The sequence below is a fragment of the Mercenaria mercenaria genome, chromosome 9 (genome assembly GCF_021730395.1).
Source record: "Mercenaria mercenaria strain notata chromosome 9, MADL_Memer_1, whole genome shotgun sequence".
Classification (NCBI taxonomy): domain Eukaryota; kingdom Metazoa; phylum Mollusca; class Bivalvia; order Venerida; family Veneridae; genus Mercenaria; species Mercenaria mercenaria.
This window is the reverse complement of record NC_069369.1, coordinates 48,982,586-49,054,674: the sequence shown is the minus strand read 5'-3', so window position 1 is coordinate 49,054,674 and position 72,089 is coordinate 48,982,586. Positions and strand designations below refer to the sequence as shown.

Genomic DNA, 72,089 nt, shown 5'->3' with positions numbered 1-72,089 from the left:
GCATTTTATTAACATCGAGAGTTACTTTGATACTTTGAAGCCAAATACTAGGTTTACCGTCACGGTAGTAGACATATTTATGTGCACAGTGTACGTATTAAAAACAGCTTGGTTAGACGAAATTTTCACAGTCGTAAGACATCAAATATTGTTAGCATTTCGATGTTGTTAGATTAAACGATTTTTTCCTTTAAATAAATCAAGTAAAACAAGAACAACAGTTGTTTTATATAAATATAGCGCCTAAAGCAGTTCAATTAATTGTGTAAAAGACCAGTCATTACCAAAACCTTTATCATACAGATTGAGACTATACTCCACATAACCCGGTGGGTAGAAATACCTTTTTGGAAATTCAAAAGACAAATAACAGAATGTGTAACAAAGTTATGAAGAAAAGAATAAGAAAGTAAAATGTTTCAAATCCTTCCGACCCTAAGGTAATTTGATCTTAAAGATAGATAAAGCTAAGCACCGCACACAATGCTGTCGTTGATATTTGTATTAATTTTGCAATCTGAATAAGTATAACAAAGCTATATTCCAGAAAAGAAAGTGAAATTTCTCGAAAAGCACAAAGAAATTTGTGCAGTACACACATGATTCAAAGGTTGGACAGATGGTGGACATAGTTATTGCCGTTGGGGTTCTTTCAAAATGTGGGACTCTTATTATAATTGAGAGTGAACATCTTTATTGAAAAGCAAATTCCTGACTCTAAATCCATTTTTTTTTTTCATATTATACCATAAATTTTTACATAGGAGAAAGCTGTCTAATTAATTTTTTAATTTTTCTCTCCGATTTCAAGGAAATAAAATGACACTTATTACAATATATATATACATCCTGTTCCAGAGCTAAAATAATTATACATACGTGGATCGCGTCCGTATAAAAGCATTGTCTTTAGTATCGGTACTTCCATTAACCTAGTAACACACATCATCGTGGGAAGACTATACATAAAGCCAGACATGTGTCTTTTATCCCCATTAATGATATAGTTCTGAAGATTTAAGCAAGAGGTAAAAAGGCAGTTTTAAAGAGTGAAACGAAATGTTAAAAGCTTTTTGTATTTAGATAGATTCATCTAAAATGGGACTAAACACGGATAACCAGTTACTTTTTACCTTTCACTTATTTTCACTGATATTCAAGACATTTTTTTTTAACTTCTAAAACAATACTTTCTTTCTCGGAAAACGACACAGTAACTTAATCACTCAAGAGCAACAACCTATGTACAAAACATACACAAAAATGTTAACTACAGAGGTTCAACTCTCAAACAAACGATCACTCAGAATCAAATCGAAATAAATTAATGTACTTTGTTGTGTAAAATTTTTTTCACTCAATTAAAATGCATGTTATCCATTCCGCTAGAAGGTTTAGTAAACTATAGGAAGAAATTAAGAACTCATTCTGCCGTCCTGCTCCATACAGCAAATAATAGCTTGCGTCTTATACTGTGAAATCATTAATATTCGTGGGGGACTAATTTTCGTGGATTTCGTGGTTGAGTCAATCCATGAAATTTAATCCCAATGAACAAGTAAAATTCCTATTCATTTTATGTTCAAAAGTTGAAATCCACGAATTCATATCCCCACGAAAATGCCATTTTGACCAAAACCACGAAATTTCATGCCCACGAAATTAAATGATTTTACAGTATATGCTTCCGTAGAATCACAAGCGGTTAGAGACCTCGAATGGTGCGCAGTTACAATCAATGGCTGATTGGATAGAAACAAATTGAAAACGAACTCTTCAAAAACTGAATTTATTATATTTGATATCTACGAATTAAGAACATCCGAAAATATTTTAACAACGCAGCTACTGAAATTTTAGTTTTGTCTCTAGTTATTTCACGTCTGGATTTCTGCAATGACATACTGTTTCAGTGAAGTGCGTAAGATGTCATGTACGCAAAAACATATGGGCAAAACTTGTCCTTTACAGGAGAAATTTTGACAGTTCCAAACAAGCATTGTATGACTTACATTGGTGGCCGGTGAAAGCAAGGATTGAGTTTAAGACTTTCTTTCATGTATAGCTGACATATTGGCAGAGCACCTCTTTGTTTAACAGAACTGCTGACATGTTCCTAGTAGACAACCAGGTGTTCCATACAAAAAGTGCAAAACAATAACGACAAAAGTTTCTGAACTATGTTCCAAAACCTTGGAATGAACTGTCGTTAGCATTACGCAAAAGTAAGTCACTTGATACATTAAAATAGAGAGAAGTAGAAACTTCCCAGGTCGCTCAACACAACAAAAACGAAAATGTTGCAGGCTCTGTTTGTTTGAGCCTGTTCATGGACGGTAGTGGAAATGCATGCTACCGTCCACGCCCTCTAGCCCCGGGTTGAGCAGAACTCAACATTTACACATGCTTAAAGTACAAAAAGCAATTTAGAGACATCCGCAGATGTATTCAAACGGCGGTCAACATGGAACCAACCAAGTATTTTACTTCACGGTAATGTTTTAATTTTTTGGCAGTTGTTGTATATGCGATAGCACTAGATGTTAAGTTTTAATCTTATGTAAGTAAGGAACGTACGAAAGCAGGACAAAGATGCCTCTATTTAACAGCTTTTGTACATACTAGAAACTTATAAAAACTACAAAAAAAGATATTTAAAGTAGACAACTATCGAAGTACGTGGCTGAAGTTCTTATGTCATAATATATAAGTTACAATATATATTTCAAGATATATACCATTTCACACTGCAATCTATTTCTGTAATCACTTGTAGTCTACAACTACAAACATCTGTAACTGTTATATCGTCTAGAATGTACATGACAGAGCTTTAGAGTTTAGTTTATGCTTGATTTAAAAAAAGGCATCTCGTACAAGACAACAAATTATATACATGTACAACCAATATACACTTGCAATTAACCTATTTATACAACCAATTTATAAATAATTGAACGCGTGAAACAAACTTCAAATCAAATTACTATGGTAGAAATATTGTAAAATCTCAAACACATTTAGTGTTCAGAATAGAATATAGACATTTATTATTCGTCATACATTTAAAACTTTGCTTATTCTACCAAGGGTGTAAAGCTGAATATTTCATTTATTTAAGTAATCGAAACTAAGTATTTTGATAGACCTCAGTTCCATATAAAATCAATATATTATTATTAAAAAGCGATAAGCAATTACTTTTGTAGATTTAATCAAATATTATCATTCATTTTTTCCACGTAGCTGAGTTATTGCTCTTAGAAATTAGCAATGATATGCAACTTATTTGAAATACTAAAGGGGTATACTAAGAAGTTAACACAGCTGTATCTTATGCCTCTGAATTCAAAACATCCTGATTTAAGGCAGTTTTGTATGAGTTTATTCTACAACGCAGTATGTGATTAAACACTTATTTTCTTAAAAAGCTCAAGATAAACATGGACAATTTAACAGATGCAAAAATAGTGCTATGTGCTTGGTTTTGGTAGTCTAAGACTGATTCGAGAAAATTGAATTTCAGAGCTATTATACTTCGGTCTTCTCATATCGTTCAGCACGACATTTATGTTCTGTTACCGGTACTGTTTAGTTTTTCAGCTTTAACATTACGGCTTGGGTGGTTTCAATACTTTTATATGTCAGGTACTGTCCAATCACCAATTGGATATGGCGCCTGATTTTTAATTGTATGTTATGCAGTTTCTGTGATACGCAGTCTCGGAAACCCTTATCCCCTATCTAAACTCCTGTTTGTTTAGTTTTGCTCATTGTTTTCAACTGGGTACTAATGATAAGCTGTTTTTTTCTCATGTAATTGCACTCAGTGTATCACTGAAAGCTCCATGTAACACATTTTGTGAATGTTTATAAATTGTTTTTGGAACTTATAACACGTGCAAATATTGAGTTCTGCTCTACCCGCTGCTAGAGGGTGCGGACGGTAGCATGCATGTCCACTACCGTCCATGAACAAGCTAATTAAACGTTGCCTGCAACATATTCATTTTTGTCGTGGTAGGCGTCCTGTGGATTTTTTTTTACAAATATTCTATTTACACTGTGTTATGGGAAAATCTTATGGCATTTTTATACTAGTTTTGCGAACATAACAGTTCTATATTGCAAATATTTGTTTGTTTTGTTTTTGTTGGGTTTAACGTCGCATCGACACAATTGTTGGTCATATGGCGGCTTTCAAGTTTTGTTATATATTCTGGATCATGGAGTCCATTCAATACATGTGTAATAGAGTTCCGCTTAAGCCGGGGCTAGTGGGCGTGCGAGGTTTTGCACATTTTATTACCTCTCATGAACAGACTCAGTCAAACCGAGTCTGCTATTATTCTTTTTTGGTTGCATTTTATGCTTCCAGGGGATCTTTTTACATATTTTATTGATTGAGGAAGACCCCAGGTGCCCCTCTGTGCATTATTTCATTATGAGCGGGCACCTGGGTAGAACCACCGACTTTCGGTAAGCCAGCTGATTTGAAGTAAGCGACATTAACCATTCGGCCACGGAAGCACCCTAATGCAAATTTGAATGACTTTTCATGGACATAATACATATAATCTTCATTATATATTCAGATAAAGTATACAAGTTAAAATTCTCATCTTTATAATAACAATGCAAGTAAACCAAACGTGACAGGTCAGTATATAGGCCTACCGATGGACATGAAAACACGAGTTGTAAAACAGACTGTAGAGTAGCGTTTCAACGACTAAAAGGGAAACAACTTGAAAACCATGTTTTACGCAGCTGTTATTCTAAATACCATGACTGCTTCCTTCTAGATATTCACCCTTGTTTATATGAAAGAGTCGCCGATAACAGTTATTAGAAAAGTAAACAAGGTAACAGCTACACATATATGTAATTATTTCATTGACACAGTGTCTTAAAAATTAGCTCAAGTGTATTTTTGAACTTAAAAATCTATTTTTAACTAGTATCTGTCATTAAAAAGTATCTTCAATATATTTTACTCGACTTTTTCTTTGCACTATCTTCGAATTTAGTTATAGTTTGTCGAAATTGTAAGCGTGTTACTAATATGTTTGTAGTTTTCCATGCTACAGTCGACCTGTACATGTAGTAATGCCAGTATATATTCCTGATTTATAGAAATTATTATTCTTTGGTCGCTGTATCGTAAATAGACATATTTAGTTCTGTGTCAGAAAAGTGGAGTAACTACACTAAAGTTGTTGTGGAGTACCATAAAATTTTATAATGAGTAATTCAGTTAAATCCCGGAATCGAAAAGTAATGTGTCGGTATATTACCGTCTTATTACACTAATCTTGGGGTACCACATTCCAATTAAACTTAAACGGTACATGCACATACAAGCCATCTACTTTGAGAAAATAGAAAATCTTGAGATTTTAGCATCCCTCTCAACTTTAACTAATTTAAAAGAAAATTAAACATTCCCTGCAGGAAAAATGGACGACATTGCCGAACATTTCGTGCTAATGTAGAGGAAGAAGTTAGTAAGATGGGCAATCTTATAAGTCTGCAGGAAAGCTATTAGTTAATGCATTGCATAATTAGAACAAAATGACAGGCAAATCAACTGAAATGAAGTAAAAAAGGGTACGTTTAACATAAAGAATAACAATACTTGCACAAACATATAACACTCATTAAAGAGAATTAATGTTACGTGTTTTATATGGAATAGCTATTTAAAGATATTTCCAGAAATATTAAAATCTTATGTCCATCCAAATTTAGCTGGAGATATGCTACTAGTAATAGTTCATTTATTAAAGACGAAGTTAAACTACATAGCCCCCCTCATGAGCACTAGAAGTCTTTAACAAAGAACACATCTGCAATTTGGATTTTGTCATTGTAATACCTTCTATTTTGTAAAAGTCACTTTTCGAATTTATTTTTTGCTTTATTTTTAGAAAACATGCTTCTGGTAAAAGACAAAAATGTTATTTATAGGTTTTAAGGAACTAATTGTTTCCAATGTTACTTTTTATAGCTGTGTATAAAATAATATTTTCTTACAATTTCCAGAATTTCGCTTCTTGTGAGACTAAGCTTGCCTTAAAGATCTATCTATTAGCAATAAAATCCCCAACTTGACTGAGGCACGTGATAAAAATATTTACATGTACTACATTTAAATGGATCATGGAGGCACATTTGGCGTAAAAAATGATCTGTCAAGCATGATTATACTTATATTATGCCTGCAATATTTCATTAGAGCCATCATTATTTAACCTCTTAGCTCTGAGATTGGCGAGGGCGATCGCACGAAAATACAGTGCGGAGATGCGAAGTAATACGAAGCAAAAACACAAAAAACACGATGCATCAATGCAGTGTTAATCCGCATTATGTTTCTGCATTTTCTCATCTTATCATCGCCCTATCGTACTTTTGACTTAAGGATGAAATAACAAAAGTAGTGCGACAGTGTGCGACAATTTGCAATCCGATGTTAATGTTACATTATGTATCTAATTTTCGTGTTTTCAACGTATTATCGCATTTAACATGTAAAAGGGCGATATTACGGAAATACGACAATGCAATGTTACCTTGTAAATATCGGAGTACTGTTTCTCCACCACAAACTTATTCATTCGCACCCGGTTCTCAGATATGTATGCCTGGATCTGGATTTGGTTTAGTATTTCAAATCTAACGATGTGAATATATACAAATTTTCGCCATACAAATAATCTTAAACGGCGCAATCCTCCTAAAGTCGTGTTTGAATGTCCAGATTAGTTTGGTCGGTAGAAAACGCCGTATATTACGAAACTATGGAAATTCTATATTTATATGGCAGTTTCGTAAGTTTACCCGTATGTTGAGGGACGATAATACAAAGCAAACACGCGAAAATAATGTGCGAAAGTCTAACATCTGTCGGAATGATCTGTCTAACATCTATCAGAATTACATGTCTGCATGCAAAAAACACATTTTCTAATTAAAACCAAATGTGTTTTAGGCAAATAAAAAGAAAAGTTTATAGAATCTCTAGTGCATATCTTTAATTGTATCGGTGATTAAGATTGATTAAATTTGCCGCGAGTGTGTGAAAACATTTCATTACAGAAATGAATACTTAAAGGACTGTCAGATTAAGGCCATGTTCTGTCTGCACCATTTATGCCCTAATATCCAATTTAAGAGTTGATTATATCCTGTACTAGTAGGGCAAAATTAGTACGTCCTTTCATCCCCCAAAAAAAAATATCGTATTATTTCCTGTCATTTTTTTATTCCGACATTAAAGACGCAACCATGTAAAGATCGTTTCATCAGTAATTTAAGTTCATGTGCCACTACTAACATATTTCAAATGTCGAGTAATCGCTAGACTGCTGTAAAAACCAACGTGAAATGTTTAAATTAATACTGATCTATAATTGTTTAGAACTAAGTCTTATTAAAGTACGCTTTGAACTATCTCTTTGAAGTCTATTTAATCGTCATAGAAGGCATACAGACACTATGTACAGTATGCTACGAGGTCAGTTAACAGAAAATAACATACCTTTGCTGTCAAAAGCCAATTTTGTAAGGCGCTGTGTGAAATATATAATTGTAAGTCGCAATCTTGTGCAATTTGGTCATACATTTCTTGTAACATTTTAGTCGTAGATCTTTTTAATTACGCATAACCGGCGAAATCGCGTTTTCATCTGTCATGATTTGAATTCCAACGCTAAAGTTCGCATTGATAGTACACTTGTTTACCAGAAAATATACAAAAGTGTTGTAACACGCCAAGGCGACATGCCCCAAAAGTGTGGCGTCATTTGAACGTGGAAGGCGAAAGTAAACAACGTTTTAAATATGTGAGTATTGATGTTTATAAATCATGGCATGTCGTCGTCGGCTCACATAGATAATCAAAAAGTTATTACGTCAAATAGATCTCGAAATTTTTGTAAACACCACCTGAAATTTAGAAGCTAACAAAGCAGGCGTCACTACAATATTTGGTCATTTGTGTCTTGAATCCAAGTAGTACAAACGATTCGCAAATGATCCAGATTTGCTAAAAGACAGCAAAGGGCAAAGGAGAAAATACAATCCGCAGTTTGACGTTAACATCAATTTATGATGTCTTAGATAAGGACCCGTGCTTCGTATAAGTGACTGTTTTCTCCTGACTGTATAACCATAATCACGTTGAATTTGCAGTGAAGTTAGTAGAATGATGACCCTTGAGGTTGTATTTCATGTTTGTTTCATTAAGTATATAAAATCTAGGGAGAAACGTTATGTTAGAACATCCCTCGTACAAGCACGCAAGAATTAATACTATTACTAAAATTTGCCGTGCATTGACAGAAGCGACAGACACATGTCGAAATCTCCACTAACTCTCTTACTAACTTATTGCTCACAGGGTTATAGTGCTGTTGTGATTCCTAGAGTTAAAAGGTTTAACAGTTGGCGGAGGTTTCATAATTTAAAACTAAAATGATAAATATCCGTTCCTGTGTGCTAAGAGTATGCAGCATGAAAACCTATGTTTATCCTAAAAAGTTAACATTCAGTAACAGTACTTACTTGGACCCCGTAAACATTTTTACATGAATCAGAGGTGGAGGACGAATGCTTTTAACACAATGTGTACGAAGATCATATGTCTCAACCGGGAATCGAACTCATGATACTACGATCCTGAGCTCTCGCTATAATTCTGTGTGGGTAGTCTAGATTTTGTTTTCATTCTTATGAAGTTATAATGTTTCATGATGAAACTAATAATATGTTCATTTTGAGATATTCGGCCTTGTGAAAAGTCTCCTTGTCTCCAAAGTTCTCCAAATATTTTATTTATTCTTACAATAGTTTATCAACACAAAAATAACAAGGATACAAATCAAACAGGAAAACAACGCTATTTTAAAATTAAGTGGAACTTTGTGTATATATCTTTTCGTAAATATTGAAGATAGGTAAGTCTTGGAATTGGTTATCGTTATGACATGGAAGTAAAAAATTAAACTCCGGCGCACCTTTAAAAGAGCATTGAACATCTTACTTACAGGTACATACTACATACACTGCAATACACAAAAACATTATATTGGGCAATTACTGGTGAAGTGCAGGTGCCTTAAAGCTTTAAAGAACATTAATTCATCACGATTTCTTCATATAAAATCTAAGGCATTAATATAGGACTTTAATATACTTATTATTTGTCTCTCTAATCAATCCAAGATTTGATAAAGTTTTGAAATGTTTCTTCTGAATTTGCTGTAAGCACGCGGATAACCTTTTGCCACCAGAGGCTGTTTCTTCTCAACATACTATGTTGTGCTTCTGATAGATCACACACCAGGCTAATGTTTTGAAATACTGAGTAGCAGCTGAGGAAAACTTGCTAAAATACACCGCAATGTCATGAAATGGTTGTAGGTCAAGTTCAAGATTGTCAATCAAAAGAGGCGAATAAATTTACCTCAAGACGTAGCTATTAACTTCGATATTGAAATGAAAGCGGACTCAACTTGCGCGTTAATTTATTGGCTAAAACGTGTCCGCTAATTGACTAGAACTATTTTCTATTTTAACAAACCTGAAGATATTGATATTATGTACCAGACATCTTACAAAATAAAGCAGCATAAGTCAATGGTATTCAGTAACTTCTAAAGGTTGATATTACTTGGACGTGTGCAGCAGCTGCATTGCGAAATATTATAAGTCAACACGCATATTTCGCGACTTATTAAAACTGAACATGACGGAAATGTGAGTAGCTTTCTTAAATTACCTTTCCATTTTAGTTACTGCCGCAGATACTTTACCCGCAATAACACCATCTTTAAGTTGGTTACATACTGCATTGTGTCATACGCTCCCAGTTGCAATTAAGGCCGAATTTAAATAAGACCTTGAATATTTACTGAAAGAATGGCGAGAATGCCTTTCGATTCAGGAATTTTACACTATTCCTAATACTCAAACAATTGACTTAGTGTGACCAAATCTTGAAGGCACAATAATATTTACCAGTGCTAAACAATCTGACAGGTACTATTTCTTATATATTGGGATACTAATTAGTCAAGAGCCCATTCGGGTCAATATTGTAATGCAGTAAGAGAAGAAGTAAAGAAAACAATACATGAAACTTTATGAGATTATTTACTTTAAACTTTAATATTTTTAATTTCCTTATGCTTTTATGGATGGCCAGGCCTGCATTAAAACTAGGGGTATATTTTACTTCGCTCTTGTCTAAACTGTAGGTCTGATTGAAGTATAAAGTTTCAAGCTGAATAGATTTCAAGATCATTCATAAATTTTCCAAATACCGTTTGAATAATACTTCAGCAAAGAATTCAGTCAAACTTTCACCTAAAGTAACTTCTTCTTATTTCTCTTTTATAGCAAAAGGTGCAAATCTTAATATGATGCGCACTGTGGTCAAGAACTCTATACACTGTTAACGTCAATTAGTTGATTTTATATTGAAGCCATCGCCGAGCTTTTTATAACGCTTGATGAATTTTAAAAATCTGACCAGTTTTTATAAAGAAATTGCTGTTTGATATTTAAGAAAATAGCTGATCATAAAGGCAGTCATTTTAGTGTTTATGACGTTATTGTCACAGTGCTAAATTCTTTATTCAGCAAGTAATCTTTCTTGAAATAGTTTAATAGATTACTTTCTAATGTTTCTTGAGTTTAAGATGTCAAACATAGTAATTTATTTCTTTCTAATTAGAGTAGAGGACAGTATTTTACAGAAATAAGAAAATAAAGCTGAAAATATCTAAACATTTAATAAATTCATGTTTTATTTAATGTTGCCATGGAAACAAAATGGCTGCAAGTTTGATCAAATGATTTAAGAAATCCTAGCACAGAATTATCATTACACAACGTTGTTTTTCTCTTTAAGATTCGCTTCTGAATGAGATGTACAATTTGGACTATAAATCCGATGTTTGAATTGTCATATCCATTATGAAATCAAATATACAATATCATTAATTTTCTGTAGTAACTAAAATGTTAGCAGGTATTGTTAGTAAAATAGTACGTACAGAACAAAATTAATACGAATATACCAATGAAGAGTTTACTTATGTATTACATTTTTTTTCTGATATAACATTTGAAGTTAATGAGCTATATTTTTCATGAATATTGACTTCAGTTTAATGAATTTGTATCAAAATGTAATATAACATGACTCCTTGCATATATACAAATTGCCGGTCCAATGTTTGTGCTATTGCCCGGCCTGTAGTTCAACATTGAACTTTGTTGGTCTAAAGCAAAAATATAAACAACTATGATGTCAGTCATGTAATAAAACACCTACTGAAGGGCTTGCAGATAACTAATCAAAACTAATGCCCTCGGGTCGGACCTCGGGCATTAGTTTTTACTACGGATCAGCAAGCCATTATATAAGTGTATACCATTTAACATATGTAACAAATTAACAATACAATTCAGTCTGTTCGTTATGTTCCAAAGAGTCGAACAAAATACCCAGTAATTAGCAGTTTATCGGTGAAAACAACAACAATCCATGTAACAATAGCACGTAATTACCAAATAAATACTACACACACCAACAAAGCAACATAATTCACACTGGAGTAGTAATACCCTGTTTCTACGACTGCTAATATTCAGTCATATCTGTTATAAGGTTAGCAAAAATATTTTTTTAACTAACATCAGCAAATGTCTTTGGCAATTAAAATATTCGCGGGAGATACAAGGATCTCATTTAGTCAATTCTCGTATCCTCCTTTTGCAAAGTGCATGTATTGTAAATATACCGTTTTAGAATATTTTCCAAAAATAACAAGGGAGGCAAAATTATTAGACTTCAAACAATTAAATGACTACTTGACAACGAAAATCTGAGTCGGTGAAATTTATATCACGATCTGTACGTAAGTGAACATACAAAATTCCGAAAAAAGTGAAAATATTATGTTCAGCCTAGTTCCAAAATTAAAATAAACGGAAAAACGGAAAATGTTTTGCGAAACAGATTAAAACCATGGCTATTACTAAAGATGATTATAACCCCCACATGTCGATTTGATACAGAAAAAGTAAGATAATTTCATGACCTTTGACCTTCAAGTGTTGACCTTGATCTTGAACATAGTGATATTGTGAACTCTGCATGCCGTCTTGGTAGTTGTATCAACTGATGTTCGTAATATGAAATTTCTTTCTGCAGTAAAGAAGATATAGAGCTGACACAAATTTAAGTTTTTATTTATTTTTTTACCTCAAGTGTGTTCTTGACCCTGGACCTAGTGATCTGGTTTGTGCACTCTGCATCACGCTGGATAAGTTTAACGATTGATCCTTCTTCTACCAAAGTATGAAGTCATTTCTGTGCTTAGAAGATAATTTGAGCTATTAGATATTTGACCTCTACGAGTTATCATGACCTCGAAGGTAGTACTTTAGATAGTGCACACTGCATATCACATTGATGAAGTGCAAAAGTGATGCTAATTTTATGAGAATCCTTCCAGTGGTTAAGAATATATGGAGCTAACACACATTTAAACTATTTGATACTTTACCTCTAATTGTATCATCGAGATTGAACCTATCGACCTGGGTTGTGCGCCCTTCACGTCTTCTGGATGGGACAAATATTTAAAGTTAGTTTAATGAAAACCGTCCAGACAGTGTAGAAGACATGGAACGGACACGAAGTATAGCCATTTGATCTTTGACCACCTGGTGTCGCCTTGGTCTTGGACCGAGTGACTTGGGTTGTGCGCCCTTCACGTCGTTTTGATGAAACAGCTGATGCTAGTTTTATAGAAATCTTCTCTGCACTGTAGAAGGTATTATACGGACTAGAAGTTAAGTTATTTTCCCTATAACCTTCAAGTGAGACATTGACCTCGGACCAAGTGACCTCTTTTATGCACTCTGCACGTCGTCTTGATAGGGTTGATAAATGATGATATTTTACAGAAATAGGAAAATAAAGCTGAAAATATCTAGACATTTAATAAATTGACCGTTTTATTTAATGATGCCATGGAAACAAAATGGCTGCAAGTTTGATTAAATATTGAAATGTTTATAACTTCCTCATTTCTAAGCAGATTTTAAAAAATCGTTCACTATTTTAAATGACTTAAGAAATCCTAGCACATAGAATTATCATTAAACTTCTCTTTATGATTTGCTTCTGAATGAGATATACAATTTGAACTATAAATCCAATGTTTGACTTAAAAGAAATTGATAAGATCGATCACAAATGTCAAATACTGGAGCTTCAAATGCATGTACGTCATATTTTAATAGTAGTACAATATAGGTATAAAAAGATATTTACGTAAGATTACATTAAAATTTTATAATTTTTGCTATCAGATTTTCTAAGATTTTAACTATTCCTCGATTGTTTTATTTTGTTCTTAAAATTTCCTTTGCAAATTGTGGGTTTTCAATGGGATGATACTATTCAGCAAGCAAATTAGCACTTAAACCATAATAATCTCTATATTGTACGCTTGATGTACAGTGCACAGAATGTGGTGCTATTATTTAAACTTTATGAGCAGGAGGAAAGAAAAGAGTATTTACATATCATACTTTCTTTATAACTTTACTCATGTTACCAAGTAGAAGACCTATAATTATACACCTGTTTATCTTGATATTGTTTATGCTACAAGTAGTGAAGACATAAAATCCGTTTGAAGTATTTTAAATGAATTAATGATATTTAAACAAACCAGATTTGGTTCATATATCTGTTCATTCTATAATTTAAGTTTTCTCTATTATATTTAAGAATACCATTGATATGCGAGCATTTGTTAACATAACAAAGAGACAAGTAAGGTACCGGCGATATGATTTCAGAACACAAAGAGTAGACCTTGAATGAAATTTAGACTTCGTTATATGAGAAAAGGAGGGAAAAATATAGGCCATGGATTTTAAACAAGACTGCGATATTTGTAACAGGTCCTGTCTCCTTGTTAATGCACACATTCAATAAAATATTTACAGGTTTTCTCTCTGTATTCTCTCTGTATTCTTCGTACATGGAGGCATTGTAAAGACAAAGGAACACTTATTTACACAGTGTGTAGTTCAAAGCCGAAGTTATCAGATTTCTCTCTTTCTAACTATCTAGTACTTCAATGGAAAACATGCAACAAGTGGGAATTAATATATGATTAGCAAACAAAAAAGTCTGGGATAAGGAGAAAGAAATAAAACACAAAATAAATAAGAAAAATAAGATTTTATAAAACTAACAGGTAGAATTAAACTCTCTCAACAATCAGTCTTAGTCACACATCGCAAAGTAGGCCAAAAGGTAATCGTAACTGTAGTAGAAAAATAAAGCGGACGGATTGCTTCAAATACCCATCACAAACTCTGTTTTATTTGTATGAAAGATATGAATAATATATAAAATGTCCCTTTAAGTTTGGTCCAGGAGAAAATGAAATGAAGGGGTAAACGGATGAAAATCAAGCAGTTGCTTTGAAACGCATGTCAGTGCATATTTCTTCCCAATAACAGTCAATAGTAAAGTGGTATACCAAAACATATACCAATGCTAACGATCAGTACTTATCATGACAAGCAAAGGTTAACTACATTTAAATATAATAACAAAATCATTCAGTACTTTCTATCATTTTTTTCCAATATCTATAAATAGTCAAATATGAAACAAAATATCTTTGTCCTATTTTTTCCCAAATATCTATAAATAGAACTATCTTTGTGCGACCGGGTAGCTATTGCCAACGATGTTGAAACGTCATTTCCGCCCAAAGCGGTACAGCCTTCATTTTCTAATTTTCTGTGTTTCTGTGATTTAGAATTCTCTGGATTGATAATGGACTGAAATAAACAGAAAACATGTAAGTTTACTTCTTTTCTTAATGTGTATTAATATGTTTTCTCTCTTCCAGCAAAGTAAAAAGTGGACTTGAACTGTTAACTACGAATGATATACGTTTTGATCATGTTCATTATTACCCCAGCTTAAAAACAGGTCCAAACATGTTTGTGAACTTTATTTGAAAAGACATAATGCATAATGTTTAATGAAAAAGCGGACACTTTTGACGTGCATGAAATTGAATAAATATTAATTTGGGCCAGATTTCTTGCAAGGGTAAATACAAAATATATCTTTATCTTTATGAGAAAAAAAATGCCTTTACAAATAAGCAACCCATTCGTGTATACTATTTACAATATTCACATTGAATATCTGATATTGATATGTTAAACCTTGAGTGTTTTTACGTGACACAATATAATTATAACTTTTATATTCTGTATTATTCTGGATTTTGTTACACGCTTGACCTTAAAGGCCAAAAGAGCGCTTTGTAATGAGTTTGCAAGTTTTTATACACAATATAGGGCGTCGTTTTAAAAGCAGATTGTTCTTTGTTTTGGAGTGAGTGGGGTCAGGTTTGGCGTACTTTTTTGGTCGTTTCTTTTTTAAGCTTTATCATGACTGAAGGAAAAAAATGTAATCGCCCTTTTGAAAATTACGATAGGAATCAACATGCATCTGCGTCACCTATGAAACTATTCGTGACCACGGTCGTACCGAAACTATTTACCTGAAACTATTTGAGACCCTTGTGGTATTTAAACTATAAAGCTGTGTTCGCCTTTTCAAAATTTTATTAAAACCGATGAAAAGTATAATAATAAATACATTTGTAAATGCATTATTTATAAAGAACAAGTTGCTGCTGACGTTTTTATTGTATTTAGCATTGTCTAAAAAATCATAAATGAAAGAGTAAATACTTTTTTCTAAACGTTACAATCTTTTCCCAAAAATGTTGCTTCTTTTTGTACAAACAGCCAAAAAGTCTCCCCGGTGACGATAAACGTAGATCAGACCGAGCTTGCAAACATTTTCATTTTTTCGCACTTTTTCTATTTTCAGTACAATCTCTCTGCAGCGAACATTACTAGAACTACTAAATACATATGGCCGTTGTTATTAAGAGTGAAAATGTAGCGAAGCGCTTTCTCAAGCGGTTTTACTGTATATTTCACTGTGCTCTGTCTAAAAATCTACACAATGTGTTTCAAGTGAGATATGAAAACGTTAATCTGCTGTCTAATTTTGAATGGAAAGCTGTTTATTTTCGTACGTGTTCCATCTTGCTTTTAACTTTGTGTTAAAGCAGATACAGCAGTTTTCCAAGTAGATAACATGGTCAGAAAAAATCATTATTTTCAATAATGAACATGAACTTATAACGCCAAAGTATAAACGGAATGGAACAGGTTATACTTACTACTGTGTTTAGCTGATATTCAAGCTATTACAAATAAAACAGAAACAAATGACCGCAAATAGTGAATAGCAATATATAATTTATATTCATGACAAAAATTATCTATAACTAAAGCCATTATGACCCTTTTTCAAAATATATTCATTCATTGATATATATATATATATATATATATATATATATATATATATATATATATATATATATATATATATATATATATATATATATATATATCTGATATAATAATTAATTACTTCAGTTAATAGATATACGGTGCAGTCAAATAGGTCATTTAAATTTTCCATGGAATTTAATTCTGAAGCATGCACTTGGTTGCATTGTGTCGAATTGAATTTGTACTTAACAAAAAACGAAATAAATAAATAAAAAAACCTGAACTTTCGTATTTAGTTCAATAACAAATTGGTATACATTGGAGCGTGTCATAATCAACTGTTCGTCATATCTATCAAGATGTAGATATATTCGTAATTTAAACTGCATTTCACTTCTGAAATTGAGCACAGTGTAGACAATTATATCGCAAATATCATATGAAACTCCCAATTAAATAAATCTATGCCATTATAATTATGATGTTTCTAACTTTACCTCCCCATCCACTCTTTTAAAAAGTCACAAAAGATCAATTAAGTATGTTTAATAATTCTTTGGATAGAGAAAAAATGCTGAAAAGATTTATCACGTTTGTTATTGTGGGTTTCATGTGTTGCTACTGGTATGTCTGTTCAGTGTTTAAAATGTTTTTAGTTTACCTGAGCACGAAGTCCGAAGAGTGAACTAATGTGATCACTCACTCTCTGCCGTTTGTCCGCCTGTCCGTCATTCCAAACTTATTTGCGGGTACTTAGATACCAGCTTACATACAAAAACTTAACCAAAAATTGCTAAGTCGAAAAAGGGACATAGTTTTTGTAAAAAGAAGTAGTGTTACGGAACCTGTGCACTGCATGTCAAATATCACAGTGAACAAGTGTGTGAAGTTTAAATCCATTCCCATCAGTTGGTACTGACATACAAGCTCACATACAAAACCTTAACCACAAATTGCTAAGTTGAAAAAGTTAAAAGCAAAATAGAGTTATGAAACCTATTCAGTGTAAGTCACTTTATCACAGCAAATAAGTGTGTGAAGTTTCAATCCATACTGAGATACCAGCTAACATACAATAACTTAACCAAGAGACGCCGACAACGATGCCGACGAAAGGGCGACTTCAATACCTTTGCCATTTTTTCGAAAAGTCGAGCTAAAATCTTGTTATCAAAAATCGTAAGGCCTAGCTGAGATTTTAGGTATGAAGAAGCATTGTCTAATGGTCCTCTACCAAGCTTGTTCAAATCATAAACCTGTGGTTCACTTGTTTAAGACAGACTTAAGAAAATATTTGTGAATTTTGTTGTTCAAAGATGTGTTCAAAGCATGTCCCTGAGGTACAAATGGGCCCCGCCCTAGGATTCATTTCTTTGATATAGACTTTACTTTCTTCTTTACTACAACTGGAAAGACCTGAGCTTAATTATTTGCCATACATTATTGTGTTTACCCAGTATGTTCAAATCATGAACATCGACTGCTTTGTATAGGTCACTCAAATGTAACTTGTTACGTAAGATTATCATGACATGTGTTTATGCGTGACGTGTTTAGAGTTATACCAAGCATTGCAGAATTATGTACCCTTGGACTTAGGCCAAATATGCACACTATATGTACATGTGACACAAACTTCACTTTCAGTGTTTAATAGATTCATGAACTTACAAAAGTTACACTAATGATCACCAGACGACTTAGTGGAGATGTGCGTGATTCTCGACTTGTTCGCTTTTGAACAAATAGCCAATAAAGTGTAGGTGTGCGCCAAATATTATTTAAGGGCCTGTCCACACACTAAAGAGTTATACACCATTGGACTTATATAAAATGTGTACACTTGGTATATTGAAATTAATGAAATATTTTCGACTGCTTTGTGTCGGTCACTCAAATGAAACTTCTTACGTAAGATTACCATGACATGTATTTATGCGTAACGTGTTTAAAGTTAGACCAAGCATTGCAGAATTATGTACCCAATGAATTAGGTCAAATATGCACACTTGCATGTATATGTACATGTGAGTTTGTGACACAAACTTCACTTTCAGTGTTTAATGGATTCATGAACCTACAAAAGTTATACTAATGATCACCTGACGACTTAGTGGAGATGTGCGTGATACTCGACTTATACGCTTTTGAACAAATAGTGTACACTGCATTATAAGTAAAAGAAATGTGTCCATATTGTGTAATTAAAGTGACCTGACGTTTCCATTTACTTGATAAATGATTTACCAAACAATGTAGTATATTTCCTAGATTTCCAAACATGTAATGGCAGATGAAGAATTGGAAAAGGATCTGTATAAAAATTGGGTCCGCGGCGCAAAGGGTTTAGAGTACTTACAGGAAGGACTTCAAAAATTTGTTGGAGGTAAAGTGCAGCATTGTCGTAACCAATCCTTACAAAAAATAATAAATGGCTTGCCGACAGGATCAGCGCGTCAGTGTAATCACTGTACGTCTCAAAACCTTTTGCCTGAACACGCAAAGCAGAAGAACGCCTGTAACAGAAGCACGTGCATAGAACAATTCCCAAATAACTGCTTTGGTAGTAAACCAAACGGTCGTAGAAAATGTCCGAATGGAATATGCAGTAAATTATATGATGAAATCGTACTTGACCATTCCTCGAGAGATCCGCTGTGGAAGAACACAGATCCAAGTTCTTGGGGTTCAGATCGTCTCGGATGGAGCTTTGCAAAATGTTTCCAAACAACAACAGGCCCCGGTATATCAGCTAGCTTAACCGATGCCGCCGGACTCCTTAGCATTCTTATCAATAACCTTACAATGCAGAACTGGCTGGCGTGCAATGACATGTCTTCAAAAGTAACGTGTCCTTTTAACAGGGTAAGTTTAATATTTCAACCTCGTTCGGTCATCGTCTACAATGAATTGTTATAATTGGTAATTTTCTATTAACTTAATTTTTCATCAACTGTAATAATTTTCCTTATTTCGGAGAACATATTTCTTGTTTGAGATGTGTTTATCATTTTTCCCGAGTTGGAAGAATTTTAATCAAAGCATCGTCGGTCATGATGTTTCTGCATGTTTCAAAGACTTATCCTAATACTAGTACTCATACTTCATCTGCACTTTATTTCAGCATTTCAAAATTATGTTGTTTTTTTTCGATTTTCTGTCTCTACACTTTATTTAAATATATCGAGTTTATGGCACCACTTTTTAAATGCATACCGAGTTTCTGTATGCACTTTATTTAAACATAGCGAGTTTCTGACATCTCTTTGTTAAAACATACCAATTGTCTGTATGCACTTTATTTAAACACAGCGAGTTTCTGTCATCACTTTTTTCAAGCATATCGAGTATCTGTATGTTCTTTATTTCAATATGGCGTGTTTCTGCCATCACTTTGTTTAAGCTTACCAATTTTCTCTCTGCAATTTGTTAAAACATTTCAATTTATGCCATCACTTTATTTTTTATTAAGCAGACCGAGTTCCTGTCTGCACTTTATTCAAGTGTATCGGGTTTCTACCATAACATTGTTTATTATACGCCCATTTAGGAAACATGGGACGTATTATGTGGTGGATCGTGAGTCTGTTCGTCCGTCCGTTATAATTCGTGTCCAGAGCATAACCTTATAACCATTTTGGGTATTAACTTTAAACTTCTTGTAAATGTAGATGGCGATAAGACAATGAGCAGAGCGATTAAACCAGCGCTGTAGGTCAAAGATCAAGGTCACAAAGTGAGCTTAAAGATCATAACTGTCCTTCATATTTCGTGTCCGGAGCATACCTTCTTAACCATTCAAGGTACTGATTTCAAACTTGACATGTAGGTAGGTAATGTTTAAGCAATATGCAGAGAACATCTTCGGCCTGTAGGTCTAAGGTCAAGGTCACAAATTAAGCTCAAAGGTCTAATCTGTCCGTCATATTTAGTGTCAAGAGCAAAACTTATTAACCATTCAAGGAACTGATTTCAAACTTATGATATAGGAATGTGGTGATAAGACGATGTGCAGAGTGGTAGATCAAAGGTCAGGGTCACAGCAAGGTCCAGAGCATAACTTAAAAGTATTCAATGTATTGACTTGGAATATAGGCAGGTAGTGATGAGATGTGCAGACTGCTGCAGTCTAAATTACAACCCTTCCCCCTCCATTAGCCCAACAACACCCCACACCCTTCCTCCCTAAAACAATTATTAAGTTTCTTTTGCTATAGAATCATGTTACTACCTACGCACACACAAACACACCTCCCACCAAAACAGAATCTTTACATTTTGCTTTTTCCTTCAATTTCGCTTCCATCCTCCTCTGATATATCCCTTTCGGCGTATATAGCCCCGCTTGCCGGAACTCTTGTTATAATATATAAATATGCATGCAAAGATTGTATCTGCACTTTTAAGGAGATCGAATTTCTGTCATTGCATTCTTTAAGCATGTCATGTTTCTATTTACACTTTTTCGAAACGTATCAATTTTAAGTTTATACTTTTCCAGGCGAGAGACATCCGTAATGCAATTCTGCATAGTTCAAAACTCGAACTTGATAACCCGACGTTAAGCTACTATTTAGATACATTCATGACAGTCCTTCAAGATGCAAAATGTCTACTACACTGTGATGGGTCGAAACAAGCTGTTGATAAACTGTTACAGGTATTAATCAGAAACTTCGAAGTGTTCCTCTTTGATTTTTGTACAAAGTTTCAGTTGTTCCTTTTTCATTTTTTTGAATGCATTTTCATAGGCATAACCAAATACAGTTGTAAACAACAGATCCAAACGCTTGTCATAAGCCAAAATGTCTACCAGATAAATTAAGCCTTGGAAAAAGGAAATAGTCGCATAGCGGCAGCTCTGATGAATAAGATGCATATGGAACAACGCGGATCGTTTCGTCTTTCAAACAATCAATATACTTGCAGGAAGGGGCGTTGCAACGGATAAATGTCCTTAATGCCTTAACGTAGACTGCGCTTAGCATAGCATTTTTAAGAATATGTGCCACGTGATTCCTCCAAATTTTCCACTTACAGATATACCAATGGATATAGCTATTTGAATAAATGGTCCATGTACGCTGAAAAATGTCGCATACATCACTTTCTTCACATTGTTGGTCCATTTTTGCAATGCTTGGTCAACGGCAAAATTTCGTTTACTTTTCGAGTTGGCTGGAAAAAGTGAATCCACGTTTCATCGCAAGATTTTGTCCTATTTAAAATACATTTTCAGTAATTGTTTGGCGGTCCGGACTCTGGTGTGTTGGAAAACACACTAAACCCGAACATACATCTTACATCAACAATTTCCTTGATGATTGTTTCAAACGTTGTAATAGAAGGGCGCCCTGATTCGGTGGCCTCCTGTACTGATTAAGACCCATAATTAAATGACTTTGCCCATCTTGTTACTGACGTATTAATATCAAAAGTTACATGTGTATTCTTTAAGATGTGAGAACTCTATCATACACGTGTACACATGCATTTTGTATTAATTTGTCGGAGTTGAAGATTATAGTAAAGGCTTTATGTTCAATACAGGGGAGTTAGCGAGGTACTTGCTTCGCAAATATGTTGAGATCTAGTATCATAAAAATGTACGATTTATGTATCTTTACTGTGTTCAATAATTTTAGAAGTAGTACACGTTTTAAATGTGTCTGTTACATTTGCGATGCGCTGTATAGTTAAAGCCACCGAAGTACATAAGAGCCGTATCGAAACAAGTCTATTGCAGGAAAGTATATAATTGTACGTATGACATGTAGGGCGCATTTTATTTTTGAAATACATTGGGCTCTACTTAGCCGATAAAATCTTGTCCCATATTCTATTCTATTCTGTTATCATTTTAATTTTAATACACCATATTTATTACATGTATAAGAACAAAGACAAACATTGAACGATAATTCCGAGAACGATTATTAAGACCATTTTTCGATATTAACATTTGAAGGACATCTTCTAGCATTAGGGTGGCTGGTCATACATAAAAACTAGTAAACATTTTGTCTACTTTTTCAACTATTACAGTTAAAAAAGCAACAGATCAATATAAGACAGGAGGATGAAACGAAACTTATCCAAAATCGGAAAGAGGCTTTGTCTGAACTAGAGGAAAGGACAGCAGAAGGATTGCGCGAAATTGATGACAGAACTGCAACTGCTATATCTACTTTCAAAAAAGATGTTGATAACAGGACAAACACTGCTTTGTCTGAGATAGAGCAGACTAAAGCTACAGCCAAACTTAATGTAATAGAAGAGAAACGGAGCGCCTTGTCTGATATAGAAGAAGCGAAGAGGGGAGCTGAAAAGGACTTTAAGGATAACACAAAAGCTGCCTTGTCTGAATAAGAAAAGGCCAGAAAAGGGGCTACAGAGGGCGTTAACGAAAGCGCAAAGGCTGCCTTGTCTGAATTAGAAGAAGGAAGGATAAGGTCTGCACAGGATGTTAAAAAAAGCACAAAAGGTGCCTTGTCTGATTTAGAAGAAGCAAAGAAAAGGGCTGAACAAGAAATTAAAAGAAGCACAAAAGACGTATTGTCCAAATTAGATAAAGCAAAGAAAGGAGCTGCACAGGACGTTAAAGAAAGCACAAAAAATGCCATTTCTGAATTAGAAGAAGCAAGCCAAGAGGCTGCATTGGACGTTGAAGAAAGTACAAAAGATGCCTTGTCGGAATTAGAAAAAGCAAAGAAAGGGGCTGCACAGGACGTTGAAGAAAGCACAAAAGCTGCCTTATCTGAATTAGAAGAAGCAAAGAAAAGAGCTGCACAGGACCTTAACGAAGGTACAAAAGCTGCCTTGTCTGAATTAGAAGAAGCAGGAAAAGGAGTTGCACAGAACATTATAGAAAGCACAAAAGTTGCTTTGTTTGAATTAGCAGAAGGTAAATTTTACTTTATTTTACGCGACGGATGTGCACAAAGCCTGTAGACTTTAAACTACTGATAAAGACATTTCATTTTCTTAGTAATTTGCTTTACGCCCTATGGTTTCTTCCCAGTTTGCTTAAATGCAATATGTCACGTCAAATAATCAGCCTTAGTGTTTGCAACTTAACTGTCGAGCTTTCATAAGTTCCTATTTAGACAAATATCAGATATCAGAGATAAAAGAAAGTCATACTACTCATAATTATTTTTTTGTGCTGTCGTTCAATTAAATATAATAAACTGTATTTTTCCACATTCATGTTTATCAGATATTCTTTTTTGAAGGCGCAGAGACAAGTACTGGGTTAACTCCACATCTATCAGCAGTGGAAGATATTTATCGCAGACGAAAAGCAGGTAATCAGCAATAGTAGTGTAATAATTATTTTTTTTTATTTTTATAATATTGTTTTTTTTTTCATATAAGGCCACACCAAATTGAAAAGTTGTTCATCAGATTTTTTTCTGAAAAAATTGAGGCGGCGAGCAAACAAATAATTTAAATATTTCTTTTTGTTTTTGAGAAAATCAGGAGCGAGCGAAGAGCGAAGAAACATATTTTTCTTGATTTGGCTCTCGATTAACTAACAAAAACCTTAAAATAGAATGTACAGCCCTTTTACATTAAAATAATTCACCAGACAGGGATTGAGAAAATTTGACCTGCAGGCACAAAAATCTAACTCGTGCAAAAAGGAAATAACATTGGCATACAGTGCAGTGTAATCAAATAATGTATGTGTTTGAAAATGCTGTTAGAAAAAATGTAATATACAACAATGCATTAGCATTAAACTGTAATCATGACATAGATATGTGACTTGAATATTTAGTGCTATGAAAATGTAGCATTTTAAGCTCAACTTTTCCAAGTTTTTGATAAAGTCAAATATCTCGATTACTGTTAAAGCGTTTGACTAGAAAGTCTACACCAGGAGAAACAATCCCCATAACTCTGATTGAATTTTGACAGAGGTATGCCCCTTTTTGACTAAAAATATTTTTGTTTAAGTTTTGTATAACATCCAATAGCTCTGTTACTTTTAAAAAGCTGAAGCTATTGACTATTATGCCCCTTTTACTGACAAAGCTCTAATTCAGAGTCAAGCACTTAGAAAGGTCGAGTGTGCTGTCTTATGGATAGCTCTTGTTCTAACTTTAAACTTTCATATCGGATCAAATTTGTTAAAACAAAGTCTCAATTAAGGTCGGAAATTGAGATTAACGTACATTATAATTATTCTACACGAGGAACTTTGAAGATCTAAACTGGTCTGGACACAACTCATATTGTAAATTCCTTACCCCACCCACTTGCGTATACAAATGCTGGTCGTTTGGACAGGAAAAACAGAAAATACAAAAGTGACATGCATCAATACGTATTTACCTTTACCAAAATAATGTAGATTGATGTTATCATATAAATTTGTATGTTTTTTCATCTAATTTTCAATGAAATAAATCCGATTTTTGTGGACCAACACAATTATGTAAACATTTGAAGAAAATGGCGTACCTTCATAAGTGGAAATAACTTTAATATAAGTATCGTGATATATTATAGACGATGTGTGTAGTAGTATGTATTTATTGTGATTAAAGTCCATTTTAGAACAATGTGGGACTGGAATTATAAGCATTTGTACACTGTTACGTCCGTAAAAAGTAACGCACCAAAAAAGTTTGGCTTGATTATTTTTCAATCGGGCGAGCGCAAGCCAAAAACAAAAATATATTTTTTATATATTATATTTTTATGTGTTTCTGAAAATATACGTGCGGCAAATCCGATGAAAAACTTTTTAATTTGGTGAGGCCTAATCGTCCAGTATCAGGTCGCCAACTCTAATATGACTTCCTGTACGAAGAGGTTCGCCCTGATAATCTGTAAAATCCAGGCGGACTTTTAAGATGGACTCCATCGTCCATATACAGATTAAGGAGTTAGGTGTCAAAAATAACCAATTTATGTGTTAAAACAAACACAGTTTGCCGCAATTTTGTGTTTGCTATTTTTAATCGCTTGACGTCACAATGGCGTCTCTCTATCCGGTTCGCGCGTTTTGTATTTATATGTGAAATGGATTAGAAATAAAAAAAAAGAGAAAAGAAATAAATTAAGGTCCAGAAAGAAACCTCCAGTATTGTCACTTACGAAACTTTAAAGTTTCAGTAAGTCTAGCAGGCTCAGCAAGTCTAAGCTGCGCACTACTTTAGGAGAAGCAGCAGATCAAGGAAGTCCAACAAGTCCAGATTGCGCAGCATGTCCAGGTTGCGCAACAAGTCCAATAAGAAGAACAGATCCAGTAGACGCAGCTAGTCCAGGTTGCGCAGCGAGTCCAATAAGAAGAACAGGTTCAAAAAGCGCAACAAGTCTAGGTTGCGCAGCGAGTCCAATAAGAAGAACAGATTCAGTAGGCGCAACAAGTCCATGTTGCGCAGCGAGTCCAATAAGAAGAGTAGATCCAATAGGGGCAGCAAGTCCAGGTTACACAGTGAGTCCAATAAGAAGAGTAGATCCAATTGGCGCAGCAAGTCCAGGTTGCGCGTTGAGTCCAGTAAGAGGAGTAAGTCCAGTAGGCGAAGCAAGTTCCGTTGCACAGCAGGTCAAGTAAGAGAAGCAAGTACAGTAAGCACAGCAAGTCCAGGTTGCGCAGCAAGTCCAATAAGAGGAGTAAGTCAAGTAGGCGCAGCAAGTCCAGGTTGCGCAGCGAATCCAATAAGAAGAGCAAGTCAAGTAAGCGCAGCAAGTCCAGGTTGCGCGACAAGTCCAGTAAGATGAGTAAGTCCAATAAACGCAGCGAGTCCTAGTTGCGCAGCAAGTCCAAGTTGTGCAACAAGTCCAGTGAGAGGAGCAATTCACGGTTGCGCAGCAAGTCCAACGAGTGCAGCAAGTCCAAGTTGCGCAGCAAGTCGAAGTTGCACAGCAAGTCCAATAAGAGGAGCAAATCTAGTAAGCGCAGCAAGTCCACTTTGTGCAGCAAGTCCAATTACAACAGCAAGTCCAAGTTACACAACAAATCTTGGGAGTGCAGCAAGTCCAGGTTGGGAAGTATCTCTAGTGAGAGCAGCAACTATTATAAGTACAGCAAGTTGAGTTACAACAGAAGATCCAGAAACCAGTTACTACAGTAGTACTTTGCTTGGAGGATACCTAATATACTGTCACCTTTTATAGTAAACCCACAAAAACTTGACTTTAGGTTACCTTAATATTTGTATGTGCGCATGCCCAACCGGAAGCTAACGTGACGATATACGACGACGTTTAACACGAACTATAAGGATCTAACATGCATGCCTGTGTAAGACGGGGTTTTCCCTACCCGAGGGACAGTGTAGAATGGAAAACCGAGCGTTAGCGAGGTTTTTTATCCATGCTGTCCCGAGAGTAGGGAAAACAGCTGTCTTACACAGGCAGACATGTTAGATAATTTTTCTTGCCTATCATGTTCAAAATAGATCGTGGAGACAAATAGGTTTGGGTATTGCCTGACATTATTTATAAAGTTTATGACATCACAATGGTACCAGTACTATGTGACGTCACCTTAGTGCACGCTAGTTTAGACAAGGTTTTTCCCAAGGGAAAGACAGGAATATCTATCCCTGGCGCGTGTTTGGATAAATGTATACTTTCCCCGCTAGGTAGGCAAGAATAAATATTCTTCTGGAAAAAAATCCTGAGCCTGTCTCCGATCTGAATTCATGGTTTGATAATGCAGAAATAATGAATACATTGCCGCAGAAACGTTTCAAAACATTATTGCCTTAAAATGACGTCATTGACGTCATGACGTTACGTGTCAGTTACCGCGCAAAATTAATAGCTTTTATTTTGAAAGTAGGTAATTATGTGAATTTTCTTTATTTGAACTATTCATTAACAGCCATTATTTGTTGAAATATTTTTATGGGTCTTTCGCTCTGAATAATGATCAGTATTTTGCTTCTTTTATGTAGTTATATTGAAATGTTATGCGGAATGTAAGAAAATGGATGTTGGTAACTGATGTTATTGAGAATATTGTTGGACGAAAGGTTACTTATTACGGCCATTTTCAAATAAAAACTTTGCACTTTGATTTGTGATACCTATTTTTCAGTTTCTATTTATAATTAATATATGTCTAAATGTAAAATTCAAAAGCGTTGACATTGGTCTATTTAAGGAACACAGTTTTGGCTTTTTATTAGCTCACCTGAGCAAAAAGCTCAAGGTGAGCTATTGTGATCGATCCGTCCGTCCGTCCACACTTTCCTTTAAACAAAATCTTCTCCTAAACCAACAGTTCAGTTTTGATGAAATTCACTGGAATGATCCTTGGATAGCCCCTTTAATAATTGTTTAAAGAATTGAATTCCGCACAGAATTCTAGTTGCTATGGCAACCGAAAGGAAAAACTTCTTGTCCAAACCCGCAAGGCGTAGAGCCATGATATTTTTTATGTAAAATCATCTAATAGTTCTCTATTAAGATTGTTCAATTTATGCTCCTGGGGTGAAAAGAGGCCCCGCCCCGGGGTTCCCAAATTTTACATAAACTTATATAAGAAAAAAACTTTAAAAACCTTTTTTTCTGAAACCACAAAACCTATGCCTTTGATATTTGGTATGTACCATTGCCTTGTAGTCCTCTACCAAGATTGTTCAAATCATTACCCTGGGATGAAAAGTGGCCCTGTTCCGGGGGTCCCAAGTTTTACGTAGTCTTATATAGGAAATTTTTTATAACAAATCTTCTTGTTGAAATCACAAGACCTAGGCCTTTGATATATGGCATGTAGCATTGCCGTATGGTCCTCTACCAAGATTGTTCAAATTATGCCTTTAGGGTGAAAAGAAGTCCTGCCCGGGGGTCCCAAGTTTTACTTTAACTTGCATTGTATAGGAAATTGTTTTAGAAATCTTATCTGGAAGTTCAAGGCCCAGGCCTTTGATATTTGGTATGTAGCATTGCCTAGTGGATCTCTAACAAGATTATTCAAATTATGCCTCTTGGGTGAAAAGGGGCCCTGCCTCAGGGGTTAATTGTTATATGAGTTATAGGAAAAAATACTTCAAAAATTATCAGATCATATTTCCTAGACTGTTTTATTATAATCACCTGATGACCACAAGTGATAGTTGAAAAGTGTTAAATATCCATATTTTCCTTCTTCTTTCAATTTGAAATACCTTTGGAGGGTCATGTATTTCAAACCTGAATAAAAATTGTACTTGAAGCGACAGAGATAAACGAAATTGATATTGTAGCATTTAACACATTAAATTACACGAAATAAAAATAAATTGCTGCGGTTCAACTTATTTGAATTTTCTCTGGTAAGAAGGTAACTTACCTCCTTAAGGCGGATTCCAGGCGGAATAGAGCCAGAAATATTTAAATGAGTTCCTCTAGTTCCGTCTAGTACTAGGCGGAATCTGCCTTGAATTAAGCGGAATCTGTCTACCACTAGGCAAATTTTGAAAAGAAGGCCGGGCTTCAAATTTAAGTCAATTTTGCTATATTATATTATACAAAGTGAGTAAGACGGAATCCGCTTAGCCAAGTAGGCGGAATCCGTTTAATGAATATATCAGATTTCAGTTAGCAAAGAATGTAGAAACTGCTTATTTCACAAGTGACCCCAGCTCATGAAGCAAATGTTTCCATGCAATTTAATTTTTGAAGATATTTCAAACAAGTTCATCCAGCATAATTATGTTACATTTTTAACACAAAATGAAGTTTCAGACTGAGTAATTTTAAATAGTATTTATACTGGGTTTGTTAATATATAGACCTTAAAGAGGGATTCCCTGTATACTGTATGTCGATTAAAAGAATTTATGATGAAGACAGCCTAATGATTAAAACTTGCGCACATTTGTTAAATAATTTATCTAAGTAACATACATGTATAAAATATAATTGTGGAAAACATGTGAAAACAACTTAAACTTACAGAACAATTAATTATTTGTTTCAGTTGCAATGCTTTAGCTATTTAAAGGAAAAAATCAATTTTATAAGTCGCTATTTTTCAATCTAAAATATTAGATAAATTCTCAGTTTAAACATATGACCGCTATTACTAACATAAATGATATTTAATCAACAATGGAAATTAGGTTGTATTAATGTAATTTACTTCAGAAATGTAATGTTTAACCTAACAAATTATGATCTGCTTAAAACAGAAATGATTTTTGTTAATTTTTGCAAACATATTGCAGTTTAAAGACTAATTTACAGAGATAATTTCTAACTTACCAAACATATAGATTCATTCCAATCCCACTAACAACTCAACACAAGTATAAATGCATGCAGAAAGTCAGTTTTTGCCCTAAACGCTGACCACAACATCTAGTTTTATTTTATGTTTTTCGGTGGTTAATCGAAATATAACGGTGAATTATATCCTGATAAACTCACTGGCCACTCAGTGAAAATTATCAAATCTGATACCCGGATTAACGTCAAAAAGTTTACCGAGCGTACTGAAAGCCGGAAACAATATGACGATGACGTCGTTAAAATGACGTCATCTTTGCGATGCTTCCTGATAAAATTTCCCGCAAATTTCGACATTTTATTGAAATAAACACAACAAAAGTAGAGTTTTAGACATAAAATAAACAGAAAAATTGTTGGTATCGATGTAATATCACGGTAATTTCACTCGTGAACACCAAAAGTTGTTATTTTCACTCGTGGCTGCGCCACTCGTGAAAATATCACTTTTGATGCCCACTCGGTGAAATTATAACGTGATATTACACCGAAACCAACAATTATCCTCTATGTAATCAACTTGCAGATCAGATTTCATATTAATTGATTTATAATTACCACTTTAAGATATCCGCCTTGTCTTAGTAAAGCTGTTTCTCTAAGTTCAACATTCTCCCTTATTTTATCTGAAAATATCGGCCTAGTGAGAATCTGCCTACTTCTATGAAGCATTAACCTGAATTTAAGAAAAAATCCGTCTACTTGTTAAGCAAACTTTTAAAGATAATCCATGTCCGCCTATAGTCCGCCTATGAATATCACTATTTTGGCGAAATCCGTCTGGAATCAGCCTAGTGTCAGGGCGGATTCCGCCTTAACTTTTCATACAGGTTATTATTAGCTCACCAGAGTCAAAGGCTCAGGGTGAGCTATTAGGATCACTCACCGTCCGGCGTCCGTCGTCCGCCGTCCGTAAACTTTTACTTTAAACGACATCTCCTCATAAACCGCTAGGCTAATTTCATCCACACTTCACAAGAATGTTCCTTGGGCAAAGCTCTACAAAAATTATTCAAAGAATTGAATTCCATGAAGAACTCTGGTTGCCATGGCAACCGAAAGGAAAAACTTTAAAAATCTTCTTCTCAAAAACCAGAAGCCCTAGAGCTTAGATATTTGGTGTGAAGCATTGCCTAGTAGACCTCTACCAAGTTTGTTCAAACCATGACCCGGGGTCAGAATTGACCCCGCCCCAGGGGTCACTTGATTTTACATAGGAAAATCTTAAAAAATCTTCTTCTCAAAAACCAGAAGCCCTAGAGCTTAGATATTAGTCATGTAGCATTGCCTAGTGGCCCTCTACTAAAGTTGTTCAAATCATGACCCCGGGGTCAAAATTGACCCCACTCCAGGGGTCACTTGATTTTACATAGATTTCTATAGGAAAATCTTCAATTTAAAATAAAAATAAACCAGAAGGCCTAGAGCTTAGATATTTGACATGCAGCATTGCCTAGTGGACCTCTACAAAATTTGTTCAAATCATGATCCCTGGGGTCAAAATTGACCCCGCCCCTGGGGTCACTTGATTTTACATAGGAAAATCTTCAAAATTTTTCTAAAAATAAACAAGAATGCCTAGATCTTAGATATTTCACATGTAGCATAACCTAGTAGACCTTTACAAAATTTGTTCAAATCTTGACCCCCCAGGTTCAAATTGACCCAGCCCCAGCGGTTACTTGATTGTACATAGGGAAATCTTCATAAATTTGCTAAAAATAAACCAAAAGGCCTAGATCTTAGATATTTGATATGTAACATTGCCTAGTAGACTTCTACAAAATTTGTTCAAATTATGACCCCGGGGTCAAATTGACCCAGCCCTAGGGTTAACTTCATTGTACACAGAAAAATCTTCCAAATTTTCTAAAAATAAACCAGAAGGCCTAGAGCTTAGATATTTGACATGTAGCATTGCCTAGTAGACCTCTACAAAATTTGTTCAAATCATGACCCCCGGGTCAAAATTGACCCCACCCCACGGGTCACTTGATATTACATAGGAAAATCTTAAATAATTTTCTAAAATAAACCAGAAGGCCTAGGTCTTAGATATTTGACATGTAGCATTAACTAGTGGACCTCTGCAAAATTTGTTCAAATCTTGACCCCCAGGGTCAAATTGACCCGGCACCAGGGGTTCCTTGATTGTACATAGGGAAATCTTCATAAATTTGCTAAAAATAAAACAAAAGGCCTATATCTTAGATATTTGTTATGTAACATTGCCTAGTAGACTTGGTACAAATTATGACCCCGGGGTCAAATTGACCCCGCCCTATGGGGTTACTTGATTGTACACAGAAAAATCTTCAAAATTTTCTGAAAATAAACCAGAAGGCCTAGAGCTTAGATATTTGACATGTAGCATTGCCTAGTGGACTTCTACAAAATTTGTTCAAATCTTGACCCCCGCAGGGTCAAATTGACCCTGCCCCAGGGTTTACTTGATTGTACATAGGGAAAGCTTCATAAATTTGCTAAAAAAAAAAAACCCAGAAGGCCTAGATCTTAGATATTTCATCTGTAACATTGCCTAGTAGACTTCTACAAACATTGTTCAAATCATGACCCGGTGTAAAATTGGCTCCGCCCCAGGGGTTACTTAATTATACATCGGAAAATTTTCCAAAAAATTTCTAAAAATCATCAGTTTGACATTTGAAACATGTAGCTCATATTTCTCAGATGAGCGATCCAGGGTCATCATGACCCTCTTGTATTGAATTTAGTCTTTGTATCTGTCCCCTTCAGTTGTGATTTTATTAAAATATGTAACACATGAAGCGATATTAATGCAAATTGCGATTAATAAATAGTAAAAAGGTGTAAGATACCAAATTTGAATATCCTTTCAGTGGAGACACAGGGCCACACTGATGATTCATATTGTCTTAAAAAGTCATGAAACTTGATGCTTTTTGTTAAAAAGTCCAAAGTCCAAATGTCCTGGAAAGTACCTGATTTTATTCCTGACCCTTATAAAGCTTAAATGGTCCTTAAAAGTGCTTGAAAAAGCCTAAAATTCAGTGAAGTTTAGTGGTATTTATTAAATACTTGAAGAAACTATCAAAAAGAAAACTAGTTGCAAATCTGCTGACACCAAATGTTCACGGCAAAATGCATTATTTATACCAAGGTCAAACTAAAGAAGAAACAGAGTGTGTCGACTTTTAATTTCTGTAACGAACTGAAGACCTTATTTCATCAAACTGACAATCCAGTTCAACCACTCGTTTTATGTATGCTGGTCGAATTGTAGAGCGAAAGCATTTCTTGACGTGGGGTCTTATTGAAATATGAAATAGCATATAAAATTAACGAAGGTCATTAGAGATGTTACATTAGAGAAAAGAAGTTCACATATCTGTCAATACAGTTTAAAGAATATGGAAATCTTGCTGATATTTTAAAAGCATTCCACCTCCTGCAATTAAATCTGCCTTAGCTCCCATCTGGTTCACGAATGCTCATAGCCGGATGAAACCCGTCAACAAATCACTTATGTCATATAATTATATTTTCAGGAATTCTTTCCAACAAGGTCAGTATGATGACTTCGAAATCTTTAATATGTGTAAATAAGTGTGTAATTACAGGAACATGACCATTTTCGGTTTAAACCGGTCCTATACAACAACTTTCAAAAGTCCGTATGTCTGCAAATGGACTAGCGTACATAAAAAGAATATCCATTTTAGGTTAGAACTACATTGTCTGTTTGTTGAAATAAGGTATTAAATTTGATACAGACTCGCCCGCTTTCTTTTTTTTACATTTAGAACTTATAGTTCTGTTAATTAGCACCGCCTCTTATTACCTACTCGTATCCAAATAAGGTGGAGCAAATGTTTAAAGGCCTTGATTTGAGATATTAACTCGCAATACAGTGGTATGATAAAGAATTGCGAAGTCAGTAATTCTTCTATTAAATAAATTGTCATTTTTTTATATTGTAATATAGTTCGTAGTGAAATCTCTGTGATTTTAATCACGGACCCAAACGTTTTTGCCCTAATTCAAATCAACCTATTCAGTGGAGGGAGAGAGGGGTTGGGATGGGATTCGTATTTTGTAAGTTGCTGCTTTTAGGCGAGAAAAATGTTAGTTGCTGTTCAAAATGGCGTCATTTGTTTACTTTTTGACATAACGGAGGACACATTTTTGCAGTGGTAAGTATGTTTATTATATACTAATTTTCTAACGATAACGCCTAGTTGGTGGACATATAATTTATCTTTAATCGGCTTTTGGTCTTACGTGTTTATTTTTGTTTGTTAAAAGCTTTTTGAAGGTACAGATCCAGTTTGTAGTGACGAAAAAATCGTAGCCGTGTAATTCCTGCACAAAACGAACACTTTACGGGATGTTTATTGATTTGGACATATACATAAGTTTATACTGTAATTGAATATTTTATGTGCTTATTCCAAAACTATCCCATTGCAAATATATTTTTGCATTAGGCACAAGAAATATTTTGTTGTTTGATGTTGTAAACACGACATTTTTGTTGTGTGATTGTTCTACCTGGAATATGTAAATAAAATTACATGTTGCATCATAATTGAAACACAATTTTTCACAATATATATACAATTAACAACATAAAATGTCAGTTTAAACCAGTTTTCAAATGGTACAGCTCTTTAATTTCATTCTAATTATGCCGCAAATATTATTCATTGTTTGTGCATTTATATCATATCTTCATACTAGTATAATCAAACATAAACTTTCTTCGGGTTTAATTCGCGTTTTTCTGTGCGGAACCCGCATAAGTCTTGTGGTCCTACCTAGGGACAATTATTTGCCTGTAAATGACACTGATGCGTTCAATCATTTTAGATCTTACTATGCAGCCCACACGCAACATTGCATTCTTCTTCTTCCTTCTTGTTCTTCTTCTTATCATTGTTATTATATTATTTTTATTATTAGATTAGTAGATTTACTCAGTACCTTTCATTATGAGCACGTTTACATTCAGAGGCAGTCACTCTTGGTGCGAAATTTATCCTCTTTCAGTACAGATACAGAGCGATCTGACTAGAGCGACAGAGCGGGAGAAAGTCCCAGTAATAGAAAAAGAGAAATCCTTTAGAAGTTTTGGCTTACTGAACTTAGCTCTTTTTGAATCATTAATATGCTTAGTGTATAGCATCAATACAAACTTAGCACTATTTCCTTGGAAGAACCAATACAGACCTCATACTTAGATGGTCTACTCTAAAAAGCATCTCATAAATTTCAAGTGCTTGACTGGTATTTGAACCCTGGACCTCTGGATTGAAGGTCAAGCGTGTCACAAATATACCAACGTTTCATTGCATTTATTTTACCAACATATTCAGGATTATAACATAATTAACGGACCTTTGCGGTAGGTTATCAAAATGTAAAGTGTCAAAATTACAAATCAATTTCATCGTTTTTTTCTTTTTTAATGTTCAATCCCATAAATGTGTGTTTTTTATGAAATATAGTTCCTTCCTTATTTAGAAGTATTTTGTTTGAGTAACTAAAAAAATAAATGAGTCCATTGCAGGATGTACAGTTTTGACATTTCAAAAGAGATGTTGCATTGTACCTTAGTCCTCAAAGTAACATGCAATTTTATTTAGGTTATTTCTATCATTTGTATTTAACTGACTCGTGCATATTATGAATATGACCTTTGACCCCTAATTGTGATCTTTACCATGAAGCCAACCATCCAAAACTTGCACTCTGCACATTGTCTCGATGTGGTCAAATTTGTGTCAAGTTTCATCGAAATACTTTAAGGGTTCAAACGTTACACAGCGGACACGGAATTGCTAACGGATGGATGGACAGACGGACACCGGCGTCATAATATAATACGTCTCTTCGGACGTATAAAACTGTGACCTTGATGAGCCACCGAATCAACGTGTACTTAGTCATTGTGTTACGTTTGAAAGGTGTAGCTTTTTCACTCTTTTTTAAAGAACAAAAACAATATCAGGAATTTAGTCAGGTCCCTTTGACCTTGACCTTTGAGCCACTGACCCCAAAATCAACAGGGATCTTAAACTAGTAGTACTTAGTCATTACGCAAAGATGGAATGCCATAGCTGTCTTACTTCATTAATTAGAGTCCGAAAACCATTTTTAGTCTCCAGGTCAATATTTCCTTGACCTTTGATCGACTGAACACAAAAACATACAGGATCCTTCCAATGTGGTACTTAGTCGAAATGTCAAATTTGAAAGTTACATCAATTACACTTTGTTATTTATAGTCCGGAAACAGAAAATATTGAAGGATAATACCATCCGTTTTTTCAAAACTGGTGTATGAAAATTAAACCAATTATTTTAAGGTATATATAATTTATATGTGTGGTGTGCGTGTGTGTGTTGATCGTGTGCGCGTCCGCGTGCTGGGTTTGCGTTTGTGGAGGAGGCTGCGTGTTTAGAACATGGCTTCCCCTGTTGGATATTCTTTCTTGTTTATATATATAGTCTGTATATTTAGAGACTTATGCCTTATTTAAAAGAAATTAATATAGGGAGATAACCTTAAAAATAAGTGTGGAAAAGTTATGGTCCTTGCACGCTGCACTTCCTCTCAATGTCCTCTATCATTGTATACTATCTCCGTAAATTCTATACAGCAGTTGTAGTGTAATGCCCTGGACAGTAAAACTTAATAAAGGGACATAACTAAAAGTAGGGTAGGGTAATGGTTCGTGCGCATCACACATTTTCACTTGAAATTGACCATAAGAGCCAGTATTACGTGAAACTTAACATGAACTCGACCCGACACGAATATGGACAGATATCAACTAAAGGAAGATAATTAAACAAATAAGGAGGATTGAATTATGTCAACTTCATGTCCGTAAGACAGCACGCTCGACTTTTCTCAATGCTTGACTCTGAATTAGAGCTTTGCCAGTAAAAACTTTATAAAACATTAACATTTAAAATCTAAAATCTAAATTAAAAATCTAAATTAAAAAGGTGCATAACTATGTCAAAATTCAAATCAGAGTAATGGGGATTGTTTCTCCTGGTGTAGACTTTGATAGTTAATTACTATTTAAAGTTTCAAGTCAAAACCTTTGATAGTAACAAAGATATTTGACTTTATAAAAAAAACTTTAACCAAAAAATTTAAATTAGAAATGGGCGTAACTTTGTCAAAATGCAAGTCAGAGTTATTGGTATTGTTTCTCCTTGTATAGACTTTGATAGTAAATAACTATTATAGTCAATATCAGGAATTAAAAATGTACGAAAGGTCTAGAGAAAATTATAAAATGTATAATATTTTTGTTGCTTTCACTAATATTGGTGACAGCCAAATTACATTTAGTATTTTATATATATCACTTTTAAATATTTCTAATTGACAATGTTTATATTAGATTGTAGACTTCAAAAGACATCTCGGTAGAACAATCACACAACAAAAATTTTGTGTATACAACATCAAACAACAAAATGTTGCTTGTACAAAAATATTTTTGCAAGGGGAGGTGAAAGAAGTAGCACATAAAAATTTTCAATTACAGTATAAATTTATGTATATGTTCAAATCAATAAACATCCCGTAAAGTGTTCGTTTTGTATAGAAATTACATCTTTATGCACGGCTATGATTTTTTCGTCACTAAAAACGGGATCTGTACCTTCAATAACTTTTTAACAAAACAAAGATAAACATGTAAGACCAAAAGCCTAGTGAAGATAAATTATATGGCCACCAACTAGGCGTTATCGTTAGAAAATTTATATAGTAAGAAACACACTTACCACTGCAAAATGTGTCCTCCGTTATGTCAAAAAGTAAACAAATGACGCCATTTTGAACTGCAACTAACATTTTTCTCGCCTAAAAGCAGCAACTTACAAAATACGTCCATCCCCTGCTATTATTATTCTGAAAGAGCAAACCTTACATACTTGTCTAAATGAGGTAAATTAAACTGGATGAGAACCATCTTAATGAGGTTAGTCACGCAACGACGGATCAGTTCTTACTTGAGATATCCTTGAGCGGTATGTGTGCGTGTTTAAATTTGATTCTGGATGTTTTTGACATTTTGGAAGCCGCCCTGCTTGTTATCCAAAATATCATCATCTATTCCATTTTCATACACTAATTTAGTAGCAACAAATAGTGACGTTACTCTTACCAGAGTGGGGTCTCAAACATCTTTTCGAGTATGTTCTTCTTTGGATTGATACAACTTATCAATGTTTTGATTGATGAGTTAAGTGTATAAAGGTATTTTTTTTCTTTGAACATTGATGAAAACGAACACAGAAGACAAATTTATGACAAAAACGGCCCAAGTATAGTATAAGCAAAAAGTAGTCTCGTGATTAAGTTTTGTATTAATACGCTTTAAAGTAGTAATACGTGTTTACTAAATTACTAAATAATTAGTAATATATAACTACATTTCTAGTGGTGAGAGCGAAACTATATTATCTTGTTCTCTATTTAGAACTCAGCCCATGTATAAATATTATATTTCTACATTTCTAGTGTTGAGAACGAAACTATTTTATCTTGTTTTTTATTTAGAACTCATCCCATTGATTTATAATAATAAATAATAATTATCAACATAAAATTAGACAGGTTGACAGGTCGACAGGTTGACAGGTCCGACAGGATGACAGGTTGACAGGTCGACAGGTCTACACATCCCATTGATTTATAATAATAACTAATAATTATTAACATGTCCCTTGCTATATTATTTATTGACAGGTCGACAGGTTGACAGGTCGACAGGTCCACAATTTGACAGGTCGACAGGTTGACAGGTTGACAGGTCGACAGGTCTACTCATCCCATTGATTTATAATAATAAATAATAATTATTAACATGTCCCTTGATAATGTATTTTTGACAGGTCGACAGGTCGACAGGTTGACAGACCGACAGGTCGACAGGTCGACAGGTTGACAGGTCTACTCATCCCATTGATTTATAATAATAAATAATAATTATTAACATGTCCCTTGCTATATTATTTTTTGACAGGTTGACAGGTTTACACTTTGACAGGTGATCCCCGACAGGCCGACAGGTTGAAAAAATGACTGATTGTTGGTTTGTGGATTTTTAAGTGTTGCCCTGTTCGGAATTTTATTTGTATTTATGATTGTTCGTAATTGAGTTTTGAGATATTATTCATAAGGATATGGTAAATATTCCCATTAGGCATGCCGTACCTGTGGCGGTACGAAAATTTTTGCAGTATGGAGTCAATTTTATCGTGAAGGATTCCTTTCATTGATTTGATTTTGAGTTTAACTAGGCCCTATTTTGATACTTTTGATTTGCAATATCTACAATTGACTTAATCATGGTCATCTTGTCAACGTGTAAACATGTCGACCTGTCAACCTGTCGACCTGTCATCCTGTCGACCTGTCAACCTTTCAACCTGCCGACTTTTAAACCTGTCGACCTGTCAACCTGTCAACCTGCCGACTTTTAAACCTGTCAACCTGCCGACCTGTCAACCTTTGAACGCCATTATATTCAAAGATTAATATCTTTAGATTTTATTAATTACTCCCGAATTACTTTTTTAATTTAAACAATAACTATTAGGAATTAGGGCTATAAGATTTATTTGTATTCTGAAGTATATAGCCTTATAATACAATTCAGTAACCAAATTACTCATTTATTATACCAGAATTATTTTTTGCTTATACTATACTTGATCCACAAAAACATGTTACAGGTATATGTCTGTAATATCATGGAAGTGGTTATGTAGTATTTTTGCTGGAGACCTATTTTCGCATGATTTTCTGAAGTTATTGAGAAAAGTGCTTTGATTACCTGAAAAACGAATAGCATCGAGTATTCCGCAATGTTCGCAATGTTCGGAGCACATTTTGCCCTATCTGCCGTCCTTGACAATAATTTCTAAATAACTGAAAAAGACAATATTGTTACCCCAAATCACCAAAACCGCTCCATTTGATCCAAATCATACGTTACTGTCTGATCCGGTTTTTCAAAGTAACAACTGGACACGGTGATACTTAATAAAATAACACGTAGCTAGCAATAATGCTCTCATTTTCAATACGCATAAAATTCTACTGTTAAATCACATTTATCTATTTCACAGTAATGTTTTGGAAAGTTTTTTCTTTTATCTTGTCGAATTTAAAATGACTTCCTGTTCATATCTTACATTAAGGCATCGCCACAGTCACAACTCAATATCAGTTCATATTTTCAGGCCCAGTATTTTTCTCTTGAAAATTGCACTAAAACCTTAACAGTTGGTCAAATTATCATCAAACACAGAAGCATAATTATGATGATTTCCAGTACATACGCCGCTTGTAAAATGTTTGAGTCTCCTTTAGACCGAAAGTTTACCCCAAAATATTGAAATCTTACGCGCAGTCAAACTTCATTATAACACATATTACAAAGACAAAATTTAGTTCTTTTTTAAAGTACAATATGTATACTACAAACTCTTATTGAATTTTTGTCGAAATTGTTCCTGGTTATTGCATTAGACTCGAAATAAAAAACCCATGTAAATTTAATTTAAAAGGTTGTTTGTACATGCATTACTGACCACAGCTACCTAGGTAAACCTGTACACACCAATGGTTCAACGCAACACTACGTTAACCATATTGATTTATATAGGGAGATAACATAGTTTTTTATTGAACAGTCGACCTATAATATCACCTGTATATATACATGTAAATTGTGTGTGAACAGATAAAACAAATTGGATAAATTGATGGTGTTTGGAATTTTGTGTATAATTCAGTAACCAGGTAAAATTTCAAAATAATTTCCTGAGACTTTGTTCATGGTCTGCTTTACAATTCGCTGTAATTATTTTTTACATGTATTGAATATATATTGACTTTGAATGCAGTAAAATTGCAAAATTTTGTCATTTTGGCCAGAGAAAAATATCGAATAAAGACATAATACAGGTAGTGAAATGCACATCCTGTTACCTGCATATGTTCACATAGATATTCAGAACATAATTATGACAAAATTATTGACTTATTATTACCACTTAGTCATCTTATATTTTTATGAAAATTTGCATGTAAAATTTAAGTATAATGGCCGCCACAGTGGCGATGCCTTGATCGAGTGCTCGGGGAAACTCATATGTACACGTTTACAACTTCCATGTAGAACGTTTAAAAACACAGCGATATCAAATCCGGAATGAGATTTAAACCACCAGATTGTTGTAAAATATATGAATAATGTCGTAATGTTCTTAACATCATGTTACATCACTTGAATATTTTGAAATGTCCCCTTACACAGGTATCCGGTGTGGATAGAAATCACGCATCTCGCGACATCATTTCAAACCGAGGATCTTTAACAAGAAGGGGTTTGTCGTGTTAGGACTAGTACTGCAGTTAGATTTTTTTTATCTTTTCTCCATACATGTAAATCCTGTATTACATATATTCTTTTAATGTAATAAGAAAACAGAAGGACGAAAGAAAAACTACCATAAATAGAAAAAGAAATAATGTAATTTATATCTTTTACCACAATCACTTTCGTTTATATAACATACTCATTCCATTTAATTATTTGGTACAGTGACTCACAAAAGACTAAAGTATACAAGATGACAGCACTTTCAATATTTTTCATATGCCAATAATAGTAAACACAAATACTAAATTTTATTACTGAACTTTAAGAATGGCAGTTTCTGGGCACGGCGACGTAGTTTAAAAAAGTGTTAATATTTATCATTTTTTCCGAACCGTCAACGTCCCAAGATTCATTCAACGAGAGCAATATTTTTCACTTTTCACAATTTTAAATTTTCAACAGCCATTCGAGAGAGATACTCAGTCATTACAAACGACCACTTGGGGTATCCGGCAATTATGAGTTATTTAAAGTCACAATAACGCCCCAAATTGGCATTGTTTAAACAACAACAGCAACAATAAGTTCCAATCGTTCGGACCATATTTGGCCCTGGGAAACAGAGGCTTATATCACATGCAAGAGGTAAAGTTATGCGTCCGAAGTTTCGCTGGCCGCTAAACATACAGGTTCATGCCGGGATTTCTTCTGATTTTTGAATGTTCAGGTTTTGAATTTCTACCGTCCTGCTGCAGCCGTACCTCGATACTGAAGTTCATCTCTGTTTTTTTAAGGATGCATTCTGAAATCATATAAGAGAAAGAGCGGCAGTATCTAAAATTCAAATAGTAAATAGAATCTATATATACTTCTAGTGTCTTACAGAAGTGATAAGAAAGAAATATGATTTACCCTTAAGCTGATAAATTGACCCAGGTGCAAATTTCGTACATACACAATTTGTACATATATCCCAGTAATCCCAGTAAGTCAAGGGAGGTGGGGGGAGTGGGGGGGGGGGGGGGGGGAGTAAATTTGCTTTGTCTTCATAACGGACATATACTACTTATTTATTTAAAACCAACAAATGAGATATCGCCCAAATAACATGGGAATATCCATATCAGATAGTCCCCATTATTTGGAACTCACAAAAGACTAAAGTAGCAAGTATACAAGATGACAGCATTTTCAATGTTTTACTTTTTCATAGGCCAATAATAGGGTATTCCGGCAACTCACAACTGCACAAAAACGCCCCAAATTGGCATTGTTTAAACAACAATAGCAACAATTAGTTCCAATTGTTCGGACCATAGAAGATTTGAATAATGTTAGCTATGGTCTATTTGGCCCCGGGAAACAGAGGCTTATATCACATGCAAGAGGTAAAGTTATGCGTCCGAAGTTCGCTGGCCGCAACATGGCCATCGGACCTGGAGCCCACGCCAAATAAACAAATACCTATTTGGCACCAGCGAGCAAAACAAACATACGAGACCGCGCCAAGACCATTCACCCTTAGGTTACTACCAATAGCCCATCAGATATTAACAGTTGCATCCAACTTACTTGCCGCGGTAGTAGCAGCACCTATTCTAAAAGAATGGGATTTAAAACACATATGGGATAGACCTTGAAATGCTAGTGCTTTTGAAAGAACTGTCGAAAATTGGTACTTTGTGAGTGGGCTACCATCAAAATGTACAAAAAATGGACCATGTATTTTCGGCTACATAGACAAGAATTATTTAACATTTTTAAATGGGCATATGTGACCGCCTTGAGCAGAAATTTGCAATCGTTCGCTTTCCCTCCTGATCTGTTTTCGAAAATCTGAGAGAGACTATCAAAGTTTTACTTTCTTGTATCAAATTGATATCATTAACGCATATCGTGCTATTTAAATTTTGACGCTTCGGTGTTGTTAATTCACCCACTCTCAAAAAGCCAAAAACATGCAAGGGAATATGCCGATGAAAACAGAATTGTTTCATATACGTTCGTACATACAGCTGGAAGTTTTAACAAAATGATGGAGAGCAGACTGGGCGTAATTGGCAGTCTAAAATCAGACCTCTATTTAGACCTTTTGATTCCCTCTAACATTTTTGATATTTTACATTGAAATCCTATAAATGCGACATACATTCTAGCAGTAGAAGCCGATAAACCATGTAGGAATAAAATTGCTATAAACTGCATAACGTGCTCAAGCTGGGATGGCCAGTCACTGTTTAACCCGTACTCTAAACGGAACTGGCTAAAGCGGTTCAAACCCAGACGGTTGTTGAAGAAGTATTCCCTAATATGGAAGCATTTAGAAGTATTGAAGCTTTGGGAATAACTTCCGGGTCGTTGTTTGCTTTTGGCGCCAATTCTCCGAATCTTGACCACTGTTTCCGAGAAAGAGAATCACAAATGCCATTAGCTTTCGATGCAAAGTGTTTGGCTTTGAACACAATATTAAATGACATTGATTTTAGCAAAAAATAACGCACCAGATGCATGACTGCTTTTGATCTGCAAGACTGCTTATTTAGCACATTTTCACCAATGCTTCATTGTCAATCCACATTAATACCTTTCTGTTAGCGATTCTGGAACGCTACAATGTTATTGCTAAAACTACCGGTACCATTTCTAGAAATGTCATCTAAGTATTTGTAACTTTGACCACAACATAGGCCATGGGAAAAACGCCCAACACCCATCAAGATAACAAGCACCACCACAATCTGCGGCACCTGCACTGTCAGTGTGCAGATTTAAAACATTTGCTATCTTGCCAAACATTAGCAGGAATGTGAACAAGCCCATTGAAGTTATTCAAAAAGGAGACCCAAACGCGTAAGTCATCTTTCATGTCCGTCGTGACCCGACTATGATGATGGGGTGTATCTAGCCCAGACATGGCCTCATAGAAGCGCCGCAGAAATGCCGTACTTGCTCGTATAGCTTTGCTAAAAAACACAATTTCCCTGTCAGAGATTGCAACTGCTTAAGTTTTACTTTTGATCTGCACAGTAAATTTCTGATTAAGTCAAGAAGCTCTTGTTTCTTACTCGACGGAATCCTAATTGTCATTTGGTCCAAATCAAGCTCAAATCAAGGGAAAATCAAAACCGGAACGGGCCCTACAGACATTTCCTCTGCTATAGGAAAACCTAATTGTACACATATGTCCTCAATTGCCTTGACCGATGTCAGACATTTATCAGAACCAGAATTTCCAAGAAAAATAAAATCATCCAAATAATGATCTTATGTTCCCAAACCCGTAACCTCAGTTACTAATCAATGTAGGAAAGTTTTCCCATAATGCACAGGATAGACTCAGACCCATGGGTAAACATTGATCGAAATAATACATGTTGTCAAATTCATCCTAAGAAGGTGAAGGTCAGTGGGTTACATTGGCAATAAGCGAAATGCAGATTTTAATTTATTTATGGCACGTTTAACTAGAAGTGCAGACCTGCCCTGATTATAAAAATCATATCAGACATTATGTCAAACCATGTACAGTTTACTGAACAGAGGTCATAATTGATTCCGTCATTGATACTGCGTCCCGACGGATAAGATAGGTGAGTTATTAACCTCCAGCTGCCATCAGCCTTATGAACCACACCTATCGAGGAAATTCTCAGATTACAAAAAGAGGGATTAGGGTGTGGAATAGAAATGCGTCCTAACTTAATTTTTTACATATATTTCCTGCAAAGCTAATTTATTTGTATATGCAGACTTTAGATTCTTTGCGTCAGAAAAATCTCTAGGTCCCGAATACTGAAGTTTGAACCCAAATCTGGGGCCTCTGTGGCCGAGTGGTTAAGGTCACTGACTTCAAATCATTTGCCCCTCATCAATGTTGGTTCTCGCCTCAGTCGGAGCGTCGAATTCTTCATGTGAGGAAACCATCCAGCTGGCTTACGGAAGGTCGGTGGTTCTACCCAGGTGCCCGCTCGTGATAAAATATTGCACGGAGGGGCACCTGGGGTCTTCCTCCACCATCAAAGCTGAAAAGTCGCCACATGACCTGTAATTGTAATTGTGTTGATGCGACGTTAAACCCAACAAAATAAATAAATAAATTGAACCCAAATCTAAACCCATCTACTAAACGTTTTGCGTCAGCTTTTTTAGGATATCTTTTTGTAAATTGTTCAAGAACTTCAACTTTAACTGGAGTTTTTCCAAGGGTCATTAAGTCTGTTTGCGGATTGGAATGATTCATGGCCACTGAACTGTGACACGTGACCTCACTGGCCTTGGGGAACAAAGGCCCATACTGGTTTTCTGGTAACATCAAAGAACTTCTTTCTATTGGAACAGTACCTAGAAGGATTAACAGCTTGACAAGTTACGCGAGTGTGTTTGTATGGACAAATAGGTCGACTGCATTGCCGATAATTAAAATCATAACACCTGCCAAGATTTTGTTAACCGCTACATTACTTGAAGACTGCGAATAGCCATGTACCCTAGCCATAAATCATAGTCTATTTTGGCCAAAGACATCGCAGGATTAACCGACATGCGATATCTTAATTGCTGGTCATAATCTTTGCGCTATTAATCGGTCTTTAGTTCAGCATCAAATATTGGACTTACGTCAAAACTTGAAGGAGCAAAATACGAAAACCCTAATTAATATAACTAATTCCATTTAAAAGATAATTACAGGATTTCTTCAATAAATTGCAGGTTATAATTTGCACTATTAACCAGACTATAGTTTAGCATTAAATTATCGACATTCGTCAAAACTTGAAGGAGCAAAATATTAAATATGATCACTGATGTCACGTAATAAATCACTTATTGAATGCCTAGCCAGCCAATAGTCAAAATTACTGCATAACTCCTGTAATGTATAGCCTGTCCACAGTTTGTAATATATAACCGGTCTACATTCAACTTATGCTAATAAATACAAAATGTAAATAAAATTCTGATTTTTTTTTCTGATGTCAAATAAGGCACTTATTCTTATTGAATGGTTTGCCGGTCAATAGTTTGTAGTCTTGAGCGGCAAACCATGCAATAAGTGTATGCTCTTGACCGAAAAAACATTCAATTCATTTAAATTGTTACTTGACACCTACATGTAATATAGGTCGCATAATAATTTTAAAGAATTTTCTTTTAAGAATAGTTGCATGCATTGTACAGAGCTTTTGAAGGAAATTCAGTTTTCGTTTATCAGTTTCTGAAATAACAGGTAGCCATACAAGCATACTGAGAGTAATGTCAGTTCGAATTCTCTAAGGACATTGTTCTTGTTTTGGTGTTTTCTTTTCGGGCTCCCAATAGGGATAATCCCATTTATTTTTATATGGTATGAACATTTACAAAACAATAGCCATAAAAAGAAGACATTAAAACCAATTCATACAAACATATGAATGATATATTCAGTGATATATTGAACCCAATAGTAACTTCGCCAGTGAAATAGAACATTTTCGAAAACGAAATGATAAGTAAAATTTAACGAAGTTTCTTTTTTCTTGTTTTTGTTCAAGCTTATAAATATTTTATTATACACAACATTGTGACAACTTATACGTCTATTTATATATCCGACATAGACTCAATAGATTTTAATAACTGTAATTTTTCATTATCAGTATATGCCATTTTATTTGTTCTTTAATTTTTGTAACTAGTTGTTTATAAAAAAGCTTCTTATTGACTTATTGAATTTACAATTATTTCTATATTTCCAAATTTCTCATTTTGCTTCATATATAATTATATTAATGAATTTGTTCACTTGCCTGTTATCATAATATCCAAAACAAACAGGGAATTTAAAAGCAGAATCACAGATGTTGACATATTTAAACAATTCGTTCAGGTTCATATTTAAAAGAGTCCATTATTTTGGCAAAAAGACCACACCAGGTGCACTAAAGTTTCTCTTTGTTCTTTGGATGTATTACAAATTTCGGTTGATAATTGCATAAGACTGAGCTTATGCTTTGTATAACGTTGTGTAAAATTTTCCATGGTATATCACGCACAAAGAAGCTTTCCAATTTTTCTACCTGTAATAGATTTTTCTTTCTTTTCCAAACAGATAATATTTGTTTCAGTTTCATTTTTTTATCTAATATTTTACAATTACTATTCATAAAATATAAACCAGGCAAAAAAACGTATATATTTCACCGCTATAGAAGTTTTCTTTCAGAGCTTTAATGTACTTTAACATATCATTTTCAGTCATATTATTCCATAGACCCGAGCAGTTGTAAATGTAACTTTTTTCTCTAAGGAAATCAAGACTAAGGGGTTTACATCTCCAGGTGTCTTGTTGAAAGATAGAAGTGAAAATAATGATGAGCGGCCTTTCCGGATCGTTTTTGTGCATTTTCGCGATTGGTGTAATTCATTCCAAGCGCAAATAGCAGAGACAACCTGCTTTAGGGATACACTTCCGACACGGTTGACCGATTTTAATATATTTTAAGTTTTGATAGCTGGAAATTTATATTACGTTAATTTACATTTATTGTCGTTGTATGCATAAGTGTTCGCTATATTCAGCTGAGGCTCAAGAGATTCTGTTTTGAAAATGCCGTTTACTAGTTCTTATGGATTCAATTACACTTGATTGTAGTGACTGTTGTAGTTCATCTGTTATTTATACGTAATCTCTTAACCCATCCCTGCATTTCTTTATAAACAGTCCGTTCAGAAGGGTATTTGAATCAAGTAATCAACATACTAGCATATTTAACACGTGTCTCAGTCACGTGACATGTATTCATTGCTAAACCCAATGTTTTGGGGTATTTTGTGATTGCCTGTAGACCGACAGTCAAGAAAATGGCAGTCTTTTAATTTGCGAAAGGCTGGTAAAGCTGACAAAAAGATGTTATTTGTTCGAAATATTTACTACCTTCTAACCTTAAGAAACAGACTTGTTTACGACTTTTATGATACTATTGCAAGGTGCGTGGAAGACGAAATATATATTTGTCGCTATAAACAGTGATATTTGGTTCTGGTTGTCATTTCTCTTTTTGACAAGGAGAGACATGCCTTTCCATTGGCATAGCTCCCTAAATGTACTTTAGGCACCTGTCTACACATTCTAATAAATGAAAACTATAAAAATGCTAAAACTACAATAAAATTGAAGTGAAAGTGGGTAGAAGTGTATGATGACAACTTTATTAATAAGGATTAAATTGCATGGAAAAAGCTACATTCATGTTTCTTCTTTCAAAAAGTCTTATCAGTATTCGGAGGAGATACCACTCCTACACACACACCACGTTATTAGGAGTAGAAACATGGCAGTATACAGAGTTAGCAAAGACAGCTGGAGCAGTTGAAACATGTGTAATGTAACTAGCACAACACAAGTCTGACCGTTTTTGACGTTTATTTACACGATAGAGCATTTTGAACATAACTTTCATAAACCATTTTGTAACTATTTAAGTCTTATCTTAACAATTTTTAATCCCCCGCCGTGGCGGAGGGATTATAGGAATGGTCTGCGTCCATCCTTCCGTCCGTAACAAAATCGTGTCCGGTCCATATCTCCTAAACCCCTTGAAGGATTTTCATGAAACTTGGGTCAAATGATCACCTCATCAAGACGATGTGCAGAACCCATGAGTCAGCCTTGTCGGTTCAAGGTCAAGGTCACAACTCAAGGTCAAAGGCTTGAGCCTGCCATTTTGTGTCCGCTCTATATCTCATAAACCCCTTGAAGGTATTTTATAACACTTGGGTCAAATGATCACTTCATCAAGACAATTTGCAGAACCCATGAGTCAGCCATGCCGACTCAAGGTCAAGGTCACAACTTAGTGTCAAAAGTTTTGAGCCTTCCATTTTGTGTCCGCTCTATATCTTCTAAACTCCTTGAAGGATTTTCATGAAACTTGGGTCAAATGATCAACTCATCAAGACGATGTGTAGAACCCATGAGTCAGCCTTGTCGGCTCAAGGTCAAGGTCACAACTCAAGGTCAAAGGTTTGAGCCTTCCATTTTGTGTCCGCTCTATATCTCATAAACCCCTTGAAAGAATTTTATCAAACTTGGGTCAAATAATCACCTCATCAAGACGATGTGCAGAACCCATGAGTAAGTCATGCCGGCTCAAGGTCAAGGTCACAACTTAGGGTCAAAGGTTTGAGCCTTCCATTTTGTGTCCGCTCTATATCTCCTAAACTCCTTGAAGGATTTTCATCAAACTTGGATCAAACGATCACCTCATCAAGGCGATGTGCAGAACTTATGAGTCAGCCATGTCGGCTCAAGGTTAAGGTCACAACTGAAGGTCAAAGGTTTGAGCCTTCCATTTCGTGTCCGCTAAACTCCTTGAAAGAATTTTATAACTTGGGTAAAATGATTACCTCATCAAAACGATGTGCAGAAATTATGAGTCAACCATGCTAGCTCAAGGTCAAGGTCACAACTACGGGTCGAAGGTTTGAGCCTTCCATTTTGTGTCCACGCTGTATCTCCTAAACCGCTTGAAGTATTTTGATCAAACTTGGGTCAAATGATCACCTCATCAAGAACTCATGAGTCAGCCATGTCAACTCAAGGTCAAGGTCACAACTGAAGGTCAAAGGTTTCAGCTCTGTATCTCCTAAACCCCTTGAAGGATTTTCATGAAACTTGGGTCAAATGATCACCTCATCAACACGTTGTGCAGAATTCATGAGTCAGCCATGTCAGTTCAAGGTCAAGGTCACAGCTAAAATCAAAGGTTTACCCTTTCTCTATCCATAGCAGTGGCGGGGGATTTAGCTGTCTTTCAGACTGCATTGTTACTTCTAAAACCTAACTTAAGTCTTATCTTAACAAGCTTTTCTTCCAAAACCTAACTTAATATTCTACATTGTCTTTCAACATTTTAATATCTGCGAGATCCTAGGTCTCTGCCTCGGACTCCGGGCCCACACTCGTACTGTCCTAGTACTTTTTTGTTTGATACACGAAAAATCTAAAACAGTATGTAGCCATATCCTTACATTAGTTATATGCATTTTTTGACATATTGACAAATCGTATAAATTGTGATGGTTTGATGTAATAAAATATTACAAAAGTGCATCAACAATATATCAACTTGACAGATGTTGAATGGTGTGTCTAGTAATCATATGCCAATGCTAACATACTTTCTGACCTATTTAACAACAGTTAACAGAATCCAGAAACATTAGTTAGGTTAACTTTCCGCATTTACACAACTGAAAAACGGTGTAAAAACAGCGTTAACCCCCCCCCCCCCCCAACCCCCGGTCTCCGAAAAAATACAACAACAACAAAACCAAAGAAAAAATAACAATACTTTTCTTTCCCCCTTTAAATGTTGGGGGCCTCCGTGGCCGAGTGGTTAAGGTCACTGACTTTAAATCACTTGCCCCTCACCGATGTGGGTTCGAGCCTCACTCGGTGCGTTGAATTCTTCAGTGAGGAAGCTATCCAGCTGGTTTACGGAAGGTCGGTTGTTCTACCCAGGCGCCCGCTAGTGATGAAATAATGCATGGAGGGGCACCTGGGGTCTTCCTCCGCCATCACAGCTGGAAATTCGCCACATGACCTATAAAAGTGACGGTGCGACGTTAAACCCAACTTTAAATGTGCTGCTCTAGAAAGAAAAACTGCCGTAAAGAGAATGAAATAATTTGTAACACGTACATGTATTTTGAACGATGTTTGTTAATATTTCAGACCTGAAAGAAGATTTGATAGTTTTATACAGGCAACAATGCCATATCCTGCCTCTATCACCTTTGGTTGAAGAAGAAGACACGCCTCTACTTGAGTTTTACGTCATGCCAGAAATGAATTCAGTGGAAAAACAGAGGTCGTTTGGAGGTAGCAATGAATTTAAATCAAAGATCACCTCCCTACGTGATGTGTTCTACAAGAAAAACAAAACGTGTCGTGAAATTTACCTTACTGCAGAAGCTGGGTTTGGAAAAACTGCATTTAGTAAGCGACTCGTTTTGACGTGGTGTCAAGCCAAAAAGCGTATCGAAAGTGATCAAACATTCTTTAAGGAGGAAGATATACAGGCAATGTCAGAGTTTGAATTTGTGTTCTTGTTGTCATTACGTGATTGTTCTGAGGAATGTGACATAGATGAGATGATCGTAAAACAAATTATTCCACGGCTGGCAAACACTTCTGTAACTTTAAGCGATATAGAAACTATGCTGTCTCAGGGAAAAGGCTTAGTGATTATGGACGGTTTGGACGAGTGGATACACCCACCGTCCACCTGTAAGCTAGGACCAAGTGACATTCCACACAGGAAAGCTAGGGAATGTACAATCCTCACAACAACTAGACCGTGGAAGTTGAGTGTTATCAGTCTCAGTTCAAGTCAAATGGAACAAAAGTTGGAACTTGTTGGACTTAACAAAGAGTCAACCTATGAATTAAAGAAGAGTGTGATTTCACTATTGTGCGACAAACCCCAAACTGTAGACGAACATATTAATAAATTTGATTCTGCTATCGAAAATAAAGGTATTTCGGATTTGGAAACAAGTCCACTTTTACTGATGTATCTTCTGTGTTTATGGTGCGATGAAATAGATCTAGGAAGTTCTAAATGTGAGTTATACTGTCAAATAGTTGAACTGCTCCTGAAACGAACTTTTAAAAAATATCCAGTCATGCAACAGACGCGCGAACCATCCAAAAGTGATATCCTACAGTGTTTCAGTGAACATGTACATTGTAAGAAATATTACACACTTCTGAAAGCTTTAGGACAATTAGCATTTGAAACATTATTCAGTGAAAAACGTGAAAGCACGCTGGTATTTAGTCAATCGGTCACTGAAAGTTATTTAAACAAAGATGATTTGAAATTATGTCTTCTCTCAGGAATATTAACACAAAGTAAACAAGAAAAATTAACCAAACACAGTTCTAAAGTTTCGTTTTCCCACAAAACAGTGCAGGAATGTTTATGTGCAATGCACATTAGCTGCCAAAATGAAGAGGATGTCAAAACAATCGTGTTACAAAGATTCAAGAGCGTACAAAATATTCTTGATATGTCGACAGTGATTGTTTTCATAAGCGGAATGAATGCAAAAGTCATGTCCTCAATATCGCACGAGTTAATGTCTGTGATCAATGAGGATCAAATAACGAGAACATACAGATCTATGACACGTTACGATTACAAGTACGTAAATCCTCTGAGAGACATACAAAACATGTACATTTCTTGTTTAAACGAAAACACGGACAATACTTCCCTTTGTTTCCAGGATTTTATCATCGACTATGACTATAAGAAAGAAAATCATTTCTTGGATTTAAAATTGCTGGCAAAACACAATAAGATTAATATGCAGTCAGTACTAATCAGAACAGGTGTTCATAGTTTACGTGAGCTTATCGATAAGTGTGAGCTTGATGACCTTGTCAACACCAAGAAAATATTCTACCTAGGCGAGTGTAAAGAAGCGGAAATTATTCGGTTGTTGACAAGCAGATCGATGGAATGTGTAACTGTTATATCTGGTACATGGGAAGGCAATAACTTTATAGGCAAATGTATTTCTTGTTCAAGTGAACTGTCTAAAACATTTCAGAATATTTCTCAGTTACGAGCAATTTATATCAATTATTTCGAGATGGAGCACGATGTGCTGAAGGAGTTTTTGAATTATATTATAAACAGAAAATCAATGACGGAGATTAGATTGAACAGCTTACACTGTGTCACACACGGTCTTTCCTGCGGAAAAAGTAATTTGGACTTTTCCCAGCATTCAGATCTAAGGGCGTTAGGATTGGACAGAATACCTGTGTCACAATTAAAAGTGAATGTATCGTCGTTAGAGGATTGTCATGTAGGACGTTTATCTCAACCCGGTCTGATGACGTCATACATGAAAGGGTTGCCAGCAGCCAGTAAACTACGCACATTAAGGTGTAGTTATCTAGAATCTTCCGGTGACATTGAAACAATGCTGCATACATTACCATTGTTAGTTCAAGTGAAACACGTTAGGTTGGTGGATATCAACCTATGTGAAAGGTCACTGTCGCTGTCACCTGAAATGGTAGATATTGAAGATGTTTACTTGTGGTCAGTATCAATGTCCGGTCCATCATTACGTAAGCTAGTTAAAGTAGTAGAGAATCTTCCACAGTCAGTGACAGTACAAATGTGGGATTGTCATATAACACCGGAAACAGAATTTGCAGACGTTAAAAAATATATAAAATCATCGCAGAATTTCGTAGTCACGTTTGATGGAATCAATCAGTTCAACAAGTACGGGTTTTGTTTCAAACAACTGAAGATGAAAGTCGAGTAGATCTACATTAAGTTACTCAATGAACTCGTATTGATAACTTTTGTAAATAGTTTATCAACATTATTCATTAAATATATATTTAACATGAATACATTATACAGTGACATATGACATAATGGCATGTATACATTTGTACAGAGTTAGAGTGACAGGTGGCGGTGAGGATTCCAATGTTAATGATGTTGAAGATAGCATTGCAGACTTATCACAGTAAATGGAAGACACTGTTCTGTGGTCAGATGAGGAAATAACTAATTTACCTGATCAGTTCATCATAGAATCTGGTAAATTCTAAGAATATCAATATGCACTATTAATAAAAATTACAAGCAACAAAAGAAATGATAACAAAACATAATATTGCATTGCCAAATGTAACAAAGTGCAAGTATGTTAAAATATTAGTCTTACTTTCACAGGTCTCAGAAATCATCAAGTATAATTAATAAGAAAACTTTCAACTACAAACTATATACTAGATAACATGAAAATTATCATACTTCATATTTCTTGATGTCATTGACAAAGAGACGTTAACACAAATTAAAAAAATGTTCGGTCGCAGAAATGTGAAGAAAAAAACAAGTGAAAGTGTGAATCATCTGAGTTACTTTCTATCGTTTGTCACAGAGGGCCATGAAACTGTAAAAGACCAATGAACCTCAACAGCACCTGGCCTCAGCTAAAGAAGTTCAGGAGCTTGCAAAAGACCTTGTTTGTTTCAAATGGCCCATCATACATTTTTTCTATATTTTTTTTATAATACATTTTATTTTCATTACAATACCGGTTTTTAAAACGTCTCAGACAAAAGTGCCATTACTGTCACAAAATCCGAGATAAAAGATATTTCATGTAGAAGAGTATATGACTTAGCTAAAGATCTGTTTCAGGATACGTAGAATTGCAATAATTACACAGCGGAAATGTAGAGACAGCAAAATGGAAAAAAGAACAATATTATCTTTTTAAACATGTTTAGCAAAACCTAGTTAACTCTATCGACGTATTTAATTAGACGCTGGAAACTGTGTCTGTTAAACAATTTTTGATAAGCATAATGCTGACGTTCTTATTGCTATCAAAATATAAGTTTTAAGGAACAAAAAATTGATAGCAAAAACGTTTTAAAACGCCATTATGTATAATAAATTACAGGTATAAAATAATTTTCAGGAGAGACTTATCTAATCATTCATCATAGAGACTTACCCTAAACCGTCTCTACACAAGGAAATATCCTATTTATAAGTGAATTGTTGAGATAACACCTTTCGTCAGTCCTAGTCCTGTCCGTGTTGTATCGTACAATTGAAAGTAATCTCTAAATACTATATAGGATAATAGAGTCCTGCATCTAACAGTCCTGATTTTTTTCTTAAATGTTCTTATATTTCTAGATATTTTTCCATACTTTGAACGCATATATTTATAGGCAAAAGGGATTGTTCTATTTCCAGAAGTCACTTTCTCAACAAATTTTACCTTGAGAAATTTTATAGGTTTAACTTTAAAATATGTCTGTTGATATATTTTACTACAAAATAAGTTACACTTTCCCCACAGCATTTCTTACATTTCTTGATTTTATCTTTGCATAATTTTTGTTAATAATACTGACCATTGTGGTAATTATGCATGCTTTTTTCATGCGCGCATGGTTTGCAGGATATAATAGACATATAGTCACCTAAGCCTACAATAAAGATTTAGCAGAGTTGTCTTCATTTCTTACAAATATTTCCCTGGATCTATTGTTTTCGGCTCAATTGACTCTTTTCAGAAAGTGATACTCCAACTATTTTATTTGATGCAGTTTCCATACACCTATCTAATGTATGAAGTGTTGTTTTTTTTTAAATTGTGTGCTTTTAGTCATTTGCCTACATTCTGTAACATCTTTTAATATTATATTGTATTAATTTAGGTTATATAACTTTAGACTATCCAAAAACAAATCAATACTTTAGGAAAATGTAAGCTAAGTTATCAATATGTCAAGCATGTGTAAGTCGCAGAAATTTTCATAATTTCGAAATTCATTCATGTAATTATGTAAATTTCATCCTGTCTGGCGAAAAGTGCATATTTATAATAATATAGAGACATGCACCGACGAAGGCAGCTATTTGTATTATTAAGAGAAAAAAGCGTTCTGTACTTGTCACGTTAAGTAACATGTATATTTAACGACGCGCCATTCTTGGCGTCACGTCTACGTAACGCGCTCTTTTGTTGTATGTTATGACGTCCTGGACGTCACTTGTTGTTCTTCCGGTCTATGAAGTAAACAGTCAACGTAAAACGGACAACACTTTTGTCTTCATTTAATGTCTCCACGACATTTTGGTGCCGTGACGAAAAACATTAGCAATGGCAACTAAACTACGATCAATCCAGAAGGGGCACAAGGGTGCAGTTACACGACTTTTGTCAAAATTCGAGATGATTCAGCAAGAAGCAGGTGATTTGGAAGAGTTGCAGACGATAGAAGATTCCCTGAGACAGAAAAAGCAGACGATCACCGAGATCCATGAGAAAATCATAGATTTCATTCCAGAAGATGACGGGGAACAAATCGAGACGGAGATACTGGATCATAATGAGTACATCTATAATTTACAGACAAAGATACAGAAAGTAGCAAGTTTCAAAAAGGTAACATTTTCTAATTTGAATGTTAATTCTCAGGCTTTCCGTGTGTCTGTTTACGGCGAATCATCACAAACTAACGATGAGAATGTTATCCACGATAATTCTTCCCAAAGAGAGCCTAACTTTAACCACACCCACAGCTCTGTATACCATAGACTACCGAAGCTAGATCTACCGCGGTTCGATGGCAACATTCTTGACTGGCAGTCATTCTGGGACTCATACGAGTCGGCTATTCACACGAACCCTTCACTCAGTGGTGTACAAAAATTCAACTACCTGAAGTCGTCTCTGAGGGGAGAAGCTGGACAAACAATTGCAGGTTTTGCGTTAACTAATGCTAACTATGACAAGGCAGTGTCGTTATTACACGAAAGGTATGGACATAAAGACCGAATCATACAGACCTACATGAAAGCTTTACTTGAGGTTCCCGCTCCCCTGAACACCGTTACCAGTCTGAGAAAGTTCTACGATACTACAGAAACATACATACGGGGACTTGATTCACTTAACCAGTGTGAGAGCACATATGGATCTCTTCTCACTCCCATCATCCTTCAGAAATTACCACCGGAAGTCAGAACAAACATTACACGTGCGCACGGAACATTATCTTGGTGTTTGAATGAATTAATGAAGTGTCTCATAAATGAAATTAATATTATGGACGCCGGAAGTGCATTGAATACCGGCAAGAACTCATTGCTACAGCAACCTTCCTGACGAAATCGGACACGCGAAAGACGGAGAGAAAAAATATTCATAGACCAACCAGACCAAGTGTGAAACCTAAAAGCGTTCAAGTACCAACCTGTGTATATTGTAAGGGAGAGCACTCAAGTACAAACTGTGTGAAAATTAAAGATCGCGAACAGAGACTCAATATTGTAAAAGAAAAGCAGTTATGTTTTAACTGTCTACGCAGTCACAAGGTTAGCGAGTGTAGATCTAAATTCAATTGCATGATATGTTCGCGCCGACACCATACTAGCATATGTGAGGAAGAATCAAGAAAAAAATCTACAGATGAACCCCCTAAAACACATGACGCGAAGGAAACCCAGTCATCCGTGCTTCACTCAGCCCATAATTTCGCACTAGGACCCGTTTTACTGAAGACAGCCGTTTCCATGGTTACATCATCTTGCACATCCACAACCGCGAACATCCTGTTTGATGAAGGTTCCCAGGTTCGTTTATCACTGAACGTCTAGCACAGAAACTGCAGCTACAGCCAACCGGCAGTGAAGCGCTATGCTTATCAGGATTTGGAGACACAGAGAGACGCATACGACACCTAGATACAGCCACCGTCTATTTACAAACTCCAGAATTTAACATCCCAATCAAAGTGCTGATAGTACCTGAAATTTCCGTGCCGCTAAAAACGTACCAGAAACACGTTGGTCATCTTCCGTACCTGAAAGGACTCAAACTTGCTCATCCCATGTCAGAAGAAGATAACTTCGAGATCGAGATATTAGTGGGCGCTGACCATTACTGGGACATAGTGCAAGATACTATCATTAGAGGAGACGGGCCTACAGCTATACAATCGAGAATCGGCTATCTTTTGTCCGGGCCTTTGAGTACCGAAAATCAGATACAGCCATCCCAATTTCCCGTGTCTATGTTGAACGTTATGACTATGCACGTGCAGGAAGAAGTCAATCTAGAGAGATTTTGGGAAGTAGAATCATTAGGAGTAGAACAGAAGTCGGTACACCAAGGCTATGAAGAATATACCAAACAGTACCAGAACACAGGCATTTCGTATGAGAATGGAAAGTACATTGCAAAATTACCCTGGAAAGAAAATCATCCATTTTGCCAAGTAATGAGCTGATAAGCCGACGAAGAACTGTTAGTGTAGTAAAACCGCCTTAGAAAAGAACCAGAACTACTTCAGAAGTATGGAGAGATTTTAAGTGAACAGGAGAAGAGAGGCTTCATAGAAAAGATTACAGATGTTAAATCAAGCGAGAATACCAAAGTTCATTATATTCCCCCACCATCCCGTAAAGAAAGACTCGGCGACCACACCCATACGTATTGTATACGACTGCAGCTGCAAGTCAACACGAGATTCCCCCACCTTAAATGAGTGCTTGATGAATACCCCACCCATCCTTAACGACCTAACAGCTATATTACTACGCTTCCGATACCACGAATTTGCAGTATCCACAGATATCGAGAAGGCGTTTTTGAACATCGGTCTACATCCAGACGACCGTGACGTCACTAGGTTCTTTTGGTTATCAGATCCGAACAACCCAGACAGTCCACTACAGATATATCGCTTCAAGTCAGTGCTCTTTGGAGCTACGTGCTCGCCGTTTATATTAAACGCTACAATAACAAAACACCTTGCCTTACACAGATGCGACGATACAGAACGTATTCAACAAGGATTATACGTCGATAACATACTTACCAGCGTACCAGACGAGTCTACACTGCTAGATTTCTACACTAACAGCAGACAACTGTTCCAGAAAGCATCCTTTAATTTGAGATCATGGAGCTCAAACAACCCAGCTCTGCGTGAGAAAATCAAATCCGATGGTGTGAGCGATAAGGACAGAAATACAAAGGTACTGGGCATGCGCTGGGATTCTTCAACAGACGAACTATCATTTCCACAAAGACTAAAGGGCAGCGTCGAATATCTGTGTTCTGACGAAACGTGTGATCCTTCAAGAATTTTCCCTCCATTTATGATCCACTTGGATTACTTAGCCCGATCACCGTGACAGGCAAGATGTTGATACAGTCGCTGTGGAAACGTAAATTTGAGTGGGACGAACCGTTGCCAGATGACATCATTACAGAGTGGTGTAAGATCAGAGAAGATACCGCGAAAGCTACCGAAACCAAGTTTAGCAGACGATACTTCCAAGGCACAACACCAAGGGAAGTAACTCTTCACGTCTTCTGCGATGCCAGCACAAAAGCTTATGGCTCATGCGCATACCTTGTGTCCGGTTGTCACAGTACTCTCGTGATGGCGAAGAACAAAGTAACTCCCATTAAACAACTTACCGTGCCGAAACTTGAACTGTGTGCAGCACTTATAGGCGCTAAACTTAGTCAACACATAACATCCACCATACATTGTGATAAAGTATACTTATGGAGCGACAGCCAGATCGTGCTGAAGTGGATTTCTACAACCAAACCACAGCCACAATTCATAGCCAGACGTGTAACAGAAATACATGAGTTGACAGACGGCTTCATGTGGCACTATTGCCCAACCGATTCAAACCCAGCAGACCTTCTGTCGAGAGGACTTACCTATGAGAAATTTCACGACAACATATTATGGATGCATGGTCCTAGCTGGCTGAACGACGAGACAACATTTCCCGGATATGAATTAATGCTGAGTACGCACACCAACAGTGAACACGAAGATACCAACTATTCCGCCTGTATGACTACATCGCGAGAAATTACACCCGATCCCGGCATTTTAGATGTTATAGACATCAATAGATTCGACACATACCGTAAGCTGATACGTGTTACAGCATATGTTCTAAGATTTGTGAACAACTGCAGAAATATTGAGAAGGTCTACGGACCTCTAGAGTCGCACGAGATCAACGCAGCAGCCAAGCATCTGATAAAGTACGTACAGTCCCGTCATTTTCCGGACGTGATAGAGTACATCTACCAGAATAGAAACATCCAGTTGAAAAGACCCAACCTAGTGAGACAGCTTGATTTGTTTCTTGATGACGACAAATTAATACGTTGTGGCGGCAGATTATCTAACGCACCGTTATTACACAGCACGAGATTTCCCTACCTACTTCCTTCCAAAGACAACCTTACAAAGCTTATTATTTTGGACGCACACGTTACACATATGCATTCCGGTACTGAGAGCACAGTCACCTATCTTCGCCAAATATTTTGGATTCCTAGCATTCGCCAGCGTGTTCAGAAAATAGTCCGCTCGTGTGTTACGTGTCGTAAGGTCACAGGAAGAGCATATCGGGTACCTGACCCCCCACCGTTACCTAGCAACAGATTGAAGGTTGCGCCACCATTCACAGTAACCGGCATAGACTTTACCGGAGCTTTAACAGTAAAGGCATCGAGAGGAGAACTACAGAAAGCATACATTTGCCTTTTCACATGTGCCAATACGCGAGCTGTCCATCTAGAAATAGTACCGAACATGACTGTGGAATCATTATTTTAGCTCTACGACGTTTCTTCAGCAGAAAAGCAATACCCAAGGTCATTATGTCGGACAACGCCCTGACGTACATCGCCACCGCCAAAATCCTGAAGGAAAAGGTCCTTGGAACACATGGTATAACATGGTCATTTATTCCCCAGCACGCGCCATGGTACGGAGGGTGGTGGGAGAGGCTTATTGGTATAACAAAGACCTGTATCAGAAAAGTACTTGGAAAGTCATTGGTTAGCATGGAAGTTCTTCAAACAATTACAGCAGAAGTAGAATGTATCGTAAACGACCGCCCACTCACACACACATCTGCAGACCCCTTGGATGAGGAACCCCTTACCCCTTCCCATCTACTGTATGGAAGAAGAGTTACCTCCCCTGTTTATCCAGACGACACGGAGTCCCAGCAGACGACCTATCCCATGATTCTGCAGACAAACTTTATAGATTTAAGTCTGCAACACTTGAACACTTCTGGTCGAGATGGAAGCACGAATACCTCACATCTTTGCGAGAGTTTCACAGAACATCAGGTAACCATGGAGATGCTGTTACGATTGGTGACGTCGTGCAGATACATGACACCAGCTTACCAAGAAATCGCTGGTCCCTTGGCGTGATTGAAGACGTTATCGTTGGAAATGATGGACTTATTCGAGCAGCCCGTGTTAGATCAAGACGAGGTGTAACTACCCGACCCATATCAAAACTGTATCCACTCGAGCTGAAGTAACCAGATGTGCGTGCTTCCTTATAGAACAGTTACCTTACCAGTGACTATTACACAGAACTTACTTAGTGATTGTAATAATGAATATCTAAGAGATCAGACAAACTGTAATACGCGTAATGTGATATGAGATCGTGTTTTAAGTTAAAGTGACAGTAACACTTGTTCAAAAATATGTGATTATGCAGAAGTTTAACTGACTTTCTAGGTTAACCATTATCCGCAGTTCTAAGTGATATAACATATTCTGGAATAAGCAAAGACTGTTATTTCTCAGAGAAAGTGATTTACTATGTTTTATATGTTTGTTTGTAAATACTCTAAATAACATGTTTTATGTTTAAAAATCAGCATCGTGGCCCCCGGAGTGTCACGTTAAGTAACATGTATATTTAACGACGCGCCATTCTTGGCGTCACGTCTACGTAACGCGCTCTTTTGTTGTATGTTATGACGTCCTGGACGTCACTTGTTGTTCTTCCGGTCTATGAAGTAAACAGTCAACGTAAAACGGACAACACTTTTGTCTTCATTTAATGTCTCCACGACAGTACTGACAATATTTGTGACAGCTTATCGAGATGAAGTTTACCCGAGTCTCTGCTAGCTCAGATGATTACCTTTCTATCATGTTCTCTCTTTACAATGTGTTAGAATACAATGTCAACTAGAGCAAAAATTTCATTATTATGAATAAATTTTAAAAACAATTTCCATTGTATTTTCAACAATATCATAACAATAAGAGTGTTTGTATTTTTGGTATGTAATACAGCTTCATTATTTATAGTGTGATAGCCAAAAGCTACGCTATATTAAAAAAAATAAAATCTATCCGGAATTGGAAACCATATAAAACAGTTTTCAAAAATTGTAAAGTAAATTCCATATAATAGATGGTATGATCTTTCTGAGGTTTCTTTCATAGACATGTTATGAACCAGTATTAATGGAAACAACTGGCCAAGAGCAAAAGTTTTATATTGGTCTCCTCCAAATTATGAAAATATTTTATCAGCCATTCCGGGTATAAAAACTCATTTTAGTGCGATCTTTGTTATGTATATGGTGATTTATAATGTGTTTAGTATTTAATGCTCGCGACGGACGAAACGCAACATTGAGATATACAAAAACAAATCTAGGAAAAGACCTTTTGGAAGCATAGAACGCAACCAAAGACTCGGTTTGACTGAGTCAGTTCAACAGAGAAAATTAGATGTGCAGCACTCCCACACCCCTTAACACCAGTTTAAGTGAAGTTCTGTCATTATAGTAAATTTCAATATACTCCATACACAAAAGGTTTATTTTTTGTTTTTGTTGGGATAAAGGACGCACCGACACAATTGTAGGTCATTTGGCGATTTTCCAGCTTGGATGCATTATTTCATCACGAGCGGACACATCGGTGAAGGGCAAGTGATTTGAAATCAGCGACCTTAACCACTCGGCCACGGAGGCCCATTTGAACCAAAAGGACTAGTAAATATAACAAAAACTGACCAAAGTTCGGGAAGACTTTTCACAGCTGTAAAAGTTAACTTACAAAAGTATATTGTAAATTACGAATGACTGATGCTTAAAGTGTCTTTTCTGTAATTATCATTATATTCAATCCATGGTCTTACATGTATGCGTAATATCTTCACAGCGAATACAACTTAGTGCATCATTGTGAGCAAAATTCTGTACAATTTGATAGTAAGTCACTTAGCCACTTCTTTCAAACAGAAGTCATAATGGAGAAAACTTGCTGAAGTAATGTTTTCTTCTACTATAATAATTCTATTTTCGGCATTTTTCGCTTGCAGTTGCAATTTAGCGAAGTCTATTGTATGTAACAATATATCAGAAACGTATATGTATAAATATATATTTTAAAACATCTCCATAGCAATTATTTACCTATTCTCAAGACCAAACAATTGTTTTCTGTCAAAGAATAGAGGCGGCAGACAAATAAATACGAATGCGGCCAATTCATATCAGCGCGACAAACTTCTCATTGTCTGCGCACTCTTATTTCAGGTTTTTGATACTACAAAATTTAATGTAAGAAATCCAACTGGATAAGTTATTATACAATTCAGGACTACAATTACACCATTTTTTGATAAAACATGTGTCTTTGTTCAGACAATGTGTACAGTGTAATTCAAGTAAACAATGAAGCAATTTCATTTAAGCAAGAGGAGAAAAAATATTATCCTCTCTCGTTCAAATGTCTTAGGCGCTGCTTGAATTTCTGAAAAAGAATCAGACTGTGACATTTATAATACACCGTTTTGCTTTCCGCATACCAGATTCAAACAAAACTTATTAAAATACATTTTCATGATCAAACACCAGCAAATTAAGAAACTTTCCAGATATAAGTAAGCTAAAAGTAGGATTTTCATATTTTTCAAGCGGGTGTATACATTTTACCTAGATTGCTATGCTTACAAGTCATTCACTGTCAAAATTACAGCTATACAAAATGAAAAATAACAAAAGTTCGGTATAGAAAACAACAGAAAATTGAAATCTTGATTCTTTGTTGCATATATCAACGTCTTTTAGTTCTTGTAAATTATGTTAACCTTTGTATTTACTTTGAAATGGTTGCACATTTTAAAGTTAATTAGATAAACCGGTATTATATTTCATTTAAATTTCAGATATTCTAAAACATTGCCAGAGCTCATATTTTCCTTTAACACCAATTAACTTTGGAAGCCATAAAGCTTGTACAAATCAGAATTCGAAATTAGATAAGGATGTAAAAGACTTATAATTCATGTTATTTGTTCCTTAATATTCTGGTATAATTTAACCGAAATCTAGCAAGTTTCTTTATCATACATGTATGCCTATACCAAAACAAGCAAATTTCATATGATTACATCTGCTTCAGGAATTAGATAATGCAGTCATACCGTAGAAACATTTGTTATACAGAAGGTAGATAATAATAAGCGTATTTAAAGTTTAAAATTTCAAATACAAAAACAAATATGCATAGAACGTAATGTTTTATTCCCTGCAGTAAGCTTTGCACGATTGAAATCCGCTTTCTTGGAAGAAATAAATAAATTGCCTCTAGATACATTACAAATTGAGTAAGAACACAAAACACAATTAAATAATAATGCGATTTGCGTTTAATTCCGATCTTATATAAATTACAAATCTGAAGCAATGACACTAAAGTAATGTAGGTCAGAAGATACTTAACGAAAGAGTAATACTGTTTTATTTACAAGCGGTAGTATTTGTGTTAGTTAATTTTTCCAGGCAAAATTGCTGTTCTTAATATCGAATATCTTTTAGCTCGAATAGTTCTGAGAACCGTGAGAAGTACAGAAGTTCAGTAAGTTTTTGTTTTAAAGATATACAATGGCAATCATTCACTAAAATATTTTATCCTTAGATATTTACTTCAAATGTATAAAATCCTCATTAAAATGTATTTAAATTTAATACATATCTGTATACATTACATTTGCATACAGAACTACATTCATAACTAAATGTCATGCAGTAATAGCTGAGTGTTAAAAACAGCCAGTCTTTAAGTGGTAGGACATATTATACTGTATTTTCATGTACACGTATACAGTGTGTACTATTTTAAACGTAATGCATAGTACTGTTTATACACTAGACTAGCATCAGTCGTTAGAGTCATAAAATGTAAAGCACTGGCCATAAAATCAATCCTCTCTTATACCACTTTCTGAAAAAATGTACAATATCTCTTGCCTCTGTCTAAAATGAACCTAGATAGAAAATGGTTTTTTTTCTGAGAAAATATCAGTGTCAGTATGAAGAAACTAATATTATTACAGATTATTTTATCTCAACAGACTTTGTAAGTCTATTTATACACATAAACTTGCTAATTTCATGTATGAAGCAGACCCGGATCCAGAAATATTTGAATGGGGGACACCAGTATAGAATGAAGACGTCACCGCCCAGGCACATAGCGCCGAGAGCAGGTAGGTATAGGGAGTGGGGGTGGGGGCTCTGCCTATGTTAGGGATGTCAAGGGGGTCTCCCCCTGGAAATTTCTGAAATAAAGGTGTGAAATGGTGGCCTTTTTTATGATGGTTAGGGGCTCTACCCATGCAAATATTTGAAATACAGGCTTGAAGTGGTGGCGTCTGGTGCATTCTAGGTCTAAATATTGAGGTAATGGAGGGGTAACTCTCCTTTTAGTTCATACTAATTTATTTTAGGTTGATTGTGAAGCAAGTTCTACAACTTATAATAATCACTGTTGACACCTCATTACAAATGGAATCCAGTTGCCACGAGGGTATGAGAGAAGAGAAGCCAGATTCCCAGCAAGGGATCTACTGGTACCATTTTTCACGTCTTTGGTATGACGCGGCCGGGGATCTTCTTTTGCTGTTCAGTATATTATTCAATATCTGGAGGAATATACTCTCAAAACATGAAAGTATTATTGAATATCTGGAGGAATGCATACTAAAAACATGAAAGCATGATGAACATCTTTAGAAATACACTCTCAAATCATGAAAGTATTATTGAATATCTGGAGGAATACACTCTCAAAACATGAAAGTATTATTGAATATCTAGAGGAATGCACTCTCAAAACATGAGAGCATGATGAACATCTGGAGGAATACACTCTCAAAACATGAAAGTATAATGAACATCTGGAGAAATGCACTCTCAAAACATGAAAGTATGATGAATATCTGGAGAAACACACTCTCAAAACATCAACGTATAATGAACAACTGGGGGAAACACACTCTCAAAACATGAAAGTATGATGAATATCTGTAGGGATGCATTCTCAAAACATCAACGTATGATGAACATCTGGGGGAATACACTCTCAAAACATGGAAGTATTTTGAATATCTGGAGGGATGCATTCTCAAAACAGCAACGTATGATGAACATCTGGGGGAATACACTCTCAAAACATGAAAGTATTTTGAATATCTGGAGGGATGCATTCTCAAAACATCAACGTATGATGAATATCTGTGGGAATACACTCTCAAAACATAAAAGTATTTTGAATATCTGGAGGGATGCATTCTCAAAACATCAACGTATCCTGATCATCTGGAGGAATACACTCTCAAAACATGAAGGTATGATGAACATCTGGAGGAATACACTCTCAAAACATGAAAGTATGATGAACATCTGGAGGAATGCACTTTCAAAACATGAAAGTATGATGAAAATCTGGAGGAATGCACTCCCAAAACATGGAAGTATGATGAACATCTGGAGGAATACACTCTCAAAACATGAAAGCATGATGAACATCTGGAGAAATACACTCTCAAAACATGAACGCATAATGAACATCTAGGGGAATACACTCTCAAAACATGAAAGTATGATGAACATCTGGAGGAATACACTCTCAAAACATGAAAGTATAATGAACATCTGAAGAAATACACTCTCAAAACATAAAGTATGATGAATATCTGGAGAAATACACTCTCAAAACATGATCGCATAATGAACATCTAGGGGAATACACTCTCAAAACATGACAGTATGATGAAAATCTTGAGAAATACACTCTAAAAACATGAACCCATAATGAACATCTAGGGGAATACACTCTCAAAACATGAAAGTATGATGAATATCTGGAGAAATACACTCTCAAAACATCAACGTATGATGAACATCTGGAGAAATACACTCTCAAAACATGAAAGTATGATGAATATCTGGAGAAATACACTCTCAAAACATCAACGTATGATAAAACATCTGGAGAAATACAATGTCAAAACATGAACGTATAATGAACATCTGGAGGACTACACTCTCAAAACATGAAAGTATGATGAATACCTGGAGAAATACACTCTCAAAACATGAACGTATAATGAACATCTAGAGAAATACACTCTCAAAACATGAACGTATAATGAACATCTGGAGGAATACACTCTCAAAACATGAAAGTATGATGAAGATCTGGAGAAATACACTCTCAAAACATGAAAGTATGATGAACATATGGAGAAATAGACTCTCAAAACATGAACGTATAATGAACATCTGGAGAAATACACTCTCAAAACATGAAACTGTAATGCACATTTGGAGAAATACACATTTAACAATGAAAATCTTAATGAATACACATCCAAAACGTGAACGTATAATATGTTGAAATACATTTTTAGAAACTGAAACAATGATGTACATCTAGATGTATACACTTTAAAAGACTTAGAGTTGCGATATGTATCTGGAAACATTCACCGTTTTATTTTTATTAATGTTGCGCAAATTTGTTATTTAAGAATAAACATAAAGTTATCCAATATTTTAAAATAAACAAAATTTGTAATGACAATGTAAATAACAAATTCGCATTCTTTTTGCAAATACACATTCTTTTTGCAACGTACATTAAATTTATATAATTTTACATGCTCGAAAGGCAATAAAGTACTATTTTTGGATTTCAGGTTTAGTGTTTTTGACATTTTCTATTACTAATAGCGGTTTTTGATAAATAGGTATTTCGGAAGTGTAACAATAACGTCATGAACTTAAATTAAAAGATTTTTCCCGTAATTCGCTACAAACTAAGATTCCATGTTGTTTTGAATTTTGGATCATGTATTTGCCATAACAATAGCGCAACTGAGGTCTCAAAGGAGTTCTACTTAAAGTAATTTGTCACATGGACAAATGTTATGGTATTTGTGACTTCAAATGGATAAACGTAATATCTAAATGGCAACATTCATGGAAGTGTAACTATCTTTCATAACGTCTTAGGTTATGTCTGAACTAATTTACATAAGTAACTACTATGATGGTATTTCCTTGAAATGCACTCCTGATTTCCTTGATAGAAAGGGTAATAGCATCCAGTCAGACACATAAACACTTTCTATATAACATTTACAAATTCTAACGTTTCAGACGCACACTTTACATCTAGATAATGGACATTTCTTGTAGGCAGTTATTTAGACAATTGTGAAGAAAGGAAATTTGAAATCAATGTAATGCCCAAGAAATTCAAAGACACCAAAAAATGATAGACAGTAACCACCTTTGGAAAGTCAGAGGCAAACATATTTCCAGACAGTTTAAACCGTTTAGATCAATAAAAGTTATCCACGATATGTGAATCCTTTACGAGCAGGCACGATAAGCTGATGATTGTGAAAAAAAGCACACAAAAGGAAAATTCATAGGAACATTTTATGAATCGTATATGGTAGAGCATTAGGTCAATGTTTTTTATCTGTCAGTGACAAACTTCAAGGTATTTGAAATTTTCTTTATCATCTTAATTGTGATCAAGACGATTATAAGCTATTTTAGATAAACAAACCTTTATTTTTCACATCTGATAATTAAATTAATTTGTGTTAATAGGGCATAATTACTGCAACCAAATTTAGAATATAGTATCGCGGTATGTGGTGTTGTCAAATGTAATACAAATAAACAATATAAAAAAAATGTCATTTTCGAATTACATAATAAAATAACTTTACAGAATGAATATTGAATATTTTATATGTTTTTCTGTGCATGGGATATTATATTGTCTTTTATTTGAAATATGACCGCCCAACAGTCCAATTTTCAAACCCTATACCATAGATGTTGTTCTTTGTTTTTGAATTACTAGATACATGTGTAAAGTAGATAATGGTGTATTTTTGTTTGAGTGCAGCAAATTCGAAAATAGATATACTGAACCAAGATTTTGGTAATTCAGACATTTCTTAGTTATGCATGTATTAGTGTATATAGAAAGGTAAATAATGTCAATTGTATTCTCGTTTTTCTCGTTTAGAGCTTGACCATTACCTTCACTAGGGAGTATACGCCGCTCTTCATGGAATTACTTTCTAGTGTATCATTGACAGTTGAATGTACACTGCCGTACGAACACTTCTGCGTAAGTCTCCAAATTGTATTCTGGTACATGTAGCATGTGCAAATGTTTACTTTAACCCGTTGCCAGACAATGTGAACAGCAGCATGCACCACTACCTCCACTAAAAGGCTCAATTAAACCGAATCTGTATTCAATTTGTCATGTTGGGTGATCCGTAACTTTCCACATTTTCTATTCTGTGTGCTATCGATTTCCAACCGTCTCATTTCATACTCCGTGTATGTAATTAACAAAACAAGTTAAAGGTAATTTTATAAAGGGCATATGTAATTAAAAAAAGAGTTAATTAAAATATTATTATTGATATTTGATGTATAAGTATTTCAATTAATCCTATTTTCTTTTTTTTTTATCTATTTAACAGGATAACTACTTGTTAAGCGACATCATTACTGAGCTTTCAGACGGAAGAAAAGACGACGGAATGATCAGCTTACGTCTGGATCACGGCCTGTATAAAGAAGATGAATTGATATGTAAAGAATTGTCCAATCATATCACTGTTGATGTTCTTTGAATAACTTGTAAATATGTAAATAATTGATTTTCGTTTGAACATAGCGAAGAATTAGCAATAGATTACACAAGAACGTTTCTGTTAAGTAATTTCTCAGACCAGTGGCTTCAGAGGATTCGGTATTTGAATTTAGCTCTGGTGGCCATTTTCTTTGAACAAATTGGATTAATATGAAAATATTCGGTGTAGTATTGCCGGACAACATTTTAGGAAACAATATTTTAAAGCCAAGCAAACAATTTCTCACAGTCATGATTATTAAAGTTTCCACTACATTCATATCAGGAAAAAAGTGACCACGCGGCCTGACTGTTTAGGAATCAAAGTTAATTCAACAATTTGGTAGACGGTCACCCTTTCATAATTCCTACGTAACAATTTAAAAATCTGCCCAGCGGTTTACGAGATGTCATTTGAAGATTTCTCAGTATCGGAATTAATTGTAGTTTCTTCATAAAGGGTCACCAAAGGCAGACTTTAAAATCAGATCAAAAGTTCTGGTCAATATTAAATTAACCACACCCAGGTGTTTATTTGAGTGATGTTTCCTTGTATCTTTAAATTTCATATTCCTATACACTTGTTTGAATGTTAAGTTTATAAAAGTCTAAACACTATGCTATCTAATTTGTCACACATTTTCGCGAGTACAACTTAAAATCTTCGAATCAACTGCCTACCTATGTTGTCTGACCCTTCATAGGGAGCCTGATACTTCTATGTTCTCCATACAACAAAATGCAAAGGCGATCGGACTGAATAAAGTAAATAATTAAAAGATAGAACAGGAGAGAGAGGCCATGTTATGGTAAGGTTGTAGCAATACTGAACTGCTCAATGGTTGGAAGGAAATGAATGTCAGGTAGCTGTCCATTCCATAGGACTATAGTGGTTGCAAAAATTAGCCAGTAGTGCAGTGGATAATGATAGCATGATTCTTCAGTGAGATAATCACCAGTGGGAATTGCACCCAGAAATGTTACATTGTATACATAGGACAAAGCCAAGTGTCTATGCACCGTAGATCTTAGACTATGTAGCATTCCAATGACTGAGTTTGAGGCCAAATTTGGGCATTACCAAAAGTGTTGTCCGTCTTTGAACTATTTTTATTTGGTCTTTTTGTATTTGTTGATATCAGGGCCAAGCCTCAGGTTTAGACTTAATGTCTAAAATTGTGTCACGTAAACTTTTTTTGTGCTTATTTATTGAAGCATTGATTGTTGTATAAACATTTTGCAACTTTTTGTTTATGCTCAAAACTATTAAAATGTTACTGTATAATAACTTCACGTAATATGTCTAATGTAAATTGTTAGGCCTTTTAAGCAAGACCAAATATGTCAGTTTCAATAACTGACTTTTATGAAGTCATAAAGCAGATTATTACAAATTTAATAATGATTAAAAGACGCAAAAAGACGTTATTTGTTTCCTGAATATTCTGGCTATTCCAGACAAATAAAATTGGTGGACCGGCAAGGTCTGTTATTAAGTGTGTTTCAAAAAGAGAGGAATTTATTTGACTTCATGTACTTAGGGAATAAGAATATACTGTAAATCTAAGAAAATTCCATAAAAGTTCTCTTGTTGCAACGAATAGTTCTTCTGCCCGCAGGCTTAGTTCAATAGGAAGAACGCCGGTCTTCGGATTAGATAGGGTTAATATGAGTACGAAATTCAAAAATACTGGTTAGGTTAACTGCCTGCCGTTAAATAACTGCAATGTTGTTGAAAAACGGCACAAAATCCCAAATAAAGAAAGTTACATGTAACAGTGTTCAAAAACTCAGTAGCTTAAGATGATAATTATATCCTTGTCCACGTGGTATATTTGCAAAAATAAAACCATTACGACATGGATAACACAGAAGGAACTAAAGCGTTTTCAATTTGTAATCGCTTATAGATCAGAGTAGCTAAGTTTTTGTCGTTGTATTTGGCTGGTGTGATCCGGTGTGGTAAAATCTACGACATCCGATATACAAGTTGTAATAACCCTCTTAGGCACTTAAATGTATCTAATAATAAAACACTGCAACGCTTAAATTAGAATGTTTCATTAATACGGCTTTGAAATCTTATGATGACATTTTTGTTTATGCACAATTTGTTCTTGCGCTTCGTTTACCGTCGGAAAGCGAAACAAGAGCTGTCGGAGGTCACTGATGCTTGGCTAGTCAAAAGCTTTCTCGTTAAAAAAGAAAAAAAAGAAAACATAGACATAAACGAATACAAAAGAAGAACAATTTTGAGTTGTTAAAACTTTCTCACTTGTGATACTAAATGAAAAAATAGCAGATAACACCAAAAATAGCTAAGTTGAAAAGGGGGCATAACATGGCGAGATACAACGACACAGACCTAGCTACTCTGATCTATAAGCGATTACAAATTGAAAACGCTTTAGTTCCTTCTGTGTTATCCATGTCGTAATGGTTTTATTTTTGAAAAAAATATGCCATGTGAACAAGGGTGAGCGTAACAGGGCACGCGTTCTGCATATCTTAACTTCAGTGAACAAGCGAGTTTAGTTTCAATTCAAGCTCACATACAAAAAAAAAATACCAAAATGTCGAAATATAGGATTAACTTTACAAATATGCAAATACAAGTAACAAAACATGTGCAGTACATGT

General features: G+C 35.2%; 4 protein-coding genes across 4 annotated transcripts; all 4 read left to right on the top strand.

The window, feature by feature from the left end:
* The first annotated feature begins 14,787 nt into the window (after nucleotides 1-14,787).
* LOC123547070 (uncharacterized) lies at nucleotides 14,788-23,333 on the top strand. Its single transcript, XM_045333847.2, has 4 exons — nucleotides 14,788-14,906; nucleotides 18,706-19,299; nucleotides 20,936-21,094; nucleotides 22,480-23,333. Exons 2-4 carry the CDS (start codon nucleotides 18,721-18,723, stop codon nucleotides 22,801-22,803), a joined length of 1,062 nt encoding a protein of 353 aa, XP_045189782.2. The 5' UTR covers nucleotides 14,788-14,906; nucleotides 18,706-18,720; the 3' UTR covers nucleotides 22,804-23,333.
* Nucleotides 22,898-55,558, top strand: LOC123527561 (uncharacterized). The gene is made up of 4 exons (XM_053550549.1): nucleotides 22,898-22,925; nucleotides 23,003-23,338; nucleotides 23,670-23,741; nucleotides 50,785-55,558. Exons 1-4 carry the CDS (start codon nucleotides 22,898-22,900, stop codon nucleotides 53,400-53,402), a joined length of 3,054 nt encoding a protein of 1,017 aa, XP_053406524.1. The 3' UTR covers nucleotides 53,403-55,558.
* Nucleotides 55,559-58,027: 2,469 nt separating this feature from the next.
* Nucleotides 58,028-58,816, top strand: LOC128559276 (uncharacterized). The gene has a single exon (XM_053550548.1). The coding sequence runs from the start codon at nucleotides 58,028-58,030 to the stop codon at nucleotides 58,814-58,816; it is 789 nt and encodes a 262-aa protein (XP_053406523.1).
* An 8-nt stretch (nucleotides 58,817-58,824) lies between these two features.
* On the top strand, nucleotides 58,825-60,276 carry LOC128559275 (uncharacterized). Its single transcript, XM_053550547.1, has one exon. The coding sequence runs from the start codon at nucleotides 58,825-58,827 to the stop codon at nucleotides 60,274-60,276; it is 1,452 nt and encodes a 483-aa protein (XP_053406522.1).
* Nucleotides 60,277-72,089: the final 11,813 nt, after the last annotated feature.

Excerpts from the sequence above, each read along its gene's own strand:
- LOC123547070 (XM_045333847.2), top strand. The coding sequence starts at position 18,721 with ATGGCAGATGAAGAATTGGAAAAGGATCTGTATAAAAATTGGGTCCGC. Across the intron at positions 19,300-20,935 it reads TAACGTGTCCTTTTAACAGG|GCGAGAGACATCCGTAATGC; the intron begins GTAAGTTTAATA and ends ATACTTTTCCAG. Across the intron at positions 21,095-22,479 it reads CTGTTGATAAACTGTTACAG|TTAAAAAAGCAACAGATCAA; the intron begins GTATTAATCAGA and ends CAACTATTACAG.
- LOC128559276 (XM_053550548.1), top strand. The coding sequence starts at position 58,028 with ATGTTAAATCAAGCGAGAATACCAAAGTTCATTATATTCCCCCACCAT.
- LOC128559275 (XM_053550547.1), top strand. The coding sequence starts at position 58,825 with ATGTTGATACAGTCGCTGTGGAAACGTAAATTTGAGTGGGACGAACCG.
- LOC123527561 (XM_053550549.1), top strand. The coding sequence starts at position 22,898 with ATGTTAAAAAAAGCACAAAAGGTGCCTT. Across the intron at positions 22,926-23,002 it reads AAAAGCACAAAAGGTGCCTT|ATAAAGCAAAGAAAGGAGCT; the intron begins GTCTGATTTAGA and ends TGTCCAAATTAG. Across the intron at positions 23,742-50,784 it reads TTATCGCAGACGAAAAGCAG|ACCTGAAAGAAGATTTGATA; the intron begins GTAATCAGCAAT and ends TTAATATTTCAG.